At 50.5% G+C, this 70,913-nt stretch overlaps 4 protein-coding genes across 4 annotated transcripts; 3 read left to right on the forward strand and 1 right to left on the reverse strand.

The window, feature by feature from the left end:
• Nucleotides 1-10,685: 10,685 nt before the first annotated feature.
• On the forward strand, nucleotides 10,686-11,621 carry LOC311198572 (olfactory receptor 14A16-like; the record flags this gene model as incomplete). Its single annotated transcript, XM_084272548.1, has 1 exon — nucleotides 10,686-11,621. The coding sequence occupies one exon, from the start codon at nucleotides 10,686-10,688 to the stop codon at nucleotides 11,619-11,621; it is 936 nt and encodes a 311-aa protein (XP_084128674.1).
• A 1,914-nt stretch (nucleotides 11,622-13,535) lies between these two features.
• LOC311198573 (olfactory receptor 14A16-like) lies at nucleotides 13,536-14,237 on the forward strand (the record flags this gene model as incomplete). The annotated part of the gene is made up of 1 exon (XM_084272549.1): nucleotides 13,536-14,237. One exon carries the CDS (start codon nucleotides 13,536-13,538, stop codon nucleotides 14,235-14,237), a length of 702 nt encoding a protein of 233 aa, XP_084128675.1.
• Nucleotides 14,238-22,837: 8,600 nt separating this feature from the next.
• On the forward strand, nucleotides 22,838-23,764 carry LOC311198772 (olfactory receptor 14A16-like; the record flags this gene model as incomplete). Its single annotated transcript, XM_084272775.1, has 1 exon — nucleotides 22,838-23,764. One exon carries the CDS (start codon nucleotides 22,838-22,840, stop codon nucleotides 23,762-23,764), a length of 927 nt encoding a protein of 308 aa, XP_084128901.1.
• A 3,946-nt stretch (nucleotides 23,765-27,710) lies between these two features.
• On the reverse strand, nucleotides 27,711-28,502 carry LOC311198773 (olfactory receptor 14C36-like; the record flags this gene model as incomplete). Its single annotated transcript, XM_084272776.1, has 1 exon — nucleotides 27,711-28,502. The coding sequence occupies one exon, from the start codon at nucleotides 28,500-28,502 to the stop codon at nucleotides 27,711-27,713; it is 792 nt and encodes a 263-aa protein (XP_084128902.1).
• Nucleotides 28,503-70,913: the final 42,411 nt, after the last annotated feature.

The raw sequence follows: 70,913 nt of genomic DNA on the forward strand, positions 1-70,913 counted from the left end.
GGGGTCCTGTAAAACCCAGTCCGCCTGGTGAGTGGAAATGGGGTTGGGAAGGGAAAGGTGGAGAAGGTGGAGAAAGGTGGAAGAGCTGAGGCCGCATCCCCAAGGCTCCCCTGACACTACCCTTGCCCATGACAGCCAAGCCCAAGCAAGCCCAAGCTGGAGACACCAGTCCCTTGCCCAGCACAGGAGCTGTCTGCCCGAGACCAAAGGCCAAGGTAGATAAGCTTCCCTGTGCACTGGCCATGCTGGAGCGTTATCTGGGCTGGCTGTGAGAGTGGCTCAGCGTGGCATACGTTGCGGTAGTATTCACCTCTGGCAGACAAGGCTACAGAAGGAAGATTAAACCATGTTATTTCATCTGTGGTCTCTGAGTCCTGCAGAAGCATCTGGTCCTGGGCTACAGGAGCACTGAAAGGAGCTTTGCATAAGGAGGCTGGGAGCAAATTAGCAAAAATAATAGCAGCTTTGGGGCAGCACTATGTTTCTAGGTGTCTCCTTATTTCTTCTTTGTTTCTGTTTCCTCAAGAGTTTTTATTTTTCTGCTTGAAAAGACCCCAAATTTTATATCAGGCATTTAAGCATGAACCATTTTTATGGCTTGTGAGAGTCAACCTTACAATGTTGACAGCAACAGTAAAGAGCTTTAATTCTTCACTATGAGGAAAAATACATTTGGAGAAGAGACAAATAAATTCTGGATGGGAAAAATGACAGAAGACATGGGCATTTGTACACAGAAAGAAATGTATCTTTTGGGTTCCTGGTGGGAACAGCCCAGTGTGACTCCCTAGCCAAGGCATCAATGCAGAGACTGACCAGCACATCCCATCACTGGGTGGCTTATTTGGCACCAAGGCTACTCCACAACTCACCTTGTTACGTCCAGTGTGGGTGACGGTGGCATCTGTTGGAGGACAAAAAAAAATGTTGTTAGCCCCTGATTCCCACTGTGGGGAGTGATGAGACCCAGCCTGCCTTTGGGCAGATCCCCTGGGTCAGAATGGAATGCCCTGTTTGCTCTTAATTTCACCCCTCTGGACCAGGGATGTTTGGATTGGCTGCTTTGCCCCCACACATTTTCTCTCTTTGCCCCATCAGCAGACCTTTTTTTCTCCTGTTTTGTGCCCTCATGTGAAACTAAGGTCACCCTGATAAATAAATGCAGGAATAGGATGGTAGGGAGATCTGCCCATCCCCTCACCTACAACATGCCCCTGTTGCTGCAGCCTGTAGTTTCAGAGTTACTAAGGAGGTGTTTTCCCTGACAGCACCTATCAATGGATCCATGTCCTCTGCTGCTACACTTTGCTTTGAGAATTCATGGTGAAGTGAAAATATACAGGGGGAAAACACCAATCCCTGTGGGGCTGGATTGCAGCCTGGGGTCAGAATGTGTAGGGAAATACCCTTCCAGCAGATAGGTTTGGTCACCATGAGCATTGAGGCGCTGTTACATTTCCAAAGGCAGAAGCTGGGCTGTGCATGCAAAGAAAAAGTTCTTGCACCTCTCTGCAGCTATTGAGACTGCAGCATTGCTGGTTGGTGAAAGACAGTACTCACACTGTATTTCATTGTGGTCAGTGGCCTCATGGCTGGGAACATGCTGCTGCCTGCAGACAAGGGGGAAAAGAGTTTTGAGGTCTGTGTACAGCCTATGATGTCATTCCCATGGATGATGTTTTCTTGCACCACAGTCACAGCTGGAGTCAAGCCCAGCTCTTCCCTGCCTCTACCACCTGCAGAAGCCACCCACAGACACCGAACATGCATCCCAGGACAAGGACTACAACAGGCACCCAGGGTGCCCCATCTCCATCACACACCAGCCCCACATCCAAGAGGGATTGCTGCTCACCTTTGGCATCTCTCTCTGCAGAGCCCTGCAAGGGAAGGAAAGGGGGAGGTGGGGAGGCAGAGTTACTGCACAGCCCTGCCTTTCCATACTCTGGGCTGTAGCATGAAGACGATGGGCTAAACCTCCACACCTCCCTCAGAGGAGCAGTTCTAGAGCCCAGTGTATGCAACTGTGAGTCCCTGTTCCCAGAGCGGCTTCTCCCAAGCTCTCAGCAGCTGCTGACAGCCCAAGTGAGCAGGAGCCAATCTTGATCTGCTCAGGCCAACTGCGCTAAAGAGCTGATATTTTGGAGAAAATATCTTCCTGGGGCAGAGAGGCAGTTTGTCTTCCCCATTTTAACATCTTTTCTCTCTGCAGCTGATAAAGGAAAGTTTCCTATGAAACGGGGGGATAAGGAGCCAGCTATGATAAACTGGGATGGGTCAGACAGCAGCAGCCCTGTATCAGGGTGTGATTTTATGCTTGAAGTTTTCCCTTAGCCTCCCTAAATTGCTCACCTTTCTTAACAGCACAATAGCTGACTGTAGTCAGGAGGAGGATGGAGGCAGCTGCCACCCCTAGCATGATGACTCTGAGGAAGTTGTGGTTCTGGTGAGGGGGACCTAGCAGGAATAGAAGGTGTTGGGAAAGAGGAGGCATCACTGGTATAAATAGAGACCATGGCATTAGGGCCAGGCCAGATTTCAGTTGATAAACAAACCTGTGTCCTGGTGCCAGCATCCTGGCATCCCTAGAACTGATGCCTGGAGACTCTGGGACTACAGGGAGGGAATGACTCACCGGTAGGTTGATGGCCCTGCCTGGGGGCTGGACTCTGTGCCTGGGAGGAGAAAGGGACAGGGTGAGAGTGACCAGCTCTGGCAGGTACTGCACAGACTAAGCAGCTGAGGATCCACCATGTACAAGTGTTGTGATAAATAAACCGATGTCCTGCACAGTGGTGTCTCTGGATTGGATCTGGCACCACCACTCTCCCTTTTCATGATGCAGGGGCAGGAGAGGAGCACGATGCTCTTCCATGACTGGGAGGTATTTCCCCAGGGACAAAGGCTGGGCTGAACTATACCCTGACCATGAGCATCCCAAGCACCCATGGAGCACAGTAGGGTCCTCACACTGTACTGAGGGTCTGGGAAAGGTACTTGCCTGTGTTCCAATGCCACATTTCACCTGACACACTCAGGCGCCGGGGAGCACTGAGGGCAGAGCTCCTCACCCAGTTGCTCTCATTCCTGTGCTGGTAGCCACATGTGTACGTCCCTGCACTCCTCAGGGTGACATTCACCACCATGGAGTAGCTCAGCTGACCCTGTTGGGCTCTCAAGCTTAACTCCTCCAGCCCATCCTTGCAGAAGGTGACGATTCGGGTAGCAGGATGCAGCTTGTTGATGGAGCAGCGAAACAAAACCTGTTCCCCCTCCTGAGCACTGGAGGTTTTCAAGAAGAGTTCAGGAACTGGGAGGTCACCTGCAGAGATGACAGAGGTATTCCCCAGCTCAATGTTGCTGTTGTTTGGGATGCAAAACTCAAACATGAGAACAAACCTCTTCCCCCACCCCATCTCCACCCTGGCACATCTGCCTTGTCCAGTCCATCCTGTGCTCACCATCGCCTGTGGAGTTGCAGATGTCCTGGCTGGTGACAATGGCACCTGTGTCAAGGGGCAGGCAGGGTTTTGGTTAGAGTTGCAGCATGTCCACATCAGAGGATTTCCTGAGCCCTGCACACACAGAGGTTCCCAGGGCAGAGCCGTGATGCCAGGAGGGGTCTGCAGAGCAGAGCTGAGCGCAGGACAGGTGGGATGAGGTCTGTGAGCTCAGAGTGGGAGGTGCATGGGCAAAGAGAAGCAGCTGCAGGGACAGCTCCAGGCAGGAGAGACATTGTCAGTGAGGGAGAAAGAAGGAACTGCTTCCAGAAATGCCCTGGCAGGGGGGATTTGGGAACTCCCTCATATCCCCTGCAGCGCAGACACTGATATTCTACAGAACTCAGGCAGGAATGAGTTCTAGAGAGGCCACAGCTGACCCTCCTCCCAGCAGTGGCACGTTCAAGGCAGCACAAAACAGAGCTTCCAAAAGGGACCTGAAAAAAGTCCTCCTTAATACAGAGAATCAGTGTGAACTGGAAGAGGTTGTCCTCAAAGAAGTGTTCCCTAATGTCTCACTGCATTTTCAGACTCTCACAGCTCTCCCCACTTGATGGCAGCAGATGTCCAACAGCAGCAGCTCCATCAGCCAGTTCCTCCTCCTGCCCTTTGCAGACACACGGGAGCTGCAGCTCCTGCACTTCTGCCTCTTCCTGGGCATCTACCTGGCTGCTCTCCTGGGCAATGGCCTCATCATCATCACCATAGCCTGTGACCACCACCTCCACACCCCCATGTACTTCTTCCTCCTCAACCTCTCTCTTACTGACCTTGGCTGCATCTCCATTGCTGTTCCCCACTCCATAGCCAATTCCTTGTGGGACACCAGGGCCATTTCCTACACAGGATGTCTGTCTCAAATCCTTTTCTTCTTATTTTTGTTCTCAACGGAGTACTATATTCTCACTGTCATGGCCTATGACCGCTACGTTGCCATCTGCCACCCACTGCACTATGGGACCCTCCTGGGCAGCAGAGCTTGTGTCCACATGGCAGCAGCTGCCTGGGGCAGTTATTATTTTCACTGTAGAGGAGAGGTGATAACCTCTGACTGAGATTGATCCAGGGTGCCTCCTAAGCAGGTTTGGACTGCTCCAAAATAGTGTCCCTTGAGGTCTGACACAGTGGGGACAACCTTGCTGCACATCTCCACAAGCCCACCATGACTCTTACCACCCAACTGGGACTTGCATCCCTTGTCCTTACATCAGGTCTCTCTGCTGCACTCCACAGTGGGGCATTACAGCCCCTCTGTACCAGCTCCCCTGCTTTCCTTAGAGAACTGGCTGCACACAGGCAGCACAGAGGGATTTATTTTCCCAACAAAAGGAACCTGACAAGATTCACCATTAAATCCAACACTCCTCACTCTATTCCAAGTGCAATCTGCCACCAGTGAGGTTCACCTGCCACAAAGCTTAACCAGGTGAGAGCTGTTTTTGTGAGAGGAAGGAGACTGTGAAATCACCACAACTCAAGAGCTGGCTAAAGACAGAATGAGTCAGACAACTGCCAGAAAGGCAGTTATGGTTAAACCCTGAAACTCAGAGCAGCAGGAAATCTAGAGAGCAACCAGAAGCACTGATGGGCAGATCCACTGTTGGAACAATGATTTCAGACACAGACAATTTACTTTGGACAGGTAGAAATATGCAGTAAAATCAATTTTACCCTGAGCTCCCTTTGAAACAGCTTCAATGCTCTGTACATCTCTTGAAGACTTGAAGATAATTACATCAAGAGACATAGCTCGTTATGGTTTGCTTTTTATCTTTAATGAGCCCTGGGGTGCATTTGGTGCTGAGTCCTTGAAGCTCAGGTACTGAGAGGAGCTTACACAAAACACTCCATGTCAAAAGTAGAAGCCAAAGTACCTGAAGTATTAATGAGTCCCGCTGAGAGCCATTGCTGGCTGAGCCTCCCCAGGGACTCGTTAGCACAGGTAATGGGAGGCCATGTTGGCTGGTAGGCAAAGGCAATGTACAAGCAGCTGAGATGCTGAGCAAGCCCTGGGTTGGTTTGATGAAGCAGAAAGGCCAAGCCCTGACCCCCATCCAAGGGAAGACAGGTCCTGTCCCACAAGCATTGCTCAGGCTCTACCTGGGGCAACGTGGGGTGTGTAATGTTGAGGGAAGAACAACAGGATGAGAGTTTCTCCTCATTGTTGGTCCAAAGCCCAGCTAGAAATTCATCTGGCCTCCATTTAAATGAAAGAAAGAGCAGGGAGACCCTCCATCCTCTATCAGATTCAGGAGGAAACATTGTGGAAAGACAAGGACAAGGCTGAGGTGCTTAATGAAATGTTTGCCACTGTCTTTAGTAATAGGCGCAGTTGTACAGAGAGAATCCAATTCCCTGAACTAGGAGACAGGGACAGGGAGTGGAATGACCCCACCTCAATCTAGGAGGAGATGGTCTTGCTGCACCACAGAGATGTGCAGAGATCTGTGGGGCTGAATGGGATGCAGCCAAGGGTGCTGAAAGAGCTGGCAAGAGGGGTTCACCAAGCCACTTTCCATCAGTCCTGGCTGACTGGAGAGGTACCAGAAGACTGGAAATCAGTCAACGTAACCCCCTATAGAAGGACAGAAGAATGATCAGGGCAATTACAGGCCTCATAGTTTGACTTCAGTCCCAGAGAAGCTGATGGAGCAGATCATCCTGAGTAGCATTAACCAGTGCCAGGAAATCATGTCAGAGTGCTGATTTCAGCTGGGATGGAGTTAATTTCTTTTCTAATAGTGGATGGAATGCTGTGTTTGGGAGTAGGGAGGAGAGCATTGCTAATAACACCCTGATATTTCTGGTTGTTGCCAAGCAGTCAAGGACTTTTCAGTTGTTCCTATTTCCCTACTTTGGGAGAAGGAAGGGGACACAGCCAGGACAGGTGACCCGAACTGGCCAAAGGGTGTATTCCATGCCAATTACATCATGCTCCGCATAAAATCGGGTGCTAGTGGGAGGAGGAGGAGGCAGCTCCAGGATGTGCAGTTTGGGGATGGTCCAGTTTTCGGGACAGCTCTGGGTGGCAGGGCCTGAGTTGTGTGGTTCAGTGAGAAACTACATTGCGTATCACCAGCTTCATATATTTTGCTAAAAAGTCCTGTTATCATCGTTATATCTCTCTTTCTGCTATTCTAGTAAACTATCCTTACCCCAGCCTGCAGGGTTTTGTTTCCTCGGTTTTGGTTTTTTCCCTTCCCTCCTCCCCCCCCCTCGCCCCCCAAACTGCTTCTCCCCCCACACTCTCTTTCAAAGACCAAGCGACTGTGTGGTGCTCGGCTCTCAGCTGGGGCAAAACCACATCTACTAAAATCCAAAACAAACCTATTCTTAAGAACATGAAAATTCTTATATTAAAGTTATATTAATTGTCTCTTAAGTGACATCTCCATCAATCTATTCAGCATGATTACATTTTATTGAGTCAACAGGGCCAGCAATACAATGAAGAAGATGATGAGTTGGTTGCTGCTTAGAAACATCCAGTCCCGTTTCCACACGGCATCCTTGAGGTCCTGGTTCCATGCTGTAGATGAGGGGGTTCACTGCTTGTGGAACCACCATGTAAAGAAATACCTCTACCAGGTTAAGTGGTCTCTGGAGACTGGACAGGGGCCAATGGCTCCAAGTTGGAGCACAGGAAGTTCCATACCAAAATGCAGAATTAATTTTAAAAGTAAAGGTGACAGAGCCCTGGGACAGTCAGAGGGTTGTAGAGTCTCCTTCTCTGGAGATATTCAAGACCCATCTGGATACCGACCTGTCCTACCCGTCTGAGGACCCTGCTTTTGAAGGGGGGTCACGCACTTGATGATCTCTGGAGGTCCCTTCCAACAACAAGAATTTTGTGAATCTGTGAATTTGCAAATAGGGAGGAGATTGAGAGGGGCTTCAGGTAGGCAAACATGTCAGTGCTGACAAACAAGGAGTCCACTCCATGTAAGGAAGGCAGGTGGAAAAGGTTCTGTGCCGTCCCTGCTGCGAGAGGATCCTCAGCACAGCCCTGAAGATCTGCACATAGGACACCACGATGAACACAAAACACCCAAAAGCCAAACAAGCTCTGACTACAATTTCCCTGAGTGTGGCTCGTGAGCAGGAGAGCTTGAGGATCTGGGAGATTTCACAGAACTGGTCAGCAGCATTGCCCTGGCAGAGGGGGAGTGAAAATATATTTGCTGTGACAATATATTTAATAAGGAATTAAAAATTATCTGCTGCTTTTTGCTGTCAGAGAAAGGAGAGAGAAAGTGTAAGGAACTTTGCAGACAACAAGTTCGGTGAAGTAGGGGGAGAAGGTCCTCCAAGCCTCATTGCAGAGATTCCCTTGTAACCCATGCAGAAGCCCATGGTGAATGAGGCTGTTCCCCCCCAGCCCATGCTGGATGATGTGGAACAGTGATTCTACATGCAGCATGTAGACATCACAGAGCTCAGGCAGGTGAAGACACCTGAAGGAGGCTGTGACCTCATAGGAAGCCTGTGCTGGAGCAGGTTTGCTGGCAGGGCGGTGGAGGACCCAGGCTGGAGCAGTCTGTTGCTGAAGGACGGCAGCCCATTCAAGTGACCCACCCTGGAGCAGTTGGTGATGATCTGAAGCCATGTGGGAAGGACTCACGTTGGAGGGGTTCATGGAGGACTGTCTCCTGTGGGTGGGACCCAATGCTGGAGCAAGGGGAGACTGTGAGGAGTCCTCCCATGAGGGGGAAGGAGTAGCCGAGACAATGGACATCTGCTGACAATGGGTATGGAAAAGTGTTTTCAGAAATAAAAGACAAGAGTGAGGAGAGATTTATAACAAGGAAAACTAAAATCTTGAATTGTCTCACAAACTCCCAGGTGTGCATGAGGAGTAGAAGCCTCTGGCATGGGCTCCCAAAGAGTCATTCCTGGTCTTCAGTTACAGGTACGGGTGAATAGGGGTGACACACAGTTCCCATCCGATCAAGTCCACTGTCATGGAGAAGGGGATTTTGGAAACTTGTCTCTGCCCCCAGTAATTCCCATGGGAGCTGGGAACAGCAGCTCCATGGCAGAAGGTGTGATTTTTTTGCCACAGAAACTGGGGCAAGAGAAATCCCAGCTGCAATGGGTTTGTGGGAATCATAGGTTAGAGCAGCGTCCCCTTCCAGCCCCAGGGCTGCAAAGCAAGTATGAGGGGCCTGGAGTGACTCTCACAGGGGGAAAGAGTCACATCCCTGTCCCTGCCTGGGGTTCCTGTCTCTTGGGGAGACACGGAAAGGTGATTCTTCTGCCCAGCTCTGGTTTGGTCAGGAGAAACAACTCTGCTGGACAGAAGGATTTCTCCCCAGCCAAGGGAGGGAAAGGCAATAAAGACTTAGTGTCTTTCCAAGTTAGTTACTTGGAGCTCCAGGGACACCTCACAGGAGACTCTGGGGAATGGAGAATGTGACGTATTCACCTGCTCCTCTGCTGTGAGCTGGGCTGGGCTCCTGGGATGGAGGGAGCTCACTGCAACCCAGCAGCCCTGACAAGAGACACCTCTGCCCAGAAGCAGCTCCTCTGCCAAGCACACAGGGCTGGGGACACTGCCTGTAGGCACCGAGGGGAGACCTGTGAGGCTGAGAGAGCTGATGGATGCTGAGAGCTCACTGGAGGAGAAATCTCCACAGCACTCTCCCTGGTATGTCTGTGGGTGCAGGGCAATGCAGGTTCTGTTCCTGGAGGGATCTCCTAAAGCTGGGACATGGGGCAGTGTGTGGGGTCTGGGGCAGGGACCCTGTTTCTACCAGGGTCAGCACTCAGCCTGCCTTGTGGGCTTCCATCCACGTTGCTGCACAAAGAATCTTTGGGTGGAAAGTGTGACCCATGGAAGGACAGTGTAGGGTCATTTTGCTGTAACAAAGGGTGCTGCACAGCCCTGAATTGCTCCCAGCTCCAGCAGATCCACGTCAACTTCGAGGGACTTTTCAAGAACACCAAGGATGCATTTTCCACTCCAGGGAAAAAGACTTTGCTTTGAATTTTCTGCTCTTGTGGACTGGGTGGGAAGTGGGAGCTGAGCTTTTATTGATAACTTTGCAGAGGGCAGTGCAAACTCATTGGTCATTAGGACTTGTCAGAGCTTCTCCTGATCCCTGCACACACAAAGGTTCCCTAGGGCAGTGCCCTGATGCCAGGAGGGGTCTGCAGAGCAGAGCTGTGCACAGGGCAGGTAGGTTGAGGTCTGTGAGCACAGTGGAGGAGGTGACATTGTCAAAGAGAAGCAGCTCCAGGGACAGCTCCAGGCAGCAGAGACATTGTGAGGGAGGGAGGAGCTGCTCCCAGAAACGCTATGCTAGTGGGGATTTGGTACCTCCCAGACATCCTCTGCAGTGCAGACACTTTCCCACACAGACCCCCTTGTTTCTGCCTCCCAGCACAGACTCTGCGCCTGGGAGTCCAGGGTTTCAGACTGAGCCATCTCATTGGCAGCCCAACCCATGTTGAGGACAATTCCCTGAGTGCCTGTCTGCCCATCCCTCTCTTTCCAGGCCTGGCTAGAGCATTTCTTGCTGTTTCCCCTCCTGTCCTTGCTGCCTATGTCCCACTGTTACCTGGGGTTCTGGGTATGTCCATTGGTTGGCCTGGCACTGAGCTGACCCTCACTTCAAGATCCCCATCCGTAGGACTGAGAACTGGATTCCTCATCTCTCTGTGGGGTCCAGTTTCTTCTACAGGGAACACCAGAGAGTCCAGCACAGGGCAGCTGAGACCAGGGATGATAGACAGAGCAGCTCTCCCCACTCTGCACTCAGGGGAAGGTTTCACTGGCACTGCAGCAGCAATGTCAGGGAGTCCTGACAGGAGAAACACTCCTCAGGTACAGTCAGGAGAAAACCAAAGCTCCAAAGCTCTGCTCTGCCCTCGGGTGAAACTGGAGTAACAGTGCTAAAAAGCTCATTGCTATCCACAGGGGATTTAGTCTGAGATCACACCATCTTTCTATTTCCTGACTGCTGCCAGGCAGGACTGAGTTCTCCAGAGCCCACAGCTGACCCTCCTCCCAGCAGTGGCACACTCAAGCCAGCACAAAGCAGACCACCCAAAAAGGACCTGACAAAAGTCTTTCTGAATCTAAGAAGTCAATGTGATTTGGAAGAAGTTTGCCTGAAAGAAGAGTTCCCTAACTTCTCACTGCCTTTTCTTCCTTTCACAGGTCTCCACCCTTAAGAGCAGCAAATGTCGAACAGCAGCTCCATCAGCCAGTTCCTCCTCCTGCCCTTTGCAGACACACGGGAGCTGCAGCTCCTGCACTTCTGCCTCTTCCTGGGCATCTACCTGGCTGCTCTCCTGGGCAATGGCCTCATCATCATCACCATAGCCTGTGACCACCACCTCCACACCCCCATGTACTTCTTCCTCATCAACCTCTCTGTTATTGATCTGTGCTCCATCTCAACCACAATCCCCAAATCCATGGACAATTCCTTGTGGGACATCAGGGCCATTTCCTATGCGGGATGTGCTACTCAGGTCTTCTTTTTTCTCTTCTTGGTATTAGGAGAGTACTATCTTCTCACTGTCATGGCCTATGACCGCTACGTTGCCATCTGCCACCCCCTGCACTACGGGACCCTCCTGGGCAGCAGAGCTTGTGTCCACATGGCAGCAGCTGCCTGGGGCAGTGGGTTTCTCAATGCTCTGCTGCAGACGGCCAATACATTCTCACTTCCCTTCTGCAAGGGCAATGCTGTTGACCAGTTCTTCTGTGAAATCCCCCAGATCCTCAAGCTCTCCTGCTCAGATGCCTACCTCAGGGAAACTGGGGTGATTGTTGTTAGTGTGTGTTTGGGTTTTGGGTGTTTTGTGTTCATTGTGGTGTCCTATGTGCAGATCTTCAGGGCTGTGCTAAGGATCCCCTCAGAGCAGGGACGGCACAAAGCCTTTTCCACCTGCCTCCCTCACCTGGCTGTGGTCTCCCTGTTTGTCAGTACTGCCATGTTTGCCTACCTGAAGCCCCCCTCCATCTCATCCACATTCCTGGATCTGATGGTGGCAGTTCTGTACTCAGTGGTGCCTCCAGCAGTGAACCCCCTCATCTACAGCATAAGGAATGAGGAATTGAAAGCTGCACTGAAGAAGCAGATTCAGTCATTAGTCATTCAGCAGGAATAGTGTCTGCTTACAACTCACGTCCCCAGAGGGCTGTTCCCTTCCTCTCTGACCTAGAGGCCTTCATGCCTTTTTTTTCAACAAGAAAGGTCTAAGTTCATGTCTACATCAGACGTCTAATAAAATGGGCTTTACTCAGTGCTGCTATTTGAAGTCAGAGCATTTCTTTTACACATGAGGTCAGGTGTAGGACGAATCAATTTTCATCAAAACACCGTACTACAGAGTCACAGAATCTCAAGGTTGGAAAAGACCTTTATGATCATTGAGTCCAACCATTCCTGTCCTGTGCTAAACCATATCCCCAAGTACCTGAGCTATCCTTGTTTTAAACACATCCAAGGTCAGTGACTCAGCCCCTCCCTGGGCAGCCTGTTCCAGGCCCTGACAACTCCTGCAGTAAAAACTTTTCTCTAACAACTAATCTGACCCTGCCCTGGAGCAACTTCTTGCCTTTTCCCCTTGGCCCATCTCGTGGCCCCTGGCTGAAGAGACCATTGCCCACCTCTCTGCACACTCCTACCAGGCAGTTGTAGTCAGTGATAAGGTCTCCCCTCAGCCTCCTCTTCTCCAGGCTAAACACCCCCAGCTCCCTCAGCTGCTCCTCATAGGATTTGCCCTCCAGCCCCTTCCCCAGCCTGGTTGCCCTTCTCTGGACTCGCTCCAGGACCTCAATGTCCTTCTTATGGTGAGGAGCCCAGAACTGGACACAGTACTCGAGGTGCAGCCTCACTAGTCCCCAGTACAGGGGCACAATCACCTCCCCAGACCTACTGGCCACACTGTTTCTGATACAAGCCAGGATATCATTGGCCTTCCTGGCCACCTGGGCACACTGCTGGCTCATATTCAGTCGGCAGTCAACCAACAGTAGTACTTTGCAGGAGTTCTCCATGGGTTGAAAGAGGAGGATATGTTATGAAATGGGTCTGGACTGAGCCTGTGGTGGCTTCCCTAATGTGCTGGGTCCAGCGGTTTCCACTGACAACAGTTGTATGTTTTAGTTGTTCTGCACAGCCATTTCCCTCCTTCTGCCAGGGTGAGCAGAGAATGGCTAGGGAGAATGGCCAGCCCTGCTCTGCCTCACTGTCCAGACCCTTATAGGCCCCAGAGCAGGGATGTCAGCTGTGGAATCTGTCTCCTGGAATAGGAATATAAGGGGGGAGAGGGCATAAAGGACTGTTTTGGGAATCATGCAAGATAATAAATAACAGAATGGTCTGGGTTGGAAGGGACCCCAAGAATCACAGAGTTCCAACCCCTCTGCCACAGGCAGGTCCACCAACCTCCAGACCTGGATCTACACAAGGTTCCCCAGGCCCCCATCCAACCTGGCCTTGAACACTCCAAGGGATGTGGCATCCACCACCTCTCTGGGCGGCCTGTTCCAGCCCCTCACCACTCTCTTCATAAAAAAACTCCCCCCAATATCTAATCTAAACCTTAGATAGCCTCTACCACACTCTGATTCCATCCTTGGCCATGCTTTGCCTATTCAGTGCGTCCAAAAGGACTGCGTGTGGGGCAGTAGGATAGGACAGCACTGGACATTCCTCAGGTAAATTGAGGAGAAAACCAAAGTTCCAAAGCTCTGCTCTGCTGTTGGGAATCATTGGAGTGACAGAGCTGAAAAGCTCATTCCTATCCACAGGGGATTTAGTCTCAGATCACACCATCTTTCTATTTCCTGACTGCTACAAGGCAGGACTCAGTTCTTGAGCACCACAGCTGACCCTCCTCCCAGCAGTGGCATGATCTAGCCAGCACAAAGTAGAACCCCAAAAGGGAGCTGACAAAAGTTTTCCTGAATCCAGAGAATCAATGTAAATTTGAAGAGGTTTTTGTCAAAGAAGAGTTCCCTAACTTCTAACTGTGCCTTTTCCTCCTTGGACAGGTCTCCACAGCTGACAGCAGCAGATGTCCAACAGCAGCTCCATCAGCCAGTTCCTCCTCCTGCCCTTTGCAGACACACGGGAGCTGCAGCTCCTGCACTTCTGCCTCTTCCTGGGCATCTACCTGGCTGCAATCCTGGGCAATGGCTTCATCATCATCACCATAGCCTGTGACCACCACCTCCACACCCCCATGTACTTCTTCCTCCTCAACCTCTCTGTACTTGACTTTAGCTGCATCTCCACCACTGTTCCCAAATCCATGGCCAATTCCTTGTGGGACACCAGGGCCATTTCCTACACAGGATGTGTGGCTCAACTCCTTTTCTTTTTATTTTTTATCTCCACAGAGCTCTGTCTTCTCACTGTCATGGCCTATGACCGCTACGTTGCCATCTGCCACCCCCTGCACTACGGGACCCTCCTGGGCAGCAGAGCTTGTGTCCACATGGCAGCAGCTGCCTGGGCCAGTGGGTTTCCCTATGCTGTGCTGCACACAGCCAATACATTTTCACTGCCCCTCTGCCATGGCAATGCTGTGGACCAGTTCTTCTGTGAAATCCCCCAGATCCTCAAGCTCTCCTGCTCAGAGTCCTACCTCAGGGAAAATGGAGCCATTGTGGTCAGTTCCTGTTTAGCTTTTGGTTGTTTTGTGTTCATTGTGGTGTCCTATGTGCAGATCTTCAGGGCAGTGCTGAGGATCCCCTCAGAGCAGGGACAGCAATAAAGCCTTTTCCACCTGCCTCCCTCACCTGGCTGTTGTCTCCCTGTTTCTCAGCACCGGCATGTTTTCTGACCTGAAGCCCCCCTCCATCTCCTCCCTATTTCTGGACCTGGTATTGGCATTTCTTTACTCGGTGTTTCCACCAGCAGTGAACCCCCTCATCTACAGCATGAGGAACCAGGAGCTCATAAATGCCGTGTGGAAACTGATGACTGAATGATTCTAAGCAGCAATAAACTGCTCATTTTCCTTATCATACCACTGGTCATTTAACTCATGTTAGGACCAATCTGGTTTTAGTAGGTATTTTACTTATTTTAATTTTTCCTTCTAATTTGTTTAAGCTGTAGTATCATGGTCCATGTTCATCCCATTCCTGGTCTTGTGTGACATTGTGCAATGAAAAGCTATGCTTTTTTTGCATCAGGGAGAAGCCTTTTAATATTTTAGTTTTAGGGTTTTTTTCTTACATTAATAAACAATTCATAAGCACATTTTCCTCAGCTGAATCTCTTGAGTACCTGTTATGAAATGGCAATGCTTTCCGACTGTGACAAAACAAGAATTTCCAGGATTGGTACAGGTGGCAGCAGAAGAAACAGTCCTTTTCCCTGTGCCCGCTTTACACTAATCTTCCTGTTTCACCTCACTTTTCCTTTAAGTGCCTACACCTGTCCTGATGATACAGCCATGCTTAAAGACATACTTTCAGCAGTCTAGATGGACATATGCACTTCACTTTGCTCACAGGGTCCTACCTGTTCTTGCTCTTCTGTCATGCAGATGCTGTTCACTTCTCCAGTTTCTGCTTTGAGCTTCAGAGAGTTGGAAATATCCCATCTTTCAGAAGTCCTATGAACTGTTCTGTCAGAAGGTCAGTGTGTTGATAAGTAGCCTTTGTATGTATCTGATTCAAACCGTGAAAAAATCCTCCATTGTGAAAGTCCTTTGAAATTTTCCTCACTCAAATAGAACGTCTCCAAATAGTTACACAAGTTCTGTTTATTTTCAAGACAATTATGTGGAGAGCCATGCTTGTAAGGGCTTTCTGTGTGATTAATGATCCCCATGGGGAGTTTTCTTCTGAGTCCAGAGACATCAGACACCAAGTGGAGAGTGAAGAAACCTCTCCAGAAGTGAAGTAAGGAGTAATGCCCAAACTATCTTCGGCTCGTTAGAGCAGACAACTGGAGGCCATGAGGACAAACACAGGCTCAGCACAGGCAGCTCGGATGCTGAGGACACCCTGCCTTGGTCTGATGAAGCAGAAGTGCCAAGCGCTGACCCCCAGCCCCTGGGCAGGGAGATCCTGACCCTCACCTGTGTCTCTTCCATTGGATGTGGGGAGTGTAACACCAAGGGAAGGACAGGGGTATGACCCATGGTGACCTCCCCTGGGGTGGGTGCAAGGAGGCAATGATGTTCCATGTCTGTGAGGACAATGTGTCTCCTCTGTGGCCTCTGTGGCAGGGATATCAGCTCTAGTACAGGAGTCAAAGACCTGGCTGGCACCCTTGGCCATCTGCACCACAGCCCATGCCACACTGCCCCATGCCTGTGCTGTTTCCCTGCAGGATGCAGGCACCCATCCCCCTTCCCCACTTTGATCTCACTCCATGGTGTCCCTGCCTGTACTGCTGTCTTTCCCTCCTCATCAGGTGTTCCCACAAAGGCACCAGCTCATCCACACTTCCTCTGAGTGACTTTTAGCACCACAGCACTGCCCTCAGAATGACATTTCTTTATCCTCATGTCCACTCTGACCTTCAAAGCTGCAGTTTTACCTTGACTTCCTTTCTTACGTTCTTTCCAAAGAGGGTTTCACTTAGGCTCCCCTTCCCCAGGCCAGAGGATCCCAGGTCTCTCAGCCTCTCCACACAAGACCCCTATCCATGTCTTGGCACACTTTCTCTGCCCATGTGACAGTTCCTCCCCATTCCTCCAGACCAGGGAGCCCCACACTGGGACTGACTCCAGAGGTGGCCTCATCAATGCAGAGTCCAGATGGACCAGAAGGGCCCTTATCTGCGTGGCCACGCTTGTCCCAGTGTAGCTCAATGTGCTCATGGACAGATTCCAGTTCAGCACCTCTGACTGCTATGGCATCCCTTGGAATGAGCAAATTCTTCCCCTTGTGGCTGGTTCTCTACCCATCATGTCAGAGCTGCCTTCATGTGTGGGTGTTGTGCTGGAACCTTTCACCATGGTTTGGCCCCAGCCTAGAGTGGAGCACCACACAGCTGGTCTCTGTCTCTACGTGGTTGTGTATGTTGGGGGAGAGTGAGAAGATGTAAGAAACCATGCAGACACAAAGGCCAGGAAGAAGGAGTGTGTGGGGGATATGAAGTGGTCCAGATGCTAGAAAGGGAGATACCCCTGCAGCCTGTGGAGAAGACCATGGTGAAGCAGACCTTCCCCCTGCAGCCCGTGGATAAGGAAAGGACCAGAGACCATCTACGGCCTATGAAGAGACTGACCCATGCCACAGCACGTTTGCTGGGGGACTTGTGACTCTGTGGGGGACCAGCCTGGATCAATCTGGGCCCAAAGGTGAGCACCCCGTGGAAGGTAGCTGTGCTGAGGCAACTGGTGAGGAGATGACTCCCCGATAGAGAGGACTCACATTGGAGAAGTTCATGGAGGACTGTCTGCCGTGGGTGGGACCCCACAGTGCCTCAGGGAAAGGGGGTGTGGAATCCCCTCCCAAGCTAAGAAGGAAAACAACTCAGGGGGAACAGCCCTTCTTCATGCTGCTATGGGGGGGAAGAAGAGAGTGAAATTATGATTAAAGTAAAGTCTGCTAAGAGAGGAGGGATGGGGGGAAGTAGAGGTGGTTTAAGATCTGGAGAAGGAAAGCAACTTGTGAGGAAGTGACAAACACACACACACACACACCCCCATTCCCTGCTCCTCCCCCTGCCATGGTGTTGGGGAAGAAGGGAGAAAAATTGGGAATAAAATGAAGTCTGTTAAGAAGGGAAGGGTGGGGGGAAGGTGCTTTAAGACCTGGCCTCACTTCTCATTACCTGACTCTGGTGTCGCTGGGTGTGTGATGTAGTTTTAATAAATGAGTTTTCTTTCCTTTATTCCATGTTCAGTCTGTTTTGCCCATGACACTGATTGCAGAGTGATCTCTCCCTGGTCTTATCTTGAATCCTAAACCTCCCAATACATATTTTGTCCCTTTTCCATCTGAAAAGGGGAGTGATAGAGCAGCTTTGGTGGGCATTTGGCCTCTAGCCTGGGTCAAACCACCTCAGCCTGAAACTTCCTCAGGTAGCCCAGTAGCAGCCCCAGTAGCCTTGGGGCTCACAGCTTTCAAAGACAATGGGTTGGTCCTAACTGTGCCTGATGTAATTTTCCACCTCTACCAGCATCCAGCTTTGAAGCTAAACCTACAGCAATAAACACCCCCCAAAAAAAAAAAAATAATTGAGGAATGAAAGATGTTCCTGCCCTGAAACCTCAGTAGGTAGCCCACTAGCAGCTCCAGTAACCTTGAGACTCAGGTCTTTCCTTACCAAGGTAATGGTCCCAACAGTGCCTGATGTCATTTTCAGACTCTACCAGCATCCGTCTTCAGAAATGCTAAATGTCCAGCAGTACCTCACAAATAAAAGACTCAAAGGATGAATGATGTTCCTGGCCTGAAACCTGCCTAGGTAGCCCTCTAGAAGCCCCAGTACCCTTGGGGATCAGGGCTTTCCTTTCCAAAAGAACGGTTGTAACAGGGCCTGACATCATTTTCTGGCTCTAACAGCATCCACCTTCAAAAATGCTAAATGTCCAGCTATAGCTGCCAAGCAAAAGGTACAAGGGCATAAAGATATTCTTGGCCAGAAACCTCCCCAGGTAGCCCAAAAGACACCCCAGTAATGTTCGTGCTCAGGGCTTTTATAGACAACAGCCATAACAGTGCAAGACATCAGTTTTCAGCTCTACCAGCTTCTAGTTTTGAAACTTCTAAACATCCAGCAATAGCTCCCAAACAAAAGTTGCAAGGACCCAGTAATTTTCCTGGCCTGAAACCTTCCAAGGTAGCCCACTAGCAGGCCCAGTAACCTTGGGGCTCAGGGCTGTCATAGATCATGCAACCATCCGAACAGGGCCTGACGTCATTTCCCGGCTCTACCAGTGATCACATTTGGAGGTGCAAAACATACAGCAATCCATCCAAAACAAAAGGTGTGACAGATGAAAGATGTTTGTGGTGTTAAACCTCTCCAGGTAGCACAGTAGCAGCCTCATTAACTTGGGGTTCAGGGCTTTCATAGCCATGGGAGTGGACATATTTCTGCCTGATGACATGTTCTAGCTTTAACAGTGTCCACCTTGGAAACTGCTAAATATCCAGCAATATAACCCAAACAAAAGGTGTTTTGGCAGAAAAATGTTCCTGGTCTGAAACCTCTCCAGGTAGCACACTGGCAGCCCCAGTAAGTTTGGATCTCAGGGCTTTCGTTTCCAAGGGTTAGTCCTAAAAGTACCTGACATCATTGTTGGACTCTACCAGTGTCCAACTTCAACCATGTTAAAGATCAAGTAATAGGACACAAACAAAGGTTGTAAAAGATGAAGGATGTTCCTGGCCTGAAACCTCCTGAGGGAGAGGACCAGAAGACCCAGTAACCTTCGGGTTCAGGAATGTCCTTGCCAAAGGAACAGTCCTAATAGTGTCTGATCTCATGTTTCCAGCCCTACCAGCATCCACCTTTGAACATGCTGAATGTCCAGCAATATATTCCAAACAAGAGCTGCGAGGGATGAAAGATGTACCTGGCGTAAAACCTCCACAGGGAGAGACAAGCAGCCCCAGTAAGCTTGAGGCTCAGGGCATTCCTTGCCACAGGAATAGTCCTAACAATGTCTGATGTCGTTTTTGGGCTTTACCTTCATCGATCTTTGAACATGCTGAACGTCCAGCAGTTCTGACCCAGGTTCTTTAACACCTATTGCTGCCATTTTGCTAAAGGCACCAGAATTTGGGGAGCCATCTGTAAGCACACGTGAAGCAGATCTATGGGGGCTGAATGATCCTGGCCTGAAACCTCCCCAGGTAGCCCGCAAACAGCCCTGGTAACTCTGGGGCAGAGGGCATTCCCAGCAACGAGAATGGTCCTGTAAGACCAGACATCATATTCTGGCTCTACCAGCGTCCCCTTTCAAAAATGCTGTGTCCAGCAACTGTTCCCAAAAATAAGGTTTGAGAGCTGATATATAATTGGGGGCCTGAATCCTCCCCAGGTACCCAAAAGCAGCCCCAGCAACTCTGGGGCTCAGAGCTTTTGTAGCTAAGGGAACAATCCTAAAAATGCCTGACTTCCTTTTCAAGCTCTACAAGCACCCACCTTTGAAACTGAGAAACATCCAGGAACAGCTCCCAAACAAGTTGGTGTCAGGGTTGAAAAACTTTTGTGACCTAAATCTTCCCCAGGTAGTAGACCAGCAGTACAACCAATCTTGAGTTTCAGGCCATTTCTAGCCAAGGCAACAGTCCTAACAGTGCCTGACGTCATTTTCTGAGCTACCAGTAATACCTTCAGAACTGCTAAACCTCCAGCAATAGGTCTCAAAGAAAAGGAGTGAGGGCTTGAAGGTATTCCTGGCCTGGATGTGTTCTGAAAAAGGGTAGATGAGGTACTTAGGGATATGGTTTAGCATAGGATGGGAATGTTTGGACTCAATGATCTTCAAAGATCTCCTCCAACCTTGTGATTCTTGTGACTTTTGTGATTCTTGTGAACTCTCCTGAGGTGTCCCACTAGCAGCCCCTATATACTTTCAGGCTCAGGGCATTTCTTCAAAGGAAACAGTCCTAACTGAAACAGAGAGAATTTTCCAGATGAAATATGCTAAACGTCCACCAGTAGCATCACAGTAAAAGGTGTGAGGGCTAAAAGATGTTCCTGGCATGAAACCTCTTCAGGTATCAGATGAGAAGCACCAGAACTTGGGGGCTCAGGGCATTCCTTGCAAAGGGAATGGTCTTAACATTGCCTGATGTCATTTTCAAGCTCTACCAAAGACCATTTTCAAGACTGAAAAAAAAGGAGCAGATATAGCTCCCCAAACAAAAGGTGTGATGTCCAAAAGATGTTCCTGGTCTTAAACCTCCCCAGGTACCCAGAAAACACCCCAAAACTAAACAGGGACTAAATAGAAGGAGGCCAGTCTCCCAGGGGTAGGCATCTGGGCAGGCAAGGCTGAGGGTATGGGGGATTGCAGAGAACAGGTCACCAGCATTGCCCTTGCAGACGGGTAGGGAACATGTCTTGGCCGTGTGCAGCACAGCACTGAGAAACCCGCTGCAGCTCCCGTGTGTCTGCCAAGGGCAGGAGGAGGAAGTGGGGAATGAAGCTGCCCTTGGACATTCTCTGCCTCTTTGCATGAAGCCCTCTGCCAGGAGAACAAGGCAGTGAGAACTTGGGGCACTCTTCCCTGAGCAAAACGTTCTCATTGCAGACCCAAGGACTGACTCTCCTGTCCTATTAGACATTGGAAAGGTCCTTTTTGGGATGTCCATTTCCTGCTGGCTGAGGCTGCCACTGGCTGTCTGGGGCTCTGATGGGAGCTCTCCAGGTGTCAGATTGTCCTGGCAGCAGAAGGTCTATCTTTTTTGACATATATGATCTTTCTGGATTGTGGTTCCCACTTCCCTCAACTACAGAACAGAGATTTATAGATTTGTGTTCCCTGATTTTTTTTCTTGGGAAAAACTAAGAAATGCCACACTGCTCAACTAAATCCCTTCCTTTGAGAGGGGGAAAGAGTACCCTGCCTGTCTCTGCCTGGGGGTCCTGTCTCATGGGGAGACAAGGAAAGGTGATTGTCCTACCCAGCTCTGGTTTGATCAGGAGAAAGGGCTCTGATGGACAGAAGGATTTCTCCCCAGCCAAAGGAGAGAACGTCAGAGATGAGATCACAGAGTGATCCCCATGAGGGCTGTGGCACCAGGAGGGAGCCTAGAAGAACTGGTCTTCTCCTGCTCAGATGGGTCAGCTCCTGGGATCGAGGGAGCTCATGGCAACCCAGCGCTGCAGAGAGACAGCTCTGCCCAGGAGCAGCTCCTCTGCCAAACACACAGGGCTGGGGACACTGCCTGTAGGCACCGAGGGGAGACCTGGGAGGCTGAGAGAGCTGATGGATGCTGAGAGCTCACTGGAGGAGAAATCTCCACAGCACTCTGCCTGGTATGTCTGTGGGTGCAGGGCAATGCAGGTTCTGTTCCTGGAGGGATCTCCTAAAGCTGGGACATGGGGCAGTGTGTGGGGTCTGTCAGGAGGACAGGTTCTCTCTAGGACCAGAAAGTGCTGCCTGGAAGGGATGCCCTTGTGCCCCATCAGAGGGACAGGGCAGGACAGCTGTCTTCTCCTGGGCATGGCTGCAGAGGTGTAAAGCAGAGTGTGCACCCAGGGCTGCCCAGGGCTGTCCTAGTGAGCGGGGTCCCTTCACCCCAGGGGCTGTGTGCTGGGGCAGAGATGCTTCTACTGCCGGGGTCAGCACTCAGCCTGCCTGGTGGGCTTTTCACAATGATAGAGACAGCTGCTGTGGGTTTGAGGAGAGACACAGGGAAAGGCAGTGTAAGGTCCTTCTGCTGTAGAAAGTTCTCCATCGGTCATCTTTGATCCCAGCTACATCTGATCCTTGAGAAATTCCAAAGGGACTTTGAGGAACAACACCAAGGAAGCATTTTCCTGTAGGTAGAGTCTTTGCTTTCACGTTTCCTCTCCTGTGGGCTGTGCGGATTTCTCCCCACAGGAATATGCAATGGAAACTCGATTGCCATTAAGATATATTTTTGCATGAGCCCTGCACACACAGAGGTTCCCTGTGGCAGTGCCCTGATGCCAGGAGGGGTCTGTAGAGAAGATCTAAACAAAGAGCAGGTTGGATGAGGTCTGTGAGCACACAGCAGGAGGTGACAGTGGCAAAGAGAAGCAGCTGAAGGGTCATCTCCAGGCAGCAGAGACATTGGGAAGTGAGGGAGAAAGAGCTGCTCCAAGAAATTCCATGGCAGTGAGGATTTGCTACCTCCCTGACATACCACACAGTGCAGACCTTAATCTACTACAAGGAACATCAGGTTCTGATCACAGAGCATCAAGCACAGGGCAGCTGAGACCAGGGCTGATAGACAGAGCAGCTCTCCCCACTCTGCACTCAGGGGAAGGTTTCACTGGCACTGCAGCAGCAATGCCAGGCAGATCTGACAGAAGAAACACTCCTCAGGTACAGGCAGGAGACAACCAAAGCTCCAAAGCTCTGCTTTGGCCACAGGTGAAACTGGAGTGACAGTGCTGAAAAGCTCATTCCTATCCACAGGGGATTTAGTCTGAGATCACACCATCCTTCTATTTACTGGCTGCTGCCAGGCAAGGCTGAGTTTTCAAGAGCCCACAGCCAACCCTCCTCCCAGCAGTGGCACACTCAAGCCAGCACAAAGCAGAGCTCCCAAAAGGGACCTGACAAAAGTCTTCCTGAAGACAGAGAGTCAATCTGAGCGTATTCCCTAAGAATTGGAAGAGGTTTTCCTCAAAGAAGAGTTCCCTAAATTCATACTACCTTTTCCTTTTTGGACAGGTCTCCACACTTGACAGCAGCAGATGTCCAACAGCAGCAGCTCCATCAGCCAGTTCCTCCTCCTGCCCTTTGCAGACACACAGGAGCTGCAGCTCTTGCACTTCTGCCTCTTCCTGGGCATCTACCTGGCTGGTCTCCTGGGCAATGGCCTCATCATCATCACCATAGCCTGTGACCACCACCTCCACACCCCCATGTACTTCTTCCTCCTCAACCTCTCTGTTACTGACCTTGGCTGCATCTCCACCACTGTTCCCAAATCTATAGCCAATTCCTTGTGGGACACCAGGGCCATTTCCTACACAGGATGTCTGGCTCAACTCTTTTTCTTTTTATTTTTGATGACAACAGAGTTCTGTCTTCTCACTGTCATGGCCTATGACCGCTACGTTGCCATCTGTCACCCCCTGCACTACGGGACCCTCCTGGGCAGCAGAGCTTGTGTCCACATGGCAGCAGCTGCCTGGGCCACTGGGTTTCTCTATTCTCTGCTGCACACAGCCAATACATTTTCAGTTCCACTCTGCCATGGCAATGCTGTTGACCAGTTCTTCTGTGAAATCCCCCAGATCCTCAAGCTCTCCTGCTCAGATGCCTACCTCAGGGAAATCAGAGTCCTTGTGGTCAGTGTCTGTTTAGTTTTTGGTTGTTTTGTGTTCATTGTGGTGTCCTATGTGCAGATCTTCAGGGCTGTGCTGAGGATCCCCTCGCAGCAGGGACGGCACAAAGCCTTTTCCACCTGCCTCCCTCACCTGGCCATCGTATCCCTGTTTGTCAGCACTGCCTTCTTTTCCTATTTGAAACCTCCCTCCATCTCCCACCCAGTTTTAGATGTCGTGGTGTCGTTTCTTTACTCCGTGTTTCCACCAGCAGTGAACCCTCTCATCTACAGCATGAGGAACCAGGAGCTCAAGGATGCCATGTGGAAACTGAGAACTGGATGTTTCTAAGGACGAATAAACTGCTCATCTTCTACATCCATCTGGTCATGTAACTCATGTTAGAACTAGTCTTATTTCGTAAGGATTTTAGTTTTTTATTTATCCTTCTGTATTTTCTAAGCCATAGTAACATGGTCCACATTTATCCCATCCCTGATGCAGTATCTCCCTGCTCCAGGCCTAAAGACATCTTTTCAGCAGACTAGATGCATGTTTGCACTTTGATCACAGGTCTCCACCTCTGCTTGCTCTTTGTTCATTCAGATGCCCCTCAGCTCTCTCCAGTGTCTGGTTTGGCCTTCAGAATGTTGGATAACATCCCATCTTTCAGAAGTCTATTCTCTCAGAAGTTCAGCGTGTTGATAAGTGACCTTTATATGTATCTGATTATAACTGTATTGGGAGAGAAACTCCTCTGAAAGCTGACCCCCCTTCATGTGACAGTTCCTCCCCATTCCTCCAGACCTTGGAGTTCCACACTGGGAACGACTGCTACAGAGGTGGCCTCAGCAGTGCTGAGTCCAGATGGATCAGAAGGGCCACTTGTCTGTGTGGCCACTCTCCTCCCAGTGCAGCCCAATGTGCTCATGGCCAGATTCCTGTTCAGCACCTCTGACTGCTATGGCTTCCCCTGGAATGATAAAATTCTTCTCCCCGCAGCCTGTTCTCCACCCATCATTTCTGAGCCTGTCTTGATGTGTGGGTGTTGTGCTGGAATCTTTGGTTATGGTTTTGTTCCAGCCAAGAGCTGGACATCAAGAGGCCGTGTTCTCTCTAGGAGGATGCTGTGGGGTGGGAGGGATTGGAGACAGGGGGAAGGGAGGGAAATGAAAACAAAAAAAAATAGTAAAACATACAACACTGGTGATGCCCAGTGCAGTTTCTCACCAAACCACACAGCTCAGGATGTACAGCTCAGAGCCATGTGCTCCTCCCCCCCCGCCCCCAACCAGCCCCCTTTATGCTGAGCTTGATGGAATTGGCATGGAATACCCTCTTTGGCCAATTTTGGGTCACCTGTGCAAGTTTGTCGAGGTCTGTTTGAAGTCAAGCCCTGTCTTGTTAGCAGTTCCTGTGTGCTTGAAAGTGTCTCTCCAACTTGTGGTGCCTCCAATGAAATGCCAGCAATAGGTGTTAGAGACCCTGGGACTCCATTGCTGGACATTCAACATGTTCGATGTTGGACTATGGAAGAGCCTGATAATGACCACTGGCACTGTTAGGACTGTTCCCTTGGCTGGGAATTCATGAGCCCCAAGGTTTATGGGCTGCTTGTGTACTCCTGGGGAGGTTTCAGGCCAGGAACATCTGCCATCCCTCACACCTTTTGCTTGGGACGTACTGCTGGACGTTTAACAGGTTGGGAGGTGGGCGCTGGTATAGCTGGAACATATAGCACCATATTACTGACCTAAACCTGCCCTTTTACCCCCCAAATTATCTTATATCCACCCCCGGAACCTTTGTACAACATCCCCACACCCCTCCCATCACTCATGGGTGCCCCCACAATCAACCCTCCCAACACCCCTGGTGGCCCCCTGTCATGGTTTTACCCAGGCTGAGAGCCGAGATCCACGCAGCTGCCTGCTCCTTGAAGGAAAAGAGCAGGGGGAGAGGGAAGAGGGGGGTGAGAGGCAAGGGAAGGGAAAAGGAAGGGGCAAATAAGCCCAAAACCAAGAAACGAAGAGGCCCGTGGGTTGGGATAAGGATAGTTTACTAAGATAACAGAAAGATAAAGTATAACAATGCTAACAGGACTTTAGAGCAAAAATATATCAAGCTGTTGATACACAATGCAGTTTCTCACCAAACCACACAGCTCAGGCCCTGCCAACCAGAGCCGTCCCAGAACCCGACCGTCCCCGAATAACCACATGTCCCGGAGCTGCCCCTGCTCCTCTTCCCATCACCTCCCCCCTTTATACTGGGCAGGACGTAATTGGCATGGAATACTCTCTTTGGCCAGTTTGGGTCACCTGTCCTGGCTTCGCCCCTCCTTTCTCATGAATCCTGACCAAAACCAGGACAAATTCCTTTCTGATGTTCTTTTCACGTAGCACATGAGGGCTTCCCCCAGCCTCCCCTTCCCCAGGCTAAAGAAGCCCAGGTCTCTCAGCCTCTCCACACAAGACCCCTATCTGTATCTTGGCAGACTTTGTCAGACCACATTACAGTTCCTCCCCATTCCTCCAGACCAGGGAGCCCTGCACTAGGACTGACTGCTCCAGCGGTGGCATTGTCTGTGCTGAGTCCAGATGGACAAGAAGGGCCCTTGTCTGCGTGGCCACGGTCCTCCCAGTGCAGCCCAATGTGCTCATGGCCAGATTCCAGTTCAGCACCTCTGACCGCTATGGCAGCCCCTGGAATGACCAAATTCTTCTCCTTGTGACCGCTTCCCCATCTAGTCATGTCTGAGCTGCCTTGATGTGCGGGTGTTGTGGTGGAACCTTTTCTCATGGTATCTCCCTTGAAGTTTTAAGAGAAGGTTTAAGAAGATTTGAGAGAGAGAGAGAGAGAGAGAGTGTGCAGCAGGGGAAGGGGGTGTGGATTTCCACCCCCCCAGCTAAGAAGGAAAACATTTCAGAGGAACTGATTGAAACCCCATTCCCCCAGACCCTGCCCCTCCCTGTGCCACGTTTCGGGGGGGGGGGGGGATGGGAGAAAAATCATGACTAACGTGAAGTCTGCTAAGAAGGGAGGGATGGGGGAAGGTGCTTTAAGACCTGGCCACTCTTCTCATTACCTGACTCTGGCATCACTGGGTGTGTAGCTGTAGTGTCATAAATTAGTTTCCTTTATTTTGTGCTGAGTCTGTTTTTCTCATGACACTAATTGCAGGGTGATTGCTCTCTGTCCTTATCTCAAATCCTAAGCCTCCCAATATCTATGTTCTCCCCTTTCTGGATGAAAAGGGAAGTGGTAGGGGGATTTTGATGGGCATTTGGCCTGTAGCCAAGGCAAAACCACCGCAGAATTCAACAGACCGTGGAGGGGCATAAAGTCCCTGTATTACACATGAAAAACCTGTTGGGGAAGACACTCTGGGATGTTCCTTCTTCAGACAAAGGCAAACCCTTTCATGGGATTGCTTTTGCTCAGGGACCTGGGCACGCTTGGTGGGGGATGCGAAAGGATGGGGAAGTCAAGTGTGTACCCCAAGGGGGTTTAGTTCTAGGAAAGGACAGCCAGTAAATTTTTGGTGTATAACTAAATCTGTCCATGGCAGATGTTCTACATAATAGATCAATGATGTTATGAATGTCCCCAATACTCTGAACATGTAAGATCTGGCCATGATGTAGATGGTGTAGAAAAAGGGGTGGATAATGTCCTGGTTCTGGCCAGGTGAGAGTTAACCTCCCCAAGCAGCCAGCACAGGTGATCTGAGTTCACCTGGGCTATTTTCCATACCACCTGACACCACTTTCACATAAAAGAAGCTGGTTGGGGAAGGGTATGAGCTTGGTGCCTCCAGAAGAGTCTGTCTGTCTGTCTGTCTGTCTGTCTTTCCTTCCTTCCTTCCTTCCTTTCAGGCAGTACTCTATAATTGTCAGGTAAACAAGGTACCCTGTGTTAGCACTGGGTGTAACTGGCCATTATTGTTCTACATTCATGGTGAATTTTGTCAGTAAGCTCTCCTTATCCCATCCTGTCATGGTGGGAAAGCATTGCCATTACAGACAAGTACTCCAGTTGTTCAGCTGATGAAAACATTCTTGTAAAAATTTTATTAATAAAAGGGGGAAAAATGAGGACAATTATGGCTCTGTGGAAGCAGACATGATGCAAAGAGAGCACAGCTCATCCTTACACGGAAGAGCAGGTGATACTGCATTAGCAATGGGATGAAAGTTGACCATGTTACTACAGCTTAGACAAACTAGAGAGAAACCAAAAACTACCAACTAAAACCCCTATTAAATATGAACTGATCATAACAGGAGTTACATTATCAGTGGTATTCAGAAGATAAGCAGTTTATTGCTGCTTGGAAACATCCAGTCATCAGTTTCAATGTGGCATCTTTGAGCTCCTGGTTCCTCATGCTGTAGATGAGGGGGTTCACTGCTGGTGGAAACACTGAGTAAAGAAATGCCAATACCAGGTCCAAAGATAGGGAGGAGATGAAGGGGGGCTTCAGGTGGGCAAACACACCAGTGATAATAAACAGGGAGACCACAACCAGGTGAGGGAGGCAGGTGGAAAAGGCTTTGTGCCGTCCCTGCTGCGAGGGGATCCTCAGCACAGCCCTGAAGATTTGCACATAGGACACCACAATGAACACAAAACACCCCAAAACTAAACAGACAATGAACACAAGGACTCCAGTTTCTCTGAGGTAGGCATGTGAGCAGGAGAGCTTGAGGATCTGGGGGATTTCACAGAAGAACTGGTCAACAGCATTGCCATGGCAGACTGGAACTGAAAATGTATTGGCTGTGTGCAGCACAGCATTGAGAAACCCAGTGGCCCAGGCAGCTGCTGCCATGTGGACACAAGCTCTGCTGCCCAGGAGGGTCCCGTAGTGCAGGGGGTGGCAGATGGCAACGTAGCGGTCATAGGCCATGACAGTGAGAAGATAGAGCTCTGTAGAGATCAAAAATAAAAAGAAGAAGAGTTGAGCCACACATCCTGTGTAGGAAATGGCCCTGGTGTCCCACAAGGAATTAGACATGGATTTGGGAACAGTGGTGGAGATGCAGCCAAGGTCAAGAACAGAGAGGTTGAGGAGGAAGAAGTACATGGGGGTGTGGAGGTGGTGGTCACAGGCTATGGTGATGATGATGAGGCCATTGCCCAGGAGAGCAGCCAGGTAGATGCCCAGGAAGAGGCAGAAGCGCAGGAGCTGCAGCTCCCGTGTGTCTGCAAAGGGCAGGAGGAGGAACTGGCTGATGGAGCTGCTGTTGGACATCTGCTGCTGTCAAGTGTGGAGACCTGGGCAAAGAGGAAAAACACAGTGAGACGTTAGGGAAATCTTCTCTGAGAAAAGGCTTTTCCACTTCATAAAGAATATCATGAGATTGGCTCTCTGTATTCAGGAGGACTTTGGGAACACCCCTTTTGGGAGGTATATTTGCTGCTGGCTTGAGCATGCAACTGCTGGGAGGAGGGTCAGCTGTGGCTCTGGAGAATTCAGTCCTGCCTGGCAGCAGTCAGCAAATAGAAGGATGGTGTGATCTCAGACTAAATCCCCTGTGGATAGGAATGAGCTTTTCAGCACTGTTACTCCAGTTTCACCCCGGGGCAGAGCAGAGCTTTGGTAATGGTGGGACAAAGGCAGCAAGGACAGGAAGGGAAACAGTGAGAAACAGTCCAGCCAGGGCTCCAAGGACAGGGACAGACAGACAGGTACTCGCAGTTTTCTTAGACAGAAAAAGTGGAAGTGTTGTCTCAGAGTCTGTGCTGGGTGGCAGAAACCAGGGGGTTGCTGTGGGAAAGTATCAGCACTGTGGGTGATGTCAGGGAGGTACCAAATCCCCACTGCCAGGGCATTGCTGGGAGCAGCTCACTCTTCCTCCTTGCCAATGTATCTGCTAACTGCAGCTGTCCCTGCAGCTGCTTCTCTTTGTCCATGTCACCTCCCAGTCTGTGCTCACAGACCTCATCCAACCTGCCCTGTGCTCAGCTCTGCTCTGCAGACCCCTCCTGGCATCAGGGCACTGCCCTGGGGAACCTCTGTGTGTGCAGGGCTCAGGCAAAGCTACAAAGTCTTAATAAGATTTGAGTTTTCATTGCATATTCTTTGGGGAGAAATAAGTTCTTATCTACCACAGCACAGCCCACAGGAGAGGAACAGTCAAAGCAGACACTGCCTTGCAGGAAAACGCTTTCTTGATTTTTTTTTCAAAGTCCCTTTGGAATGTGTCAAGAATCAGCTGGAGCTGGAAGTAAAGCTGACCCAGGCAGCATTTCCTTACAGAAGAAGGAACCTGTGCTGCCCTTCCCTGGGTCACTCCTTCAACCCACAGCTGCTGTCTCTATCACTGTGAAAAGCCCACCAGGCAGGCTGAGTTCTGACCCTGGCAGCAGCAGAGTCCCTGCCCCAGCACACAGACCCAGGGGCACAGGGACCCCGCTCACTAGGACAGCCCTGGGCACCTCTCAGCCATGCCCAGGAGAAGACAGCTGTCCTGCCCTGTCCCTCTGATGGGGCACAAGGGCATCCCTTCCAGGCAGCACTTTCTGGTCCTAGAGAGAACCTGTCCTCCTGACAGACCCCACACACTGCCCCATGTCCCAGCTTTAGGAGATGCCTCCAGGAACAGAACCTGCATTGCCCTGCACCCACAGACATACCAGGGAGAGTGCTGAGGATATTTCTCCTCCAGTGAGCTCTCAGCATCCACCAGCTCTCTCAGCCTCACAGGTCTCCCCTCGGTGCCTCCGGGCAGTGTCCCCAGTCCTGTGCACTTGGCAGAGGAGCTGCTCCTGGGCAGAGCTGTCTCTCTGCAGCACTGCAATATTTCTGAGCTCCCACTGTCCATCCCAGGAGCCCAGCCCAGCTCACAGAAGAGGAGCAGGTGAAGACATCATACTCTCCATCCCCTCTGGACTCCTCCCTAGAGCTCCAGGGAACCTTCTTTGAAAGAAACTGAAGTTCTCACTAACTTTCCCTCCCTTGTCTGGGAAGAAATCCTTGTGTCCAGCAGAGTCCTTTCTCCTGATCAAACCAGAGCTGGGCAGGACAATCACCTTTCCTTCTCTCCCTAGGAGACAGGACGCCCAGGCAGGGACAGGCAGGGGTCTCTGACCCCATGCAAAGGTTAAGGAGCATGGCTGCCTGGGAACTGCTGGGAATTACTGAGGGTGGAGGCCAGGAGAGAGTTGCTCAGACACCAACCCCTGTTTTCACCTGAAGGGCCAGAGGTTGTCCAAGAGGCATGAGTGGGTTCAAGGTCCAATAGAGCAATGCTGAAAAAGAGCAGTGCCTGGGAGCAGTAGTTTTGAGCCTGCTGGGGAATTCCTTTGGCCAATTGACAAGACACCACATGGTCACACTTAGGACCATCCATGCCCAGAGGCACCACATGTCCAACAGCAGCTCCATCAGCCAGTTCTTCCTCCTGGCCTTTACAGATCCCATGGGAGCTGCAGCTCCTGCACTTCTGCCTCTTCCTTGGCATCTTCCTGGCTGCTCCTCTGGGCAACAGTTTAATGATCATTGTTACAGTCTCTCCAACATTACCCCCTCCGTCAGCAGCCAGTCCCTGGCTGGCAGAGTTTGTGGAAGGATTTGGGCAGGTCATAGGGCAGTTATCACCTCCTACAGCCTGTGACTTTACAGCTGCACAGGCAAACGACCCTGGCAAACTGACATGCCACCTGTTCGATGGGTGCCTTGACTACATCATCCCAATGCCATCCGCATCCCAATCCCATCCCAACCATCCTGGATATTTCCAGGGCAGAATTAACCTCCCCAGGCAGGCAGCACAGGTGAGCTGAAGTAGCCCAGGCTGTTTTCCACACCACTTGACATCAGTCCCCCATAAAAGGGGCTTGTTTGGAAGGGGCACTCCTGGTGCAGCCAAGTCATCGGGTTGGTCATCGTGTTGTGCAGTTACTGGGTCATAACTGGGTATAAGTGAAATTCACTGTGGGCTGTTTTTGTTCTGCTTTCATGGTGATTTTGCAGTAAACTGTCCTTAGGCCAGCCCACGGAGGCTCTGTCTGTTTCTCCTGTGGGAGTGAGGAACTGGCATGTATCATTCAGCCACTGGTTGGAGCTGAACCACCACAGACCTTTTTGGTCCCCAATATGGGGCCTGAAGGTTTGTGATAATGGTAGAGGATGAGATGAGGGGTGCTTTCTCCTCCTTTTCCCTTTAGGTTTTTTACAGCATCTGTTGAGAACGTTGACTATCCCTGGGATGTTCAGACCAGCATATGTGTCTTGCTCTCTCTCCTCAATGTCTGTCTGGACCTATGTGTTACCAACAACTGTTCCAAGAACATTGCCAAGAGGTCTTCCCTGGGCTGAAGGGTCAGGGGTGGCATGGGGTGTGGGAGAGCATGAAAAAATAGCTAGACAAGAAAAACAGATCCAGAGGCACTGTGGCTGCCCAAGCCTCAGAAACCAACACCACAGCTGAGCCAGAAAGAACCCTTACAACAGGCACTGGAGCTACCCAGGCCTCAGAGAGTGCAGCTCCTCCAGTCTCCCCAACAAGCACCATGGGTACTCAAACCTCAGAGGCCAACCCCAGAGCTGATCCAGACAGCCAAGCAGTACGACTGTCAGTCACCTCTATGCAGAAGAAGAAATACATGGAGAAATCAGTCCTCATCGTGAAAGATGATGATGAACTGGGACCATTTCAAGGACCTGAAGAGGCAATACCAGAGGTTATAACCCGATCCTTGTCCTTGAGCTGAGAGACGTGAGAAAAGACTTCAGCCGCCTTCCAGGGGAGCACATCATCACCTGGCTACTCTGATGCTGGGACAATGGGGCACGCAGCAGGGAGAAGGCAGGGAGGCCAAGCAGCTGGGATCCCTGTCCAGAGAAGGAGGCAGTAACAAGGCAATTGGAAGGAAGTCTCAAGCTCTCAGCCTCTGGAGGTGACTTCTATCGAAGTCACCAGTTTATTGAAGATGTTGTGTATTGGCCAGACCAGTGGAGAGAGAGATATCCATTATCTGAGGGAATTAGCCATGTGAGAGATGATTTAGTGTGATGCTGATGTTCTGCAGCTCCATTCATACTGGGCATAGACTTCCTGCAGAGAAGGCACTTCAAAGACCCAAAAGGGTACCAGTGGGCTTTTGGAATAGCTGCCTCAGAGACAGAAGACATTGAACAAGTGTCTCTTCTGCCTGGACTGTCAGAAGACCCTGCTGTTGTGGGGCTGCTAAAGGTTGAACAACAGCGAGTACCAATTGCTACCTTGATGGTGCACAGGCAACAATACCACACCCAACAGAGACTCCCTGATTCCCATTCATAAACTGATCATCAACTGGAGAGTCAGGGAGTGATTGGTAGAACCTGCTCGCCGTTCAACAGTGCAATCTGGCCAGTGCAGAAGCCCAATGGTGAGTGGAGGCTGAGGCTGTACTATCGTGCCCTGAATGAGGTCATGCTGCCTCTGAGTGCTGCAGTGCCAGACATGCTGGGACTCCAGTATGAACTGGAGTCAAAAGCAGCCAAGTGCTACACCACAATCGACATTGCAAATGTGTTTTTCTCGACTCCTTTGGCAGCAGAACACAGGCCACAGTTTGCTTTCCGTTGGAAGAGAATCCAGTACACCTGGGATTGACTGCCCCAGGGCTGGAAACACAGCCCCACCATCTGCCATGGACTGATCCAGTCTGCATTAGAGCAGGGTGAAGCCCCAGAGCACCTACAGTATATTGATGATGTCATGGCATGGGACAGCACAGCAGAGGAATTTTTTGAGAAAGAAAATATCTGAATTCTGCTACAGCTGGTCTTGCCATCAGACAAAGTAAGGCAAGGGACCTGCTTAAGGAATCCACTTTTTAGGAATAAATTATCAGGATGAGTGTCATCAGATCCCAGTGGATGTTATCAATATGTCAGCAGCTATGTCTCCATCCACCCACAAAAAGGAGACACAAGCTTTCCTAGGCACTGTGGGTTTCTGGAGAATGCATATCCCAAACCACAGTCTCATTGTCAGCCCTCTCTGCTGTGTAACCTCGTAAGAGAACAATTTCCAATGGGGCCCTGACCAGCGAGAAGCCTTTGAAGAGATCAAACAGGAGATGGTCCATGCAGTGGCTCTTGGGCCTGTCCAGACTAGGACAGATGTAAAAAATGTGTTCTACAGGTCAGCCTGGGAGAATGGTCCTACCTGGAGTCTCTGGCAGAAAGCACCAGGGGAGGCTCAAGGTCAGTCTCAGGGGATTTGGAGTCGGGACTACAGAGGATCCAGAGACTCTAACAGAAAAGGAAATACTGGCAGCACAGGAAGGGGTTTGAGCCACTTAAGAAGTGATTGGGACTGAAGCTCAGCTCCTTTTGGCACACTGACTGCTGGTGCTGGGCTGGATGTTCAAAGGGAAGGCCCCTTCTGCACACCATGCCACTGGTGCTATGTGGAGCAGTGGGTCACATTTATCACACAGCAGGCTGGAATAGGAAACCCCAATCACCCAGGAACCCTGGAAGTGATCACAGACTGGCCAGAAGGCAAAGATTGTGGAATATCACCAGAGGAACAGGTGACACATGCTGAAGAGGCCTCACTGTACAATGAACTGCCAGAAAATGAAAAAAAATATTCACCGATGTGTCCTGTTGCATTGCTGGTAAACATCAGAGGTGGAAGGCTGCCTTTAGACAGTGCCAAAGGAGAAAACAGGCCAAATATTACATATTTCTCTATACTATTTCCTGGATGGTGGTCCATGCCAGATGGTCTAAATAATAAATGATGTTATGAACCTCCCCAGTACTCTGAAAATGTAAGATATGGGCATGATTTAGATGGTGTGAAAACAGGGGTGGATAATGTCCTGGTTCTGGCCAGGCCAGGCTCACCTCCCACAACAGGCTGCACAGCTGAGCTGAGTTCACCCTGGCTGTTTTCCACACCACCTGACATCACTTCCCCATCAAAGGGGCTGGTTGGGGAGGGGTGGTCATGGCATGGTGCAGCACTGTTATTGTTGGGTTTGTAAGGTACTCTCTGTGCTATCACTGTGTGTGTATGCAGTTTGGGGCTGTTATTGTTCCCCTTTTATGGTGCTTTTGTCAGTAAACTGTCCTTATCCCAACCCACAGAGGCTCTGTCTGTTTCTCCTCCAGGAGTGAGGGAGCAGCATGTGGTGCTCAGCCATTGTTTGAGGCTGAACCACCACAGTTTCCAAGCCACGAGCACTGAGCTTCTCTAGGAGAAGGTGTTGGTAACCTGTGTCCAAGACCTTGCTAAAGTCAAGGTAGACAACACCCAGAGCCCTCCCCTTGTCCAAGAAGCAGGTCACTCTGTCATGGAGGGAGATCCAGTTCGTCAAACAGGACCTGCCCTTATGAACCCAAGCTGACTGGGCCTGATCACTTGGGGGTTCTTCATGAACTGCATAATGGTGCTCAGGATGATCTGCTCCACCAGCTTCTCTGGGACTGAAGTCAAACTATGAGGCCTGTAATTTCCCTGATCATCCTTCTGTCCCTTCTTATATAGGAGGTTACGTTGACTGATTTCCAGTCAGCCAGGACTGATGCAAAGTGGCTTGGTGAACCCGCCTTGCCAGATATTTCAACAGCCATGGCTGCATCCCATTCAGCCCCACAGATCTGTGCACACCTCTGTGGTGAACCAGTACCATCTCCTCCTGGATTGAGGTGGGGTCATTCTGCTCCCTGTCCCTGTCCCTGATACGCTTGGCCCTCCTGGCTGCGTGGGCACACTGCTGGCTCGTGTTTAACTTGCTGTCTACCAAGACCCCCAAATCCCTCCAGTGTCTGACCCCCCAGTCTGTATGTGCAGCCAGGGCTGCCCCTTCCCAGGTGCAGGTTCTGGTGCTTCCCCTTGTTAAACTCCATGGTGTTGGTGACTGCCCAGCTGTCTGATCTGTCCAGGTCTCTGCAAGGCTTCTCCACCCTCAACAGAATCAACAACTCCTCCCAATTTGTTGTGATATGCAAATTTACTCAAGACCAGCCCAGTTATCTGGTCATTTATGAAAACATTGAAAAGAATCTCAGAATCACAAGGTTTGAAAAGACCTTTAAGATCATCGAGTCCAACTGTTCCTGTCCTAAGCTAAACCATATCCCTAAGTATCTCATCTGCCCTTTTTTTAAACACATCCAGGGAAGGTGAGTCTACCCCCTCCCCGGGCAGCCTGTTCCAGGCCCTGACAACTCTTCAGTAAGAAATATCTTCCTAACATCTGATCTGACCCTGCCCTGGCACAACATGAGGCTGTTTCCCCTTATCCTGTCACCTGTCACCTCACTGAAGAGATCATCTTCCATCTCTCTACACCCTCCTTTCAGGTAGTTGTAGGCAGTGATAAGGTCTCCCCTCAGCCTCCTCTTCTCCATGCTAAACATCCCCAGCTCCCTCAGCTGCTCCTCAGAGGATTTGCCTTCCTGCCCCTTCCCCAGCCTGGTTGCCCTTCTCTGGACATGCTCCAGGACCTCAATTTCCTTATGATGGTGTTGAGCCCAGAACTGGACACAGTACTCGAGGTGCAGCCTCATCAATGCTGAGTACAGGGGCACAATCACCTCCCCAGACCTACTGGCCACACTATTTCTGATACAGGCCAGGATGCCATTGGCCTTCCTTGTCACCTGGTCACACTGCTGGCTCATATTCATCCTGCAGTCAACCAACACCCCCAGGTCCTTCTCTGCCTGACAGCTCTCCAGCCAGTCTCCCCCAGCCTATAGCACTGCATGGGGTTGTTCTGTCCCATGTGCAGCACTCTACACTTGGCCATGTTAAACCTCATCCCATTGGTCTCAGCCCATCGTTCCAGTCTGTTCAGATCCCTCTGAAGAGCCTCCCTACCCTCAGGCAGATCAACATTTCCTCCCAGCTTAGCGTCATCTGAAACTTATTGAGGGAGCTTTCAATCCCTTCATCAATGTCAAAGAACTTGGGACTCTATGGCTGCTCGTTCAGCATGTTCAGTGTTGGGCTATAGCAGAGGAGGAAAATGACGTCCGGCATTATAAGGACCAATCCCATGGCTGAGAACTCCCTGAGCCACAAGGTTACTGGGGCTGCTCATCATCTACCTGGGGATGTTTCTCTGGCATGGTTTATTTTTGGGATGGCTCTGACTTGTAAGGCTGGAACTGTGCGGTGCAGTGGGAAACTGCATTGTGCATCACCAATTTTGTGTATTTTGCTACAAAGTCCTATTGTTCTTTATACTCTCTGATATCCCAGCAAACTGTCCTTATCTCAACCTCTGAGGTTTGGGTTTCTTTTCTATCATTTTTATTCCCTTCCCCTGCCACAAACTCAGCCCACATCCTCTTAGAGAGTGAGCAGCTGTGTGGTGCTCGACTCTCAGCTGGGGTGAAATTATGACAAAATGTTCCAGCACAACAACAAATCCACAGCTTTGGAGGTGAGAGGCTGAGAGAGCCGGACTTCAAAGCCTGGGGAAGGGGAAGTTGAAGGTAGGCCTGTTGGTGCTGAGTGGACAGAACATAAGGAAGGAAGTCCATGTCAAACTGCAGCTTTTAAGGTCAGAATGGACGTGAGGATAAAGAAATGTTATTCTGAGGGTAGTGATGTGGTGCTAACTGTAACTTGGAAGAAGTGTGTATGAGCTGGTGGCTTTGTGTTTGTGGGAACAGCTGGCGAGGGCGGAGAGACAACTATACAGGCAGGGACTTCCTGGGGTGAGAACAAGGTGGGGAAGGGCATTGGGTGAGTTACATGGACATTGATATGCAGAAGATGAGCAGTTTGTTGCTGCTTAGAAACATCCAGTTGTCAGTTTCCACATGGCACCCTTTAGCTCCTGGTTCCTCATGCTGTAGATTAAGGGGTTCAGTGCTTGTGGAACTACTGCGTAGAGAAATGACACTACCAGGTCCAAAATTAGGGAGGAGATGTAGGGGGGCTTCAGGTGGGCAATCATGCCAGTGCTGACAAACAGGGAGACCACGGCCAGGTGAGGAATGCAGGTGGAAAAGGCTTTGTGCCGTCCCTGCTGCGAGGGAATCCTCAGCACAGCCCTGAAGATCTGCACATAGGACACCACAATGAACACAAAACACCCCAAAACTAAACAGACACTGAACACAAGGACTCCAGTTTCCCTGAGGTAGGCATCTGAGCAGGAGAGCTTGAGGATCTGGGGGATTTCACAGAAGAACTGGTCAAGGGCATTGCCATGGCAGAGGGGGAGGGAAAATGTACTGGCTGTGTGCAGCACAGCATTGAGAAACCCACTGGCCCAGGCAGCTGCTGCCATGTGGACACAAGCTCTGCTGCCCAGGAGGGTCCCGTAGTGCAGGGGGTGGCAGATGGCAACGTAGCGGTCATAGGCCATGACAGTGAGAAGAAAGTACTCTGCTGAGAGGAAAAAGAAAAAGAAAAAGAGCTGAGCCACACATCCTGTGTAGGAAATGGCCCTGGTGTCCGACAGGGAATTGGCCATGGACTTTGGGATTGTGGTGGAGATGCAGCCAAGGTCAGTAAGAGAGAGGTTGAGGAGGAAAAAGTACATGGGGGTGTGGAGGTGGTGGTCACGGGCTATGGTGATGATGATGAGGCCATTGCCCAGGAGAGCAGCCAGGTAGATTCCAAGGAAGAGCCAGAAGTGCAGGAGCTGCAGCTCCCGTGTGTCTGCAAAGGGCAGGAGGAGGAACTGGCTGATGGAGCTGCTGTTGGACATCTGCTGCTGTCACATATGGAGACCTGTCAGAGGAGGAACATGCATTGAGAGTGAGGAACATATCTTTCACTCTTATAGAATATCCTCAGATTGACTCTCTGGATCTCAGACTAAATCCCCTGTGGATAGGAATGAGCTTTTCAGCACTATCACTCCTGTTTCACCCGAGGACAGAGCAGAGCTTTGGAGCTTTGGTTTTCTCCTGCCTATACCTGAGGAGTGTTTCTTTTGTCAGGACTCCCTGACATTGCTACTGCAGTGCCAGTAAAACCTTCCCCTGAGTGCAGAGTGGGGAGAGCTGCTCTGTCCATCAGCCCTGCTCTCAGCTGCCCTGTGCTGGACACTCTGTGATCACACCCTGGTGTTCACTGTGGAACAAACTGGAGCATGCAGAGTGCTAAGGAATCCAGTCTCACAGGGCAGAGCTCCAAAGCCCTCCTGTGGTCTCATCCTACCCAAGGAGGATCTCAGCTCCCGTTCCCAGCCAGAGACACACAGGGCTCAGTGCAGCTGCCCACACACAGGTGATGAGTGGCATTGCCACGGCCTCTGTGCCGACATGTCTCCTGCATGGGGCTCTTCTCTGGAGCACAAGACTCCCTGGGAGAGTGGTGCCATTGTGGGAGGCAGCTGCAGCCCAGCAGGAGACCCCAGGACGTCCTCAGTCCTACAGCTGGGAGTACAGAAGTGAGGGTCAGTTCAGTGCCAGCACCAGAAATGGACATGCCCAGAGCCCCAGCTAATAGTGGGACAAAGGCAGCAAAGACAGGAGGGGAAACAGCAAGAAATGCTCCAGCCAAGACAGGAAGGACAGGGACAAACAGACAGACAGGCACTCAGGGGTTTCTGTTCATGGCTGCCAAGGAGAAGACTCAGTGTGAAACCATGGAATGCTGGGGTCAAGCTCTGTGCTGGATGACAGAAACCAGGGGGTTACTGCAGGAAAGAGTCTTCACTGCAGGGGATGTCAGGGAAGTCCCAAATCCCCACTGCCAGGGCATTGCTGGGAGCAGCTCTTTCTCCCTCACATCCCAATGTCTCTGCTGCCTGGAGCTGTCCCTGCAGCTGCTTCTCTTTGCCCATGTCACCTCCCACTCTGTGCTCACATTCCTCTTCCAACCTGCCCTGTGCTCAGCTCTGCTCTGCAGACCCCTCCTGGCATCAGTGCTCTGCCCTGGGAACCTCTGTGTGTGCAGGGCTCAGGCAAAAATACAACATCTTAATGATAATTGAGTTTCCATTGCATATTCCTGTGGGGAGAAATAAGTCTGCACAGCCCACAGAAGAGTAAAAGTCAAAGCAAAGACTCTATCTACAGGAAAATGCTTCCTTGGTGTTGTCCTTCAATATCCCTTTGCAATTTCTCAAGTATCAGCTGGAGCTGGGAGCAAAGCTGACCCATGCAGCACTTTCTTACAGCAGAAGGACCCTACACCGCCTTTCCCTGAGTCTCTCCTTCAACCCACAGCTGCTGCCTCTATCCCCGTGGAAAGCCCACAAGCCAGGTTGAGTGCTGACCCTGGCAGTAGAAGCATCTCTGCCCCAGCACACAGCCTCCAGGGCACAGGGACCCTGCTCACTAGGACAGCCCTGGGCACCCCTGGGTGCACACTCTGCTTCACACCTCTGCAGCCATGCCCAGGAGAAGACAGCTGTCCTGCCCTGTCCCTCTGATGGGGCACAAGGGCATCCCTTCCAGGCAGCACTTTCTGGTCCTAGAGAGAACCTGTCCTCCTGACAGACCCCACACACTGCCCCATGTCCCAGCTTTAGGAGATGCCTCCAGGAACAGAACCTGCATTGCCCTGCACCCACAGACATACCAGGCAGAGTGCTGTGGAGATTTCTCCTCCAGTGAGCTCTCAGCATCCATCAGCTCTCTCAGTCTCACAGGTCTCCCCTCGGTGCCTCCGGGCAGTGTCCCCAGCCCTGTGTGCTTGGCAGAGGAGCTGCTCCTGGCCAGAGCTGTCTCTCTGCAGCGCTGGGTTGCCATGAGCTCCCTTGATCCCAAGAGCTGACCCATCTGAGCAGAAGACCAGTTCTTCTAGGCTCCCTCCTATTGCCTCAACCCTCATGGGGATCACTCTGTGATCTCATCTCTGACGTTCTCTCCCTCGGCTGGGGAGAAATCCTTGTGTCCATCAGAGTCCTTTCTCCTAATCAAACCAGAGCTGGGTAGGACAATCACCTTTCCTTGTCTCCCCATGAGACAGGACCCCCAGGCAGAGACAGGCAGGGTACTCTTTCCCCCTCTCAAAGGAAGGGATTCAGTTGAGCAGTGTGGCATTTCTTAGTTTTTCCCAAGAAAAAAAAATCAGGGAAAACAAATCTACAAATCTCTGTTCTGTAGTTGAGGGAAGTGGGAACCACAATCCAGAAAGATCATATATGTCAAAAAGATAGACCTTCTGCTGCCAGGACAATCTGACACCTGGAGAGCTCCCATCAGAGCCTCAGACAGCCAGTGGCAGCCTCAGCCAGCAGGAAATGGACATCCCAAAAAGGACCTTTCCAGTGTCTAATAGGACAGGGAGAGGCAGTCCTTGGGTCTGCAATGAGAACGTTTTGCTCAGGGAAGAGTGCCCCAAGTTCTCACTGCCTTGTTCTCCTTGCAGAGGGCTCCATGCAAAGAGGCAGAGAATGTCCAAGGGCAGCTTCATTCCCCACTTCCTCCTCCTGCCCTTGGCAGACACACGGGAGCTGCAGTGGGTTTCTCAGTGCTGTGCTGCACACGGCCAAGACATGTTCCCTACCCCTCTGCAAGGGCAATGCTGGTGACTCCTCTGGACTCCCCTAGATCCTCAGCCTCACATGCTCAGATGCCTACCGCAGGGAGACTGGTCTCCTTGTATTTAGTACCTGTTCAGTTTGGTTGTTTTGTGGGCTACCTGGGGAGGTTTCAGGCCAGGAATATCTTCAAGCCCTCAGTCCTTTTGTTTGAGACCTATTGCTGGAGGTTTAGGAGTTCTGAATGTTATAACTGGTAGCTCAGAAAATGATGTCAGGCACTGTTAGGACTGTTGCCTTGTCTAGGCATGGCCTGAAACTCAAGATTGGTTGTACTGCTGGTCTACTACCTGGGGAGGTGTTAGGTCACAAAAGGTTTTCAACCCTGACACCAACTTGTTTGGGAGCTGTTCCTGGATGTTTCTCAGTTTCAAAGGTGGGTGCTTGTAGAGCTTGAAAAGGAAGTCAGGCATTTTTAGGATTGTTCCCTTAGCTACAAAAGCTCTGAGCCCCAGAGTTGCTGGGGCTGCTTTTGGTTTACCTGGGGAGGTTTCAGGCTCCCAAATATATATCAGCTCTCAAACCTTATGTTTGGGAACAGTTGCTGGACACACCATTTTTGAATGGGGATGCTGGTAGAGCCAGAATATGATGTCTGGTCTTACAGGACCATTCTCGTTGCTGGGAATGCCCTTCACCTCAAGGTTACCAGGGCTGCTTGCGGGCTACCTGGGGAGGTTTCAGGCCAGGATCATTCAGCCTCCATAGATCTGCTTCACGTGTGCTTACAGATGGCTCCCCAAATTCTGGTGCCTTTAGCAAAATGGCAGCAATAGGTGTTAAAGAACCTGGGTCAGAACTGCTGGACGTTCAGCATGTTCAAAGATCGATGAAGGTAAAGCCCAAAAACGACATCAGACATTGTTAGGACCATTCCTGTGGCAAGGAATGCCCTGAGTTTCAAGGTTACTGGGGCTGCTCACCTCTCCCTGTGGAGGTTTTACGCCAGGAACATCTTTCATCCCTCGCAGCTCTTGTTTGGAATATATTGCTGGACATTCAGCATGTTCAAAGGTGGATGTTGGTAGTGCTGGAAACATGAGATCAGACACTTTTAGGACTGTTCCTTTGGCAAGGACATCCCTGAGCCCCAAGGTTACTGGGTCTTCTGGTCCTCTCCCTCAGGAGGTTTCAGGCCAGGAACATCCTTCATCTTTTACAACCTTTGTTTGTGTCCTATTACTCGATGTTTAAAATGTTTGAAGTTGGACACTAGTAGAGTCCAACAATGATGTCAGGTACTTTTAGGACTGACCCTTGGAAACGAAAGCCCTGAGGTCCAAACTTACTGGGGCTGCCAGTGTGCTACCTGGAGAGGTTTCAGACCAGGAACATTTTTCTGCCAAAACACATTTTGTTTGGGTTACATTGCTGGACATTTATCAGTTTCCAAGGTGGACACCGTTATACCCGGAAATAACGTCAGGCAGAAATATGTCCACTCACATGGCTATGAAAGCCCTGAACCCCAAGTTAATGAGGCTGCTACTGTGCTACCTGGAGAGGTTTAACACCACAAACATCTTTCATCTGTCGCACCTTTTGTTTTGGATGGATTGCTGTATGTTTTGCACCTCCAAATGTGATCACTGGTAGAGCCGGAAAGTGACGTCAGGCACTGTTAGGATGGTTGCATTATCTATGACAGCCCTGAGCACAAGGTTACTGGGCCTGCTAGTGGGCTACATTGGGAGGTTTCAGGCCAGGAAAATTACTGGGTCCTTGCAACTTTTGTTTGGGAGCTATTGCTGGATGTTTAGAAGTTTCAAAACTAGAAGCTGGTAGAGCTGAAAACTGATGTCTTGCACTATTATGGCTGTTGTCTATAAAAGCCCTGAGCACGAACATTACTGGGGTGTCTTTTGGGCTACCTGGAGAGGTTTCTGGCCAAGAATATCTTTATTCCCTTGTACCTTTTGATTGGCAGCTATAGCTGGACATTTAGTATTTTTGAAGGTGGATGCTGTTAGAGCCAGAAAATGACGTCAGGCCCTGTTACAACCGTTCTTTTGGAAAGGAAAGCCCTGATCCCCAAGGGGCTTCCAGAGGGCTACCTAGGCAGGTTTCAGGCCAGGAACATCAGTCATCTTTTGAGTCTTTTATTTGTGATCTATTGCTAGACGTTTAGCATTTCTGAAGACAGATGCTGGTAGAGCCCTAAAATTACATCAGGCACTGTTGGGACCATTACCTTGGTAAGGAAAGACCTGAGTCTCAAGGTTACTGGAGCTGCTAGTGGGCTACCTACTGAGGTTTCAGGGCAGGAACATCTTTCATTCCTCAATTATTTTTTTTTGGGGGGGTGTTTATTGCTGTAGCTTTAGCTTCAAAGCTGGATGCTGGTAGAGGTGGAAAATTACATCACGCACAGTTAGAACCAACCCATTGTCTTTGAAAACTGTGAGCCCCAAGGCTACTGGGGCTGCTACTGGGCTACCTGAGGAGGTTTCAGGCTGAGGTGGTTTGACCCAGGCTAGAGGCCAAATGACCACCAAAGCTGCTCTATCACTCCCCTTTTCAGATGGAAAAGGGACAAAATATGTATTGGGAGGTTTAGGATTCGAGATAAGGCCAGGGAGAGATCACTCTGCAATCAGTGTCATGGGCAAAACAGACTGAACATGGAATAAAGGAAAGAAAACTCATTTATTAAAACTACATCACACACCCAGCGACACCAGAGTCAGGTAATGAGAAGTGAGGCCAGGTCTTAAAGCACCTTCCCCCCACCCTTCCCTTCTTAACAGACTTCATTTTATTCCCAATTTTTCTCCCTTCTTCCCCAACACCATGGCAGGGGGAGGGGCAGGGAATGGGGGGGGGGTTTGTCACTTCCTCACAAGCTGCTTTCCTTCTCCAGATCTTAAACCACCTCTACATCCCCCCATCCCTCCCCTCTTAGCAGACTTTAATCATAAATTCACTCCCTTCCTCCCCCCATCACAGCATAGGGAAATGCAGGGAATGGGGAGGGGGGGTTTCAGTCTGTTCCTACTGAGTTGTTTTCCTTCTTAGCTTGGGAGGAGATTCCACACCCCCTTTCCCTGAGGCACCGTGGGGTCCCACCCACGGCAGACAGTCCTCCATGAACTTCTCCAATGTGAGTCCTCTCTATTGGGGAGTCATCTCCTCACCAGTTGCCTCAGCACAGATCCCTTCCACAGGGTGCTCATCTTTGGACCCAGACTGATCCAGGCTGGTCTCCCACAGAGTCACAAGTCCCCCAGCAAACCTGCTGCAGCATGGGTCGGTCTCCTCATAGGCTGTAGATGTTCTCTGGTCCTGTCCTTATCCATGGGCTGCAGGGGGACAGCCTGCTTCACCATGGTCTTCTCCACAGGCTGCAGGGGAATCTCTCTCTCTGGCACCTGGACCACCTCATTTTCCACCCCCCTCCTTCTTCCCTGGCCTTTGTGTCTGCACAGCTTCCTAGATATTCTCCCTCCCCCCCCAGCTTCCTACATCTTCTCACACACCCCCTCCCCCCCAACATACACAACCACGTAGAGACAGAGACCAGCAGTGTGGTGCTCAACTCCAGGCTGGGGCCAAACCATGGTGAAAGATTCCAGCACAACACCCACACATGAAGGCAGCTCTGACATGATGGGTAGAGAACCGGACACAAGGGGAAGAATTTGTTCATTCCAGGGGATGCCATAGCAGTCAGAGGTGCTGAACAGGAATCTGGTCGTGAGCAAATTGGGCTGCACTGGGAGGAGTGTGGCACCCTTCTGGTCCATCTGGACTCTGCATGGGTGAGGCCACCTCTGGAGCAGTCAGTCCCAGTGTGGGGCTCCCCAGTTCTGAGGAATGGGGAGGAACTGTCACATGGGCAGAGAGAGTCTGCCAAAATACAGTTAGGGGTCTTGTGTGGAGAGTCTGAGAGACGTGGGATTCTTTAGCCTGGGGAAAGGAGAGGCTGAGGGAAGCCCTCTTTGTGCTACAGGGATAGAACGTAAGAAAGGAAGTCCATGTGAAACTGCACTTTGAAGGCCAGAGTTGCCATGAGGATAAAGAAATATCACTCTGAGGGCAGTGCTGTGGTGCTTAAAGTCACTTGGAGGAAGTGTGGATGAGCTGGTGCCTTTCCGTGTGTGGGAACAGCAGGTGAAGATTGAGAGAGAGCAGAACAGGCAGAGACATCACGGAGTGAGATCAAGGTGGGGAAGGGGGTTGGGTGTCTGCAGCCTACAGGGAAACAGCACAGGCGTGGGGCAGTGTGGCATGGGCTGTGGTGCAGATGGCCAAGGGTGCCAGCCAGGTCTTTGGCTCCTTGACTAGAGCTGATATTCCTGCCACAGCGGCCTCAGAGGCACCACATTGTCCTCACAGTCATAGAGTATCATTGCCTCCTTACACCCATGCCAGGGGAGGACACAATGTGTCATACCCCTGTCCGTCCCTTGGCGTCACTCCCCACATCCCAAGGAAGAGTCTTGAGACACAGGTGGGGGTCAGGATCTCCCTTCCCTGGGGCTGGGGGTCAGCACTGGCATTTCTGCTTCATCAGACCAAGGCAGGGTGTCCTCAGCATCAGAGCTGCCTGTGCTTTGCCTGGGTTTGTCCTCATGGCCTCCAGTTGTCTGCTCTAACGAGCCCCTGGGGACACTTTGTCAGGAATGGCTGTCGGTGGGGCCTGTTAGTGCTTCAAGGTACTTTGGGCATTACTCCTGACTTGAACTTCTGGAGAGGTTTCTTCGGTCTCCACTTCGTATCTGAGGTCTGTGGACTCAGAAGAAAAGACACCATGGGGCTCATTAACATCCAGAAAGCCCTTACAAGCATGGCTCTTCAACTCACTTTCAATAAAAAACTCAAGACTTCTACAACAAAATGTATTTTAGTTGGGTCATTACTGATGAGGATTTCAAAGGGATTTCCCATGGAAGACATTTCTCCAGTCACAGGTATTTTCTGCCATGGCTCAGTTGATAGAAGTGACAGCAGCATTATGGGATGGACATGGGTCTGCTAAGGAGATCTGGACAGGCAGGAAAAACAGTCTCTTGAGATCCAACCCTGCACGGAGAACCTTGCTCTTCCCCTAGCCCAGCAGGCCCCTCACTGGCCTCCTGGGATTCCCAACACTTTTCCTGGCATCATCTGTGCTCACAGGCACAGACAGATTTCTCTGACAACAAACAGCAGTTCAACATGATCCAGTTTAATACCCATGAAATCTCTCTCCTCAGCTGCTGCTACGGCCAAGCAGCGTGTGAAGGGGGTCAGCTTTCAGAGGAGATTCTCTCCCAGAAGAGTTTTAATCAGATACATAGGAAGGTCACTTATCAACACACTGACCTCCTGACAGAACAGTTCATGAGACTGCTGAAAGATGGGATGTTGTCTTACTCTCTGAAGCTCAAAGCAAACACCAGAGAGCTGAAAAGTGAAGTGCATATGTCTACCTAGTCTGGGTAAAAATATGTCCTTCGGCATGGCTGTTACATGAAGAGAGGTAGAAACACCTTTATGATGACAGACACAACAGAGAGAGACAGGTGGTAATGCAGGTACAGGGGAAAGTGTGTATTTCTTCTGCTGCCAACTGTACCAATGCTGGAAATTCCCAAGTTGTCAAGTGATTGAACTGATGAATTTGTGCTTGTAACTTTCTTATTTTTCTTCTGTAAAAAGAAAAAAAATCAGGAATACTTTTGGCCTTCTGCAAGCAGACCTCATGCAAAGAGAGGACAGCTCGCCACAACGCACAGTCTGGGTCACATACTCTATAGGATTATGGACCGTGTTACAGAATCACATAATTTTAGGGCTTCAGGGAATCTCAAGAGATCATCAAGTCAAACCCCAATTTTTAAGTTAGCTTAGAGAAAAAAGAATGAAAAAAAATCCCTCAACATTAAAAATAACCCCAAACCTACTAAGCACAGACTAACATGAGTTACAGTGTCAGCGATCTGCAGAATAAGATAAGCAGCGTATTGCTGCTTAGAAACATCCAGTCATCAGTTTCCACGCGGCATCCTTGAGCTCCTGGTTCCTCATGCTGTAGATGAGGGGGTTCACTGCTGGTGAGAACACCGAGTAAAGAAATGACACTACAAGGTCCAAAAATAGGGAGGAATGGGAGTGGGGGTTCAGATAGGTGAGCATGGCACTGCTGAGAAAGAGGGAGACCACGGCCAGGTGAGGAAGGCAGGTGGAAAAGGCTTTATGCCTTCCCTGATCTGAGGGTATCCTCAGCACAGCCCTGAAGATCTGCACATAGGACACCACAATGAACACAAAACAGACAAAAGTTATACATGCCCCAACTACAATGATTCCAGTTTCCCTGACATAGGTCTCTGAGCATGCCAGCTTGAGGATCTGGGGGATTTCACAGAAGAACTGGTCCACAGCATTGCCATGGCAGAGGGGAAGTGAAAATATATTGGCTGTGTGCAGAAAAGCATGGAGAAACCCAGTGGCCCAGGCAGCTGCTGCCATGTGGACACAAGCTCTGCTGCCCAGGAGGGTCCCGTAGTGCAGGGGGTGGCAGATGGCAACGTAGCGGTCATAGGCCATGACAGTGAGAAGAAAGTACTCTGTGACAATCAAAAATAAAAAGGAAAAGAGTTGAGCCACACATCCTGTGTAGGAAATGGCCCTGGTGTCCCACAAGGAATTGGCTATGGATTTTGGGATTGTGGTGGAGATGCAGCCAAGGTCAAGAACAGAGAGATTGAGGAGGAAGAAGTACATGGGGGTGTGGAGGTGGTGGTCACAGGCTATGGTGATGATGATGAGGCCATTGCCCAGGATTGCAGCCAGGTAGATGCCCAGGAAGAGGCAGAAGTGCAGGAGCTGCAGCTCCCGTGTGTCTGCAAAGGGCAGGAGGAGGAACTGGCTGATGGAGCTGCTGTTGGACATCTGCTGCTGTCAAGTGTGGAGAGCTGTTCAGAAAGGAAAAGGCACAGTGAGAAATTAGGGAACTCTTCTTTGAGGAAAACCTTTTACAACTCTTAGGCAATACCCTCAGGTTGACTCTCTATATTCAGGAACATTTTGTCAGGTCCCTTTTGGGAGCTCTGCTTTGTGCTGGCTTGAGTGTGCCACTGCTGGGAGGAGGGTCATCTGTGGGCTAACGAGTACTCAGTCCTGCCTGGCAGCAGTCAGTAAATAGAAGGATGGTGTGATCTCAAACTAAATCCCCTGTGGATAGGAATGAGCTTTTCAGCACTGTCCCTCCAGTTTCACTGGAGGGCAGAGCAGAGCTTTAGAGCTTTGGTTTTCTCCTGCCTGTACCTGAGGATTCACCCTGAAACGCTGCAACTCTGGGTGCAGAGTCTGTGTTGCATGGTAGAAACCTGGGGGTTGTTGAGAGAAAATATCTGCACTGTGGGGGATGTCTGGGAGGTTCCAAATCCCCACTGCCAGGACGCTTTTGTCAGCAGCTCTTTCTCCCTCACTACAAATGTCTCTGCTGCCTGGAACTGTCCCTGCAGCTGATTCTCTCTGCCCATGTCACATCCTGCTCTTTGCTCACAGACCTCATCCAACCTGCCCTGTGCTCAGCTCTGCTCTGCAGACCCCTTCTGGCATCAGAGCACTGTCCTGGGGAACCTTTCTGTGTGCAGGTCTCAGGAGACGGTCTGACAAGTCCTTATGACAAATGAGTTTGCACTGCCCTCTGCAAAGTTATCAAGAAAAGCTCAGCTCTCACGACCAACTCAGTGCACAAGAGTAGAAAATTCAAAGCAAAGTGTCTTTATCTGGACTGCAAAAAGCATCCTTGGTGTTCTTGAAAAGTCCCTTAGGAAAGTACCAGGGATCAACTGGTGCTAGAAAGCACACTTTGACAGCAAAAGGACCCTAAACTCTTTCCATGGGTCACACTTGCCACCCACAGCTTCTTTCTGCAGCGATGCTGATGGAAGCCCAGCAGGCAAACTGAGTGCTGACCCTGGCAGCAGCAGAGTCCCTGCCCCAGCAGCTGTGTGCTGGGGAAGGGACCCTGCTCTCAAGCACAACCCTGGGCACCTCTGGGTCTACACGTTGCTTCACACCTCTGCAGCCATGCCCAGGAGAAGACAGCTGTCCTGCCCTGTCCCTCTGATGGGGCAGAAGGGCATCCCTTCCAGGCAGCACTTTCTGGTCCTAGAGAGAACCTGTCCCCCTGACAGACCCCACACACTGCCCCATGTCCCAGCTTGAGGAGATCCCTCCAGGAACAGAACCTGCATTGCCCTGCACCCACAGACATACCAGGGAGAGGCTGTGGAGATTTCTCCTCCAGTGAGCTCTCAGCATCCGTCAGCTCTCTCAGCCTCATAGGCCTCCCCTCGGTGCCTCCAGGCAGTGTCCCCAGCCCTGTGTGCTTGGCAGAGGAGCTGCTCCTGGCAGAGCTGTCTCTCTGCAGCGCTACAATATTTCTTCAGCTCCTACTGTCCACCCCAGGAGCCCAGCCCAGCTCCCAGCAGAGGAGCAGGTGAAGACATCATACTCTCCATCCCCTCTGGACTCCTCCCTGGAGCTCCTGGGAACCTTCTTGGAAAGAAACTGAAGTTCTCACTGACTTTCTCTCCTTTGGCTTGGGAGAAATCCTTGTGTCCAGCAGAGTCCTTTCTCCTTATCAAACCAGAGCTGGGCAGGACAATCACCTTTCCTTTTCTCTGCATGAGACAGGACGCCAAGGCAGGGACAGGCAGGGGTCTCTGACCCCCTGCAAAATATAAGGAGCATGGCTGCCTGGGACCTGCTGGGAATTACTGAGGGTGGAGGCCAGGAGAGAGTTGCTCAGACACCAACCCCTGTTGTCACCTGAAGGGCCATGCGTGGTCCAAGAGACATGAGTGGGTTCAAGGTCCAATAGAGCAATTCTGCCTGGGATGAGGAGCATTTTTGATCCTGGTGGTGAATTCCTTTGGCCAAATAACAAGACACCACATGGTCACAGTTAGGACCATCCATACCCAGAGGCACCACATGTCCAACAGCAGCTCCATCAGCCAGTTCTTCCTCCTGGCCTTTACAGAACCCATGGGAGCTGCAGCTCCTGCACTTCTGCCTCTTCCTTGGCATCTTCCTGGCTGCTCCTCTGGGCAACAGTTTAATGATCATTGTTACAGTCTCTCCAACATTACCCCCTCCGTCAGCAGCCAGTCCCTGGCTGGCAGAGTTTGTGGAAGGATTTGGGCAGGTCGTAGGGCAGTTATCACCTCCTACAGCCTGTGACTTTACAGCTGCACAGGCAAACAACCCTGGCAATCTGACACGCCACCTGTTCGATGTGTGCCTTGACTACATCATCCCAATCCCATCCCCATCCCAATCCCATCCCAACAGTCCTGGATCTTGCCAGGGCAGAGTTAACCTCCCCAGGCAGGCAGCACAGGTGAGCTGAGTTATCCCAGGCTGTTTTCCACAAAACTTGACACCACTCCCCCATAAAAGGGGCTTGTTTGGAAGGGGCACTCCTGATGCCTCCTGTGCTGTGCAAGTGCATCCGAGTCATCGGGTTGGTCATCGTGTTGTGCAGCTATTGAGTCATAACTGGGTATAAGTGAAATTCACTGTGGGCTGTTTTTGTTCTCCTTTCATGGTGATTTGGTCAGTAAATTGTCCTTAGGCCAGAGGTTCTGTCTCTTTCTCCTGTGGGAGTGAGTGAGCGGCATGTGCTGCTCAGCCACTGGTTGGAGCTGAAGCACCACAGCCCTTTTTGTAGCCCAAGGTGGGGCCTGAAGGTTTGTGATAAAGGTAGAGGATGAGGTGAGGGGTGCTTTCTCCTCCTTTTCTCTTTAGGCTTCTTACAGCATCTGTTGAGAACATGGCTATCCCTGGGATGTTCAGACCAGCATACATGTCTTGCTCTCTCTCCTCAATGTCTGTCTGGACCTACGTGTTACCAACAACTGTTCCAAGAATATTGCCAAGAGGTCTTCCCTGGGCTGAAGGGTCAGGGGTGGCATGGGGTGTGGGAGGGCATGAAAAAATACCTAGACAAGAAAAACAGATCCAGAGGCACTGTGGCTGCCCAAGCCTCAGAAACCAACACCACAGCTGAGCCAGAAAGAACCCTTACAACAGGCACTGGAGCTACCCAGGCCTCAGAGAGTGCAGCTCCTGCAGTCTCCCCAACAAGCACCATGGGTACTCAAACCTCAGAGGCCAACCCCAGAGCTGATCCAGACAGCCAACCAGTACGACTGTCAGTCACCTCTATCCAGAAGAAGAAATACATGGAGAAATCAGTCCTCATCGTGAGAGATGATGACGAACTGGGACCATTGCGGACCATTGCGGACAATTGCCTGAAGAGGCAATACCAGAGGTTATAACCTGATCCCTGTCCTTGAGCTGAGAGACATGAGAAAAGACTTCAGCCACCTTCCAGGGGAGCACATCATCACCTGGCTACTCCGATGCTGGGACAATGGGGCACGCAGCAGGGAGAAGGAAGGGAGGCCAAGCAGCTGGGATCCCTGTCCAGAGAAGGAGGCAGGAACAAGGCAATTGGAAGGAAGTCTCAAGCTCTCAGCCTCTGGAGGTGACTTCTATCAAGTGTAAGGGCAGGGTACCAGTTCATTGAAGATGTTGTGTATTGGCCAGACCAGTGGATGACCATGGAGAGAGATATCCATTATCTGAGGGGATTAGCCATGTGAGAGATGATTTAGTGTGATCCTGATGATCTGCAGCTCTGTGCATACTGGGCATAGACTTCCTGCAGAGAGGGCACTTCAAAGACCCAAAAGGGTACCAGTGGGCTTTTGAATAGCTGCCTCAGAGACAGAAGACATTAAACAAGTGTCTCTTCTGCCTGGACAATCAGAAGACCCTTCTGTTGTGGGGCTGCTAAAGATTGAAGAACAGCGAATACCAATTGCTACCATGATGGTGGACAGGCAACAATACCACACCGAACAGAGACTCCCTGATTCCCATTCATAAACTGATCATCAATTGGAGAGTCAGGGAGTGATTGGTAGAACCCGCTCACCCTTCAACAGTGCAATCTGGCCACTGCAAAAGTCCAATGGAGAGTGGAGGCTGAGGCTGGACTATCGTGCCCTGAATGAGGTCACGCTGCCTATGAGTGCTGCAGTGCCAGACATGCTGGAACTCCTGTGTGAACTGGAGTCAGATGCAGCCAGATGCTACGCCACAATGGACATTGCAAATGCTTTTTTCTTGATTCCGTTGGTGGCAGAGTGCAGGCCAGACTTTGCTTTCACTTGGAAGGGAATCCAGTACACCTGGGATCGACTGCCCCAGGGCTGGAAACACAGCCCCACCATCTGCCATGGACTGATCCAGTCTGCATTAGGGCAGGGTGAAGCCACAGAGCACCTACAGTATATTGATGATGTCATGGCATGGGACAACACAGCAGAGGAATTTTTTGAGAAAGGGAAGAAAATGATCCAAATTCTGCTACAAGCTGGTTTTGCCATCAAAGTAAGGGCAAGAGACCTGCTCCAGAAATCCACATTTAAGGACTAAAATAGCAGGATGCGTGTCATCAGATCCCAGTGGATGTTATCAATACGACAGCAGCTGTGTCTCCACCAACCAACACAAAGAAGACACAAGCTTTCCTAGGCACTGTGGGTTTCTGGTGAATGCATATCCCCAGCTATAGTCTCATTGTCAGCCCTCTATACTGTGTAACCTGGTAAGAGAACAATTTCCAATGGGGTCCTGAGCAGTGAGAAGCCTTTGAAGAGATCAAACAGGAGATAGTCCATGCAGTAGCCCTTGGGCCCATCCAGACTGGGCCAGATGTAAAAAATTTGTTCTACAGGTCAGCCTGGGAGAATGACCCTATCTGGAGACTCTGGTAGAAAACACCAGGGGAGGCTCAAGGTCAGTCTCTGGGGTTTTGGAGTCGGGACTACAGACGATCCAGACACTCTAACAGAAAAGGATATACTGGCAGCACAGGAAGGGGTTTGAGCCACTTAAGAAGTGATTGGGACCGAAGCCCAGCTCCTCCTGGCACCCCGATGGCTGGTGCTGGGCTGGATGTTCAAAGGGAAGGCCCCTTAGATGCACCATGTCACTGGTGCTATGTGGAGCAAGTGGGTCTCACTTACCACACAGCAGGCTTGAATAGGAAACCCCAATCACCCAGTAATCCTGGAAGAGATCACAGACTGGCCAGAAGGCAAAGATTGTGGAATATCACCAGAGGAACAGGTGACAGATGCTGAAGAGACCTCACTGTACAGTGAACTGCCAGAAAATGAGAAAAAATATTCCCTGTTCACCGATGTGTCCTGTTGCATTGCTGGTAAACATCAGAGGTGGAAGGCTGCTGTGTGGAGTCCCACACGCCAAGTTGCAGAAGCTGCATATGGAGAAGGCAAATCCAGCCAGAGGTGAAAGCCATCCAGCTGGCTTTAAACACTGGCAAACGAGAAAAGTGGCCACATATGTAGCTCTATACTGATGCCTGGTCCATGGCAGATGGTGTAAATAATAAATGATGTTATTAACCTCCCCAATATGCTGAAAACATAAGATCTGGGCATGATTTAGATGGTGTGGAAACAGGGGTGGATAATGTCCTGGTTCTAGCTAGGCCAGAGCTCACCTCCCCAAGCAGCCAGCACAGCTGTGCTGAGTTCACCTGGGCTGTTTTCCACACCACCTGACATCACTTCCCCATCCAAGGGGCTGGCTGGGGAGGGGTGGTCCTGGCATGGTGCAGAACTCTGTTGTTGTTGGGGTTGTAAAGTACTCTGTGCTATCACTGGGTGTGAGTGCAATTGTGGCTGTTATTCTTCCCCTTTTATGGTGCTTTTGTCAGTAAACTGTCCTTATCCCAGCCCACAGAGGCTCTGTCTGTTTCTCCTCCGGGAGTGAGCAAGCAGCATGTGCTGCTCAGCCATTGCTTGGGGCTGAACCACCACAGTTTCCAAGCCATAAGCAGTGAGCTTCTTCAGGAGGAGGTGGTGGGAAACTGTGTCCAAGGCCTTGCTAAAGTCAAGGTAGACAACACCCAGAGCCCTTCCCTTGTCCAAGAAGCAGGTCACCCTGTCATAGAGGGAGATTCAGTGGGTCAAACAGGACCTGCCCTTATGAACCCAAGCTGGCTGGGCCTGACCACCTGGGGGTTCTTCAAGAACTGCATGATGCTACTCAGGATGATCTGCTCCATCAGCTTCACTGGGACTGAAGTCAAACTATCAGGCCTGCAATTTCCCTGATCATCCTTCTGTCCCTTCTTATACAGAGGATTATATTGATTGATTTCCAATCTGCTGGTACCTCTCCAGTCAGCCAGGACTGACGGTGAACTTGGTGAACCCCCCTTGCCAGATCTTTCAGCATGCTTGTTTGCATCCCATTCAGACCCACAGATCTCTGCACATCTCTGTGGTGCAGCAGGACCATCTCCTCCTGGATTGAGGTGGGCTCATTCTGCTCCCTGTCCCTGTCTCCTAGCTCAGGGAATTGGATTCTCTCTGTACAACTGCTCCTATTACTAAAGACACTGGCAAAGATTTCATTAAGCACCTCAGCCTTGCCCTCATCTCTAAACAATGTTTCCTCCTGAATCTGATAGGGGATCGGGGGTCTCCCTGCTCTTTCTCTTTTTTTAAATGGAGAACAGGTGAATTTCTAGCAGGGCTTTGGACCAACATTGAGGAGAAACTTTCATTCTGTTGTTCTTCCCTCAGCATTACACATCCCATGCTGCCCCAGGAAGAGCCTGAGCAATGCCTGAGGGGCAGGACCTGTCTTCCCTGGGCTGGGGGGTCAGGGCTTGGCCTTTCTGCTTCATCAAACCAACCCAGGGCTTGCTCAGCATCTCAGCTGCTTGTACTTCGCCTTTGCCTACCAGCCAACATGGCCTCCAATTACCTGTGCTAACAAGTCCCTGGGGAGGCTCAGCCAGCAATGGCTCTCTGTGGGACTCATTAATACTTCAGGGGACTTTGGCTTCTACTTTTGACAAGGAGTTTTTTGTGTAATTTCCTTTCAGTACCTGAGCTTCAAGGACTCACCACCAAATGCTCCCTGGGGCTCATAAAAATAAACAGCAAGCCCTAACAAGCTGTGTCTCTTCATGTAATTATCTTCAAGTCTTCTAGAGATGTACAGATCATTGAAGCTCTTTCAAAAGGAACTCAGAGTAAAATAGGGTTTTTTTCAAACATGTAGGTTATTTTCACTTTAGAGGAGAGGTGACAACCTCTGACTGAGATTGATCCAGGGTGCCTCCTAAGGAGGTCTGGACTGGTCCAAAAAAGGGTCCCTATAGGTCTGACACAGTGGGGACAACCTTGCTGCACATGTCCACAAGGCCACCATGACTCTCACCAGCCAACTGGGACTTGCATCCCTTGTCCTTACATCAGGTCTCTCTCTGCACTCCACAGTGGGGCGTTACAGACCCTCTGTACCAGCTCCCCTGCTTTCCTTAGAGAACTGGCTGCACACAGGCAGCACAGAGGGAGTTATTTTCCCACCAACAAAAGAACCCTGACAAGATTCACCATTAAATTCAACACTCCTCACTCTATGCCAAGTGCAATCTGCCACCAGTGAGGTTCACCTACCTCAAAGCTTAACCATGTGAGAAATGTTCTAGTGAGGAAGGAGACTGAAATCACCACAACTCAAGAGTTGGCTAAAGACAGAATGAGTCAGACAACTGCCAGAAAGGCAAGAGTTTAACTCCCTGGAACTCAGAACAGCAGCTGGATGGTTGAGAGGTGTCTGAATGGTCCAAGGGGAAGGGAAATCTAGAGAGCAACGACAAGTGCTGGTGTGCAGATCCACTGCCAAGTGGTGATTTCAGACACAGTCATGGAATCATAAAATCATAGAATCTCCTGAGTTGGAAGGGACCTATAAGGATCATCGAGTCCAACTCCTGGCTCCACACAGGGCCAGCCAAGTCAGATCACGGGACTGAGCGCATCATCCTGATGCTACGTGAACTTGGTCAAGCTCAGTGCTGTGTCCACTTCCTTGGGCAGTTTGTTCCAGTACCTGATCACCCTCTCAGTAAAGAACCTCTTCCTAATATCTAGCCTAAACCTCCCCTGTCACAGCTTCATGCTGTTCCCCCAGGTTCTATCACTGGTCACCAAAGAGAGATCAGCGCCTGCCCCTTCGCTTCTCCTCCTCAACATGCCATAGACCATAATGAGGTCTCCCCTCAGCCTCCTTTTCTTCAGGCTGAAGAAACCAAGGGACTTCAGCCTCTCCCCATAAGACTTCCCCTCCAGACTCTTCACCATCCTCATTGTCCTCCTCTGGACACTTCCCAATATTTTTATGTCCCACTTGTACTGTGGTGCCCCAAACTGCACCCAGCACTTAACTTGAGGCTGCACCAGCACAGTGTAGAGCGGGACAAACCCCTCCCTGGACCAGCTGGCAATGCCATGCTTGATGCACCCCAGGATACGCTTGGCCCTCCTGGCTACCTGGGCACACTGCTGACTCATGTTTAACTTGCTGTCGACCAAGACCCCCAAATCCCTCCAACATCTGACCCCCCCCCAGCCAGGGCTGCCCCTTCCCATGTGCAGGATATGGTTCTTGCCCTTGTTAAACTTCATGGTGTTGGTGACTGCCCAGCTCTCTGATCTGTCCAGGTCTCTGCAAGGCTTCTTCACCCTCAACAGAGTCAACAGCTCCTCCTAATTTGGTGTCATATGCAAATGTACCTAAGACACCCTCTAGTCCAGTTATCTGGTCATTTATGAAAACATTAAAAAGAATCAGAGAATCACAAGGTTGGAAAAGACCTTTAAGATCACCGACTCCAACCGTTCCTGTCCTAAGCCAAACCATATCCCTGAGCACATCATCTACCCGTCTATTAAACACATCCAGGGCTGTTGATTCAACCCCCTCCCTGGGCAGCCTGTTCCAGGCCCTGACAACTCTTTCAGTAAACAATTTTTTCTTAACATCTAATTTGACCCTGCCCTGGCACAGCTTCATGCCTTATCCCTTGTCCTGTCACCTGGCTGAACAGACCATCGCCCACCTCTCCGCACCATCCTGTCAGGTCATTGTAACTAGCCATAAGGTCTCCCCTCAGCTTCCTCTTCTCCAGGCTGAATGCCTCCAGCTCCCTTAGCTGCTTCACAAAGGATTTGCCCTCCAGCCCCTTCCCCAGCCTGGTTGCCCTTCTCTGGACATACTCCAGGACCTCAAAGTCCTTTTCATGTTGAGGAGTCCAGAACTGGACACAGCACTCGAGGTGCAGCATCACCAATGCTGAGTACAGGGGCACAATCACCTCTCCAAACTAGTGGACACCCCGTATTTGATAGAAGTCAGGATGCTGTTGGCTTTCCTGGCCATTTGGGCACACTGCTGGCTCATATTCAGCCTGCAGTCACCCAAGACCCCCAGGTCCTTCTCTGCCTGACAGCTCTCCAGCTAGTCTCCCCCAAGCCTGTAGCACTGCATGGGGTTGTTCTGTCCCATGTGCAGCACTATACACTTGGCCTTGTTATTCTTCATCCTGTTGGTCTCAACCCATCGGTCCAGTCTGTTCAGATCCCTCTGAAGAGCCTCCCTACCCTCAGGCAGATCAACACTTCCTCCCAGCTTAGTGTCACCTGCAAACTCACTGAGGGAGCATTCAATCCCTTCATCCAGGTCACTGCTAAAGATGTTGAACAGGACTGGACCCAGGACTGAGCCCTGGGCGACGCCACTCGTGACCGGCCTCAGCTGGATTTGGTTCCATTCACCACCACCCTTTGGGCCCATCCATCCAGCCACTTTTTAACCCAGCTGAGGGTCCACCTGTCCAGGCCAGTGTCAGCAAGTCTGTCAATCAGTACCCTGTGAGAAACCGTGTCAAAGGCTTTCCTGAAGTCCAGGCAGACACATCCACAGCCTTCCCCTAATATGCTAAACATCCAATAAATGCACCGCAACAAAAGGTGTGAGGGCTGAAAGATGTTCCTGTCATGAAACCTCCTCAAGGATCAGATGAGAAGCACAAGGGACATTGGGGCTCAGGGTGTTCCTTGACAAGGGGACAGTCCTAACATTGCCTGACATCATTTTCAGGCTCTACCAGCATCCATCTTTGAAATCTCTAAACATCCAACAGCAGACACCAAACAAAAGAGCAAGATCTTAAAGATGTTATTGCCTTGAAACCTCCTCAGGGATTAGACAAGCAGCCCAAGTAACATTTAGGATCAGGGCATTTCTAGCCAAAGGCTTGGTCGTTTTCAGGCTCCAGCAGTGTCTTCAGTTGGACCTTTGAAATGTCCAGCAATAGGTCATAAAGGAAAGGAGCAAGGGCTGAAAGATGTTCCTGGCTTAAAATCTCCCTGGCTAGCCCTCTAGGACACCCAGTAATCTTGGGGCTCAGGGCTCCCCTTATCAAGGTAATGTCCTAACAGTACCTGACATAATTTTCCAGCTCTCCCATCCACATTTGAAAGTTCTAAACATCCAGCAATAACTGCCAACCAAAAGGGGGGAGGGCCAAAGAAGATCCTGGCCTGAAAGCTCCCTAGGACTCCCACTAGCAGCCCAAGTAACCTTGGGGCTGAAGGCAATCCAGGGCAACAATCCTAACACTGACTGACATGAGTTTCCGATATCAGAGTCGAGTGTAAAATGATAAATATGTAGCAATAGTTCCCCTCAAAAAAGTGTGACATCTGAAAGATGTTCCTGGCCTGAAATCTCCCCAGATACCCACAAGCAGATCCAGTAACCTTGGAGCTCAGGACTGTCCTTGCCAAGGGAACGGTCCTCACGGTGACTGAGGTCATTTTCGGGCTCTATCAGCGTCAAGTTTCAAAAATAGGAAATATCCAGCAACAGCACCCAAGCAGAAGTTGTGAGAGATGAAGGATCTTACTGGCCTGAAACCTCTTCAGGTTGTGCACTAGTAGCACGAGTAAAGTTCACCCCCTTCACACGCTGCTTGGCCATAGCAGGCAGCTGAGGAGAGAGATTTCATGGGTATTAAACTGTGTCATGTGTAACTGCTGTTTGTTGTCAGAGAAATCTGTCCCTGCCTGTGAGCACAGATGATGCCAGGAAAAGTGTTGGGAGTCCCAGGAGGCCAGTGAGGGAACTGCTGGGCTTGGGGAAGAGCAAGGTTCTCCATGCACGGTTGGATCTCCAGAGACTGCTTTCCCTGCCTGTCCAGATCTCTTTAGGAAACCGATATCCATCCCAGAATGCTGCTGTTACTTCTATCAGCTGAGCCATGGCAGAAAATACCTGTGACTGGAAAAAGTTCCTTCAGGGAAATTCCTTTAAAACTTGTATCACTAAGGACCCAACTAAAATCCAAGTAGTTGTAGAAGTCTTGAGTTCTTTAATGAAAATGAGTTGAAGAGACTTGCCTGTAAGGGCTTTCTGGATGTTAATGAGCCCCATGTTGTCTTTTCTTCTGACTCTACAGACTTAGTTACCAAGAGGAGAATGATGAAACCTCTCCAGAAGTTAAGTCAGGAGTAATGCCCAATGTACACTGAAGCATTCTGGAACCCCAGTGGGAGTCATTACTGACAAAGCCTCCCCATGGGCTCGTTAGAGCAGACAACTGGAGGCTGTGAGGACAAACACAGGCAAAGCGCAGGCAGCTCTGATGCTGAGGACACCCTGGCTTGGTCTGATGAAGCAGCAATGCCAAGTGCTGACCCCCAGTCCCTGGGCAGGGAGATCCTGACCCTCACCTGTGTCTCAGGGCTCTTCCATTTGATGTGGGGAGTGCGATGTCAAGGGAAGGACAGGGGTATGACACATGGTGTCCTCTCGTGTGGTGGGTTCAAGGATTCAATGATGCTCCGTGGCCATGAGGACAATGTGTCTCCTCTGAGGCCTCTGTGGCAGGGCCATCAGCCATAGACAAGGGGGCAGAGACCTCATTTCTATCAGGCCCTTTTTAGCCTGACCGGCACCCTTGGCCATCTGCACCACGGCCCATCCCACACTGCCCTTATGCTATACCTGTTTCCCTGCAGGCTGCAGGAAAGCATTGTCCTTCCCATCCTCGTTCTCACCCTATGATGTCCCTTCCTGTACTGCTGTTTCTTCTTCTTCACCAGCTGTTTCCCTAAGCACAAAGCCACCAGCTCATCCAGACTTTCTCTGAGTGACTTCTTGCACCACAGCACTACCCTCAGAATGACATTTCTTTATCCTCACGGCCACTCTGACCTTCAAAGCTGCCATTTCAGTGGATTTGATATCCTATGTTCTTTAACATACCACAGACAGGGCTTCCCTTAGCCTCCCCTTCCCCGACCTAAAGAAGCAATGGTCACTCAACCTCTCCACACAAGACCCCTAATTGTAACTTGCCATACTTTTACTGCCCACACGAGTGTTCCTCCCCACTTCTCCAGACCAGGGAGCCCCACACTGGGGCTGACTGCTCCAGAAGTGGCCTCACCAGTGCTGCATCCAGATGGACAAGAAGGGCCCTTGTCTGTGTGTCCACGCTCCTCCCAGTGCAGCCCAATGTGCTCATGGCCAGATCCCTGTTCAGCACCTCTGACTGCTATGGCATCCCCCAGAATGACCAAGTTCTTCTTGTGCCCGGTTCTCCACCCATCATGTCTGAGCTGCCTTGATGTGTGTGGCATGCAGCTTGAGAAACGAAGCCCCAAGCACTGCCAGGTTAACAGATAACGGGATGGAGCCTTTAGGCCATGAACCTCAAGGAAACTAAACAAGGTGGCAGCATCGTTGCCGGCCCCCTGCTGGGACAGGCTCCAGGAAAAAGTGTCCTCTATTGTTAAGGTGTATCTGCTGTCTGACGGGGTTTTAGAAGTTCTATTAGCATGATAAGATAGAGATGCTGCTGTGACAGCAAAACGTTGACCAATCAGATGTAGCCCAGGAACAGGGTATGTTTGACAGAAAGCAGCTGTCTGCAGAGCATATAAACAGGAATGGTTCTTTGCAATAGATCGACTCTTGCTGCATCAAGCTGTGTCCCGTCTCTCTCCGTCGCGGCACTGCAGCTCCCGTGTGTCTGCAAAGGCCAGGAGGAGGAACTGGCTGATGGAGCTGCTGTTGGACATCTGCTGCTATCAAGTGTAGAGACTTGTCCAAGGAGGAAAATGCAGTGAGAAGTTAGTGTTGTGCCTAACTTCTCATGCCTGTGCCTGTTTCTTTTCAAGCTGCAGGCACCCAATACCCTTCCCCACCTATTCATTTAACATGTTGAAAGGTATAACCAGAAAAGTACAGCACTGGTATAACCAGAAAGTACAGCACTATAGTACAGTCACAGCCACAAGGTTGGAAAAGACCTTTAAGATCATCAAGTCCAACCGTTCCTGTCCTATGCTAAACTATATCCCTAAGTACCTCATCTACCTGTCTTTTAAACACACCCAGGGAAGGTGACTCAGCCCCGTCCCTGGGCAGCCTGTTCCAGGCCCCAACAACTCTTTTAGTAATTATTTTTTTTCTAATATCTAATCTGACCCTGCCCTGTCACAGCTTGAGGCCATTTCCCCTTGTCCTATCTCCTGTTACTTGGCTGAAGATATCATCACCCACCTCTCTACATCCTCACTTCAGGTAGCTTTGGGCAGTGATAAGGTCTCCCCTCAGCCTCCTCGTCTCCAGGCTGAACACCCCCAGCTCCCTCAGCTGCTAATTACTCCTCTAAACCTCTTCTTTCCCATTCAAATCCCCCAATATAACCCCCCACCCCACTCTACAACATCCCCATGACACCTCTCAGCACCTCTGGTGCCCTCCAGCACCCTTATTAACTCCCAACACTTGCTTTTCACCCCTAAAGCTCTTCAAATTCCTCCAGTGCCCCCTTACACCCCTCCCAAAAGCAATGGATTCTCCCACCACCACATAAGACCCCTCAGAAAATCCTTAACCCCTAGCACCCTCTATAGAACCAAGCCCCATATTACTCCCCCAAACCTCTGCCTTTACCCTCCAAATCCCACCATATCTCCCCCAGAGCCCCCCCATACAACCACCCCCGCCCTTCTTAGCTGCCATAGCTGCTACCCTCCCTCCCCAGATTATTCTTAATGCCCCCCCTCCAGCACAATTTGTACTGCACAGGACCATATTAACCTCTCCAAACCCACTGTAACAGGGGGGGGAAATATGGTGCTGAGGGGATATGCAAGTAAGTGCTTGGCAGGAGAAAGGTCTGTTTTATGCCAGTGCTGGGATCAGCCATGTTCAGTCTCGTATCAGCCACCTTGCTTTGCCTCATCCTTCTTCCACTGACTTGTTTTGCTCCTGGGAATGAGCTGTTGGTCCTGAGCCTGTTTATCTGCAGACAGGGAAGGTACTGGCGTGGACAGAAATAAAGCAGGTTTGTTTGGAATAGCAGCCACACACAGGAAAGGGGATGAGGAGAAAATGCCTTTGTTCTTCACTGTAAATAGCCCAACACCATTCCCAGCCCCCCTGATAAAGCAAAGAAATGTGAATAGCACATCTGAAGGTAATGGAGACCTTGCAAGGAGATGAAGAAAGCAGTATCACAGAATCACATATTCACAGAATGTTAGGAGTTGAATAAGATCTCAAAAGATCATCTAGTCCAACCACACTGCCAGAGCAGGATCACCCAGACTAAACCACACAGGAACACATCCAGGCCAGTTTGAATGTCTCCAGAGCAGGAGACTTTCCAAACTCTCTGGGCAGTCTGTCCCAATGCTTCATCACCTTCACAAGGAAAATGTTTCTCCTTACATTCACCTGGAAGGTCCTGTGCTCCAACTTGCACACATTGCCCCTTTTTCTATCACTGGCCATCACCGAGAAGAGCCTGGTTCATAGAATCATAGAATGGGATGGGTTGGAAGGGACCCCAAGGATCATAGAGCTCCAACCCCCCTGCCACAGGCAGGGACACCAACCTCAGGCCTGGATCTACACAAGGTTGCCCAGGGCCCCATCCAACCTTGAACACCCCCAGGGATGGGACATCCACCACCTCTCTGGGCAGCCTGTTCCAGCCCCTCAACACTCTCTCTGGAAAAAACTTCCCCCTAATATCCAATTTAAACCTTCCTTCCTTTAGTTTTAATCCATTCCCCCTGATCTTGCCATTGTCTATCCTTTTAAAAAGTTGAATCCCCTCCTGTTTATAAGCTCCCTTCAGGGACTGGAAGGCTGCAATGAGGTCCCCCCACAGCCTTCTCTTCTCCAGGATGAACAAGCCCAGCTCCCCCAGCCTCTCTTCATAGGGGAGGTGCTCCAGCCCTCTCATCATCTTCGTGGCTCCTCTGAACCCTCTCCAACAGTTCCTCATCTTTCTTGTATTGGGGGACCCAGCTCTGGCCACAGGACTCCAGATGGGGCCTCATGAGGGCAGAGCAGAGAGGGACAATCCCCTCCCTGTCCCTGCTGCCACCCCTCTGCTGATGGAGCCCAGGATACCATTGGCCCTACGAGCTGCAAAAGCCACTGCTGGCTTATGTTAAATTTCTTATCTACCAGAATCCCTAAGTCCTTCTCAGCAGGGCTGCTCTCCAGGAGCTCTTCTCCCAGTCTGTATCTGTGTCTGGGATTCTTCCGGCCCAAGTGCAGCACCTGACACTTGGCAGTGTTGAACCTCATTAGGTTCCCCCGGGCCCATCTTTCCAGCCTTTCCATAGAATCATCTATGATTCTCAGTGATGGCCAGCGATATGACAAGGGGTAGAGGGTGCAAGCTGGAGCAGAGGAAGTTCCATGTGAACGTAAGGAGAATCTCTTTCACTGCGAGTGTGACAGAGCACTGGGAGAGACTGTCACTGGAAGAGACTTCCAGAGAATTTGTGGAATCTCCTTCTCCAGAGACATTCAAACCCACCTGGATGCATTCCTGTGCTGTTTAGTCTAGGTGATCCCACTCTGGCAGGGGGTTGGACAGGATGGTCTTTCAAGGTCCCTTCCAACTCCTGACATTCTGTGGTTCTGTGATTCTGTGACCTTGGATCTCCCTGCAAGTCTCTTGGACCAACTCTGGTCCCTCAGTTTTCACCGGGTGTTGATTTCTGAACTCCTCCTTCCTGCCCTCCCCCCCACTAATTCCCATGGGAACTGGGGCCAGACACTCCCAGGAAGCAGATGCCTGTTTTGTGCCCACTGGAACTGGAGCAAGAGGAATCCCAGCTTTGGTGGGTTTCAGGTAGCCATGGGCCAGAGCTGCTACCCTTTCCAGCCCCAGGGCTGCAAAGCAAGGATGAGGTGCCTCGAGTGACTTGTCATACTCCTTCGCCTCCACAGGGGGAAATAGTGCCTCCCTGTCCCTTCCTGGGGGTCCTGTCTCATGGGGAGACAGGGAAAGGTGATTCTGCTGTCCAGTTCTGGTTTGATCAGGAGAAACAACTCTGCTGGACAGAAGGATTTCTCCACAGCCAAGAGAGATAATTTCAGGGATGACATGTCTTTCCAAGTAGGTTGCCCACAGGTCCTGGGACACCTTGAAGGCGAACAAAAGGGATGGAGTATGTGACGTCTTCACCTGTTCCTCTCCTGTGAGCTGGGCTCCTGGGACACTGGGAGCTCATGAAACATTGCAGTGCTGCAGAGAGACAGCTCTGCCCAGGAGCAGCTCCTCTGACAAGCACACAGGGCCGTGGACACTGCCTGTAGGCACCGAGGGGAGACCTGTGAGGCTGAGAGAGCTGATGGATGCTGAGAGCTCACTGGAGGAGAAATCTCCACAGCACTTTGCCTGGTATGTCTGTGGGTACAGGGCAATGCAGGTTCTGCTCCTGGAGGGATCTATGAGACATGGGATAGTGTGTATGGGGACTGTCAGGAGGACAGGTTTTCTCTAGGAGCAGAAAGTGCTGCCTGGAAGGGATGCCCTTCTGCCCCATCAGAGAGACAGGGCAGGACAGCTGTCTTCTCCTGGGCATGTTTGAGGGGTCTGTGTGCTAGGGCTGGGACTCTGCTGCTGCCAGGGTCAGCACTCAGTCTGGCTCAGGAGCATTCCACAGACAGCAGCTGTGGGTTGGAGGAGTGACCCAGGGAAGGGAAGCGTAAGGTCCTTCTGCAGTAAGGAAGTGCTGCATGGGTCAGCTTTGCTCCCAGCCAGAACTGATCCTTGAGAAATTCCAGGGAGAATATTTTTCTAAAGGCAGGGGGAGTCTGTAAAGCAGAGCTGAGCACAGGGCAGGATGCATGAGGTTTGTGAGAACAGAACAGAAGGTGACATGGGCAAAGAGAAACAGCTCCAGGGACAGCTCCAGGCAGCAGAGAATTTGGCAGGGAGGGAGAAGGAGTTGCTCCCAGAAATGCCCTGGCAGTGGGAATTTAGTACCTCCCTGACATCCCCCATAGTGCAGACAGTTTGCCTCAGCAACCCCTGTTTTCTGCCAGACAGCACAGACTCTGCATCCAGAGTTCCAGGGTTTCAGGGTGAGTCTTCTCCTTGGTAGCACAACCCCCAGTGAGGAGAAACCCCTGAGTGCCTGTCTGTCCCTGTCCTTCCAGCCTTGCCTGGAGCATTTCTCCCTGTTTCCCCTCCTGTCCTTGCTGCCTTTCTCCCACTGCTACCTGGGTCTCTGGGCTGGTCCATTGTTGGGGCTGGCACTGAGCTGGCACTGAGCTGAAACTAACACCAGGACCCCCATCTGTAGGCATGGGGACTTCCAAGGGGCTCCTGCTGGGCTGCAGGCTGCCTCCCACAATGGAACCGCTCTCCCAGGGACTCTTGTGCCACAGAGAGGAGCCCCATGCAGGAGACATCTCGGCTCTGAGGCCGTGGCAATGCCACTCATCACCTGTGTGTGGGCAGCTGCACTGAGCCCTGTGTGTCCCTGGATGGGAGGGGGCAGCTGACATCCTCCTTGGGTAGGATGAGACCGCAGGAGGGCTCTGGAGCTCTGCCCTGGGAGTCTGGATTCCTTGGCTGTCTGGGGGTCCAGTTTCTTCTACAGGGAACATCAGGGAGTGATCACAGAGCGTCCAGCACAGGGCAGCTGAGAGCAGGGCTGATGGACAGAGCAGCTCTCCCCACTCCGCACTCAGGGGAAGGTTTCACTGGCACTGCAGCAGCAATGTCAGGGAGTGTTGACAGAAGAGACACTCCTCAAGTACAGTGAGGAGAAAACCAAAGCTCCAAAGCTCTGCTCTGCCCTTGGGTAGAGCAATTACTGTCACTGGAGTGACAGTGCTGAAAAGCTCATTCCTATTCACAGGGGATTTAGTCCAAAATTATGCCATCATTGTATTTATTGACTGCTGCAAGGCAGGACTGAGTTCTGAAATGCCTGGAGCTAACTCTCTTCCAACTGGTACCTTGTTCGATCCAGCACAAAACAGAATTACCAAAAGGGACCTACCAAATGTCCTCCTGAACACAGAGAGAGTCAGTTTGAGAGAATTCCCTGTTAATTGGAAGAGGTTTTCCTTGCATCAGTTTGTGGCTCTACTAGTGTCCTCCTTCAAAAATTTTTATCTTACAGCAATTGCTCCCAAATAAGTGTATGAAGGCTGAATAATGTTCCTGACCTTAAACCTCCCCAGGTAGCCCACACACAGCCCTGGTAACCTTGGGGCCAAGAGCAAAGAAATTGGTCCTAACAGTGCCTGACCTTATTTTTGTGCTCTACCAGTGTCCAACTTCAAAACTCCAAAACGTACAGCAATATCTCCCAAAAAAAAGGTGGAGGATTGAAAGATATTCCTGACCTAAAACCTCCCCATGGAGCCCAGTAGCAGCACCAGTAACCTTGGGGATCAGAGCTTTCCTTTCCAGGGGAAAAGTCCTAAGGTTTTCCTGAGGTCATTACCAAGTTATATCAGCATCCACCTTCAAAAGAGATAAACATCCAGCAATAGTTCCAAACAAAGTGTGTAAAGGCTGAAAGATGTTATTGGCCTGAATCCTCCCCAGGCAGCCCACTAGCAGACCACATTACCTTTGCACTCAGGACATTCCTGGCCATGGGAATGGTCCTAAAGTTGACTGACATCTTTTCTGGCTCTACCAGTATCCACCTTCCAAACTGCTAAGCACCCAGCAATAGTTCCCAAAAAAAAAGGGGTGCTGGCCAAAGATGATCCTGGCCTGAAACCTCCCTAGGAAACCAACTAGCAGCATGAGTAACATTAAGGCTCAGCACATTCCCAGTCAAGGTAACGACCCAAATAGTGCCTGACATCAATGCACAGCTCTACAGTCCTTCACCTTCAAAACTGATCAACTGCACTAATAGCTCCAGAGCAAAATGTGTAAGGGATGAAAAAAGCTCCTGGCCTGAAACCTTCCCATATACACTAAAAAAAGGACCACAAATTTTGTGTGTCAGTCAGTGCCTGACTTCATTTTCAGGCTCTATCAGAATCCACAAAAATTATGAAAAATATCCACCAATTCCACCAAAAAAAAGCACCATTAATCTTGGGGATCATTGAGTTCCTTGCCAAGGGAACAGTCATAAGAATGCCTGATATTATTTTCAGAAATTGCAAGAGTTATTCCTCAGAGAAGAGTTGCCTAAATTCTCACTGTGCCTTTTTCCATTTTGAACAGATCTCCCCACTTGACAGCAGCAGATGTCAAACAGCAGCTCCATCAGCCAGTTCCTCCTCCTGCCCTTTGCAGACACATGGGAGCTGCAGCTCCTGCACTTCTGCCTCTTCCTGGGCATCTACCTGGCTACCATCCTGAGCAATGGCCTCATCATCATCACCATAGCCTGTGACAACCACCTCCACACCCCCATGTACTTCCTCCTCCTCAATCTCTCTCTTACTGACCTTGGCTGCATCTCCACCACTGTTCCCAAATCTATGGCAAATTCCCTGTGGGACACCAGGGCCATTTCCTACACAGGATGTCTGGCTCAACTCTTTTTCTTTGTATTTTTGATCATTACACAGTACTTTCTTCTCACTGTCATGGCCTATGACCGCTACGTTGCCATCTGCCACCCCCTGCACTATGGGACCCTCCTGGGCAGGAGAGCTTGTGTCCACATGGCAGCAGCTGCCTGGGCCACTGGGTTTCTCTATTCTGTGCTGCACACAGCCAATATATTTTCACTGCCCCTCTGCCATGGCAATGCCCTTGACCAGTTCTTCTGTGAAATCCCCCAGATCCTCAAGCTCTCCTGCTCAGATGCCTACCTCAGGGAAACTGGAGTCCTTGTGGTCAGTGCCTGTTTATTTTTTGGGTGTTTTGTGTTCATTGTGGTGTCCTATGTGCAGATCTTCAGGGTCGTGCTGAGGATCCCCTCACAGCAGGGACGGCACAAAGCCTTTTCCACCTGCCTCCCTCACCTGGCTGTGGTCTCCCTGTTTCTTAGCACTGGCATGTTTGCCAACCTGAAGCCCCCTTCCATCTCCTCCATATTTCTGGACCTGGTATTGGCATTTCTTTACTCTGTGTTTCCACCAGTAGTGAACCCCCTCATCTACAGCATGAGGAACCAGGAGCTCAAGGATGCCATGTGGAAACTGTTGACTTGATCTTTCTAAGCAACAACCAACTGATCATCTTCCTCTGCATAATTCCGACCATGGAATTCACATTAGCACCAGTATGTGTTTGAAATCCTCTAATCCTATAACTTGTAACCTGAGATAAGATACCGAACCCCACCTTTCTTGACCCCCCTTTCAGGTAGCTGTAGAGAGCAATGAGGTCTGCCCTCATCCTCCTTTTCTCAAGACTGAAGAGCCCCAGTTCCCACAGCCACTTCTCACTGGACTTGTACTCCCAACCCTTCACCTGCTCAGTTGCCATTCTCAGGACACACTCCAGCATCTCCACGTCCAGGTAGACCACATCCACAGCCTTCCCTTCATCCACTGAGCAGGTCACCTTGTCATGGAAGGAGATCAGGTTGTTCAAGTGTGATTTGCCTTTCCTAAACCCATACTGACTGGGCCTGATCACCTGAGTGTCCTGCATGTGTTGTATGATGCTACTCAAGAAGATTTCTTCCATCACCTTCCCCAGAACCAAGGTCTGGCTGACAGGCCTGTGGTTCCCTGGGACCTCATTCTGGCCCTTTTGTAGATGGGTGTCACATGTGTCAGCTTCCAGTCAGGTGGAACCACCTCAGTCAACCAGGAGTGCTGGTAAATAAGGGGAAGTGTCTTGGTGAGCACTTTCACCAGCTCCCCCAGTACCCTCAGGTATATCCCATCTGAACACATTGACCTGTACAGATCTAAGCAGCTGAGCAGGTCACTAACCAATTCCCCTGGGATTATGGGGCTTCAGTCTACTTCCCATCCCCATCTTTCCACTCAGAGGTCTGGATATCAGGAGACAACTGGTCTTACTGCTAAAGACTGAGGCAAAAAAGGCATTAAGTACTTCAGCCTTTTCTTCATCCTCCATCACAATGGTTCCCTTGTGATCCAATACAGCAGGACATTCTCCCTGTCACTCCTTTTCGTATTAAATCTATAAATACATTAATAACAAAATAAGGGCCAAGGAGAATCTCCCACCTTTCTTGTAGGTCGCAAAGAAAAGGTGCAAGGGATGAAAAATCTTCCTGGCCAGAAACCTCCCCAGGCAGCCCAACAGCAGCCCCAGTGACCCCTTGGTTTTCCTAGCCACGGGAACGGTCCTGAGATTGCCTGACTTCATTTTCGAGCTCTACAAGCTCTTCATCCTTTGAAACTGAGAAATGTCCAGTAATAGCTCATTTTTAGGCTCTACCAACATCTACTTTCAAATATGCTAAATGTCCACCAATAGCACTGAAACAAAAGGAGCGAGGCCTGAATGATGTTCCTGGCATGAAACCTCCTCAGGGATCAGATGAGAAGCACAAGGAACTTTGGAGCTCAGGGCATGCCTTGCCAAAATATGGTCAGGAGGAGAAGTTCTCTTCTGGTTTGAAACCTTGATGTTCCTGTCCTTCAGATCCCAGAGTTTGTCAAGGTCTGTTTGAAGTGAAGCTCCATTTTGTTAACAGTTCACGTATGCTTACTGATGGCTCTCCAACTTGCAGTGCGTCTAACAGAATGACAGATACAGGCATTAAAGGACATGAGAAATAAGAAATAAAACCAAGAGATCCTTTCTAAATGACATCCCAATGAATCTTATAAACATCTGATGTTGGGGAATCCATCACTTCCCACGGGAGATTATGCCAATGGCTGCTTGTTTCTCTCTGGCCTGAAATCTACCTAGATATCCCACTAGCAGCCCCAATCACTTTGGGGCTCAGGCCTTTCCTTGGGAAGGGAACGGTCTTAAAATTGCCTGACATAATTTTTAGGCTTTTCTAACATACACCTTAAAACTGCTAAAGAACTGCAATAGATCCTTAACAAAAGCGTGAAGGATGAAAGATGTTCCTGTACTGAAACCTGTCTAGGTAGACCACTGGCAGCTGCACAGGGCTCAGAGCATCCAGAGACAATGGAACGGTCCTCACAGTGGTTGATGTCATTTTCCGGCTCTACCGGAATCCACCTTTGAACCTGCTAAATGTACAGCAATGCATCCCAGACAAAAGGAGCGAAGGATGAAAGACATTCCTGGCCTGAAACCTCCCCAGGTATCCCACTAGCAGCCCCTATATACCTTTGGGCTCAGGGCATTTCTTCCTAGGAACTGGTCCTAACTCTACCAGAGAGAACTTTCCAGATCTGAAAGTGACCAACTCTGAAACTGGTAACACATTCAGTAACAGCCCTAAAGCAAACTTGTGAGGGCTGAAAAACATTTCTGGCCTGAAACCTACCCAGGTAGGACACAAGCAACTCTCTCTAACACTGGAGCTCAGGGCTTTCACACTCAAGGATATCAGTCAGTGCCTGACTTCATTTTCAGTCTACACCAGCACCCACATTCAAATATGCAAAGTGTCCACCCATAGCACCACAAGAAAAGGAGCGAGGGCTGAATTCCTTGCCAAGGGAACCATCGCAACATTGCCTGAGGTCATTTTCAGGCTCTACCAGTGTCCATCTCTGAAATTTCAAACCATCCAGTAGCAGCTCCCAAACAAAAGTCCGAGAGCTTAAAGATGTCATTGCCCTGAAACCTCTTCAGGGGGTGGACAAGCAGCCTCAGTAACCTTCAGGATCAGGGCATTCCTAGACAAGGGAACAGTCTTAACAGTGCCTGACATTGTTTTCAGGCTCCAACAGTGTCCACAGTTCAAAC

The sequence above is a fragment of the Gallinula chloropus genome, assembly GCF_964237585.1.
Source record: "Gallinula chloropus genome assembly, chromosome: 18".
Classification (NCBI taxonomy): domain Eukaryota; kingdom Metazoa; phylum Chordata; class Aves; order Gruiformes; family Rallidae; genus Gallinula; species Gallinula chloropus.